General features: G+C 45.8%; 3 pseudogenes; all 3 read right to left on the reverse strand.

The window, feature by feature from the left end:
* Window positions 1-17,431: 17,431 nt before the first annotated feature.
* On the reverse strand, window positions 17,432-18,379 carry LOC140897233 (olfactory receptor 6F1-like; annotated as a pseudogene).
* A 666-nt stretch (window positions 18,380-19,045) lies between these two features.
* Window positions 19,046-25,584, reverse strand: LOC144929231 (olfactory receptor 6F1-like; annotated as a pseudogene).
* Window positions 25,585-32,255: 6,671 nt separating this feature from the next.
* On the reverse strand, window positions 32,256-33,042 carry LOC140897234 (olfactory receptor 6F1-like; annotated as a pseudogene).
* Window positions 33,043-72,089: the final 39,047 nt, after the last annotated feature.

The following is a 72,089-nucleotide window of genomic DNA, read 5'->3' on the forward strand; positions in this document are numbered from 1 at the left end:
TTTTGGAATTGATGTTGTAACTGGACATTTAGAAAATATTTGGATTTGTTCCAATCTGGAAACAGATGTCAACCTTTGAATATTTTACACAAAAAGGAAATTCTGAGTTGCAATCAGCTCTATAGTCTCCTTCAACTCTTGCCAATTGCTGTAGATAACTAAATAATGTTAATCTTGTAATCTGTGAAATTCCCTATCATACATATAAACCACTAGAGGGAATATTAAAATACTTAGGTAACCTTAGCAATTAATGCAAGATGAAGCTGTCATGTTTTCAAGGGGAACCAAAGTAACTCATTCTAATCAGGCTTTGTGGCTAAATTCTGATCTCAGCTCACCTGGGGTAAATTCAGAGTCACGCTTTTGAACTCAATGGATTTAGAGCCAGATTCAGCTCTCTGCTGCAAAGATCATTCGATTTCACTTGCTATAACTTGAGTAAATCGGGTGTAGCTCCACTGGTTTTAATTTAGCATAATTTACAAAAAAATAGCTATTAACAGACTGTGTCTCTATCCTGAAAATACCAAATAATAATAAATAATAAAATAAAATACTAATACTAATAATCTTTGTATTTTCTCTTAAGTATCCAAAAGCCTTTTTATTAACTACAATTAAATATGTTCCACCTGACAGTGAAGACAAGAAAATACATTGTTTAAAAATTATAGATTGCTATAGATATATAGAACTATGCATAGCTATAGTTAAATATAGTCATCTATAATAATATGTACCTATAGCTATAGATAAATGTGGGGTTATCTTTTTATATGTGGAATATAAAAAACACTACAATATAACTGCATTGAATCAAAAGAGTGAGGAAAAAAAAGCAATTAAGTGATATTATTACCTCTCTGTAAAATGTCCCTTGAACATATGATACTTAGTAATCTTTCTTTTCAAATGCTTAGTATTTCTCAGCTCCATCCTTTCTTGAGGTTTTTGTTTAAAGTATAGAAATTTCAACAGACTATTTTTCAGGTCAAAAAATTACATTCTCATCCTGCAGAATTTATCAGCCTTACAGATTTTCTCCTTGATTCTGAGGAGAGATGAAGGCTCATCAAACCACTAATATTTAATGCATTTCATAAGGGCCAGTAGTAACTTACTACTCCTTAAAGACCTGATTCGTAGAGGATGCTGCAATCAGCTCCAATCATTCCACTGTCATTAAATGATGATTAAGCAGCATAATTAATTAAATCAAAAATACGATCCCCTGTGGAGACATGATTGCTCTAATTGGGATTGGGAAGGGCAGAGGAACTTTCTGAAAAGTTACAGAAAAGAACCAAAAGGTTTGACTGTTCCATAGATATACCCTTTATGTGAGAAGAGAGGGAATTATCATAGTTGTTCCTTATTAAATGATTTTTATTGATGGAAAATTGTTTCATAATTACATGGGCTTTCCCGCCCATTCTATTTTTTTTTTCTGGAAAATTTAAGACCTGATCCACCAAATCAAGGGTCTGAAATCACTGGCTTTACATCAGCATAAGGCCTGGTTTCCATGTAAAGTTTCACTTCTTTGATTAAAGGTGATTCAATCTGATTTATTTAAGCCAATGCAAATTTGTATGTGCACACTTAATATTGGGGACCATGAGAAGTTATCAAGTCCAACCGCTTTTCTGGAGGTAGGACCAAGTAAACCTACATCATCCCTGGCTGGTATTTGTCCAACCTGGTCTTCAAAACCTCCAGTGACATGGATTCCGCAACCTCCACTGGAAGCCTATTCCAGAGCTTAACTACCCTGAGAGTTAGAAAGTCTATCCTAATATCTACCCTAAATCTCCCTTGCTGCAGATAAGTCCATTACTATTTGTTCTGCCTTCAGTGGACATGGAGAACAATTTTTCCCCATCCTCTTTATAACAGCCCTTAACATATTAGAAGACTGTTAACAGTTCCTGCCCCCTTAGTCTTCTTCTCTCAAGACTAAACATGCCCATTTGTTAACCTTTCTTCACAGGTCAGGTTTTCCTAAATCTTAATCATTTGTGTCGCTCTCCTGTAGACTCCCATGATGCACATGCCATGTCTCCTTGTGGCTTCATGCTCTCCTGGAAGGTGCTTGGATATTGGAGTGAGGAGCGTATTATAAGAAGCTATATAGAATCCTGTGGACTTCAATAGTATGATTTTCATTACATGATTGAGGAATTTGTGCTATCATTGCTATCTTTCTTTATCAGTTATTTTTAATATCAATGAGGCTGTTATGACATTTGTAATGGGGAAGAGGGGAATGACAAGGGAAGCTGGTCAGGTTTTCAATATTTCAACAAAATTTTTTCATGAAAAGTTATGATTTTTTCCCCACCACAAGGATCTAAGACAGTTAGGGGAAAATTTTCAAAAGTGGCCAAGCAACAGATTCAGGACCAGATTTTTAAAGGTGTCTAACTAGTGGGATTTGTGGAAGCACCAAAAACTCATCGATTTTAATGGACATTAGGCACTTAGATATGTTTGCAAATCAGTCCCCGAGGCAATTAACTCGCACTGAAAATCTCACTCGGCACCTATCTTCATCTTTAGATGTCTAAATACTTTGATAATTTAGCCTTAGCCACTTAGCACCAGATTTTAAAGAATCTGAGTGACTACAGATGCAGTGGGTGCATCGTGGGATTATCAGAATTGCCTGGGTGCCTAGCTCCCAATTATTTCAATGGACGTTAGGCAAATTGGGCCAGATTTTTAAAGGTATTTAGGCATCTTGTGGGATTTTCAGAAGCATCTTTTCACCTAAAACCCATTGCATTTTTTGAATACCCACCTGTGCCCAATCTGCAGAGTTTATGAGCCTCAGATAGAAATCCCTGGCTCTTTCACTCAAACTATGGGTGCTTATGGTTTTAAATTATGGAGGTCCTTGGTTCAGTCCCTGGAGTGAGCCAAGGTGACAGCTGTAACACGTCTGGTCAGTTTTCAACTATAGACAGTCCTGAAGGTCCTATAAATTTCAGAACAACAGATATCTGGGTCCCAGTGCCGTAGGCTCCTTTGAAATTCCCAGTCCTTAGAAACAGACGGGGAGTAGCAGGCATTAAAGCAGACAACAATACTAAGTAGCTCTGTGTGTGCATCTCCAGTTATTCTTGAGATATAAAAATCAGGCAGGTCTTACAAGCTGCTGAACAATCCAGATGAAAGTCTGCTCCTCTGTCAGTAAAGACTGCTTAGCTCATTGTAGACTCCAGCCACCAACCATCTCATTTCATCACAGGATTTCTTTGGCTATACTTTAGATGCTGGTTGTGTTTGCAAATGGAGCGTCTATCCACAAACTGACACTGGAAGGGTGTGCAAAGTTTCTGTGAGAGACACAGTTACCCAGTGTTATTTTACACATAAACACCCACTTGGTGTTACACATGGACATTTGCAAGAGCCTTGTCATTGCTGAACTCACTGACACCCCTTTGACATTTTTTGCCACCAAATGTTTTGTCCAGGTTTACAACTGCAGCAAGGAGGAGAGAAAAACCTAGACATTATGGCTCTTCCCTGCTCTAACCAGTAGGCAACATTCCTGGACTACAGCAAGACTCCTCTCTAACTAATAAAGAAGGTAACAAATTGGTGGTCAGATTGAGAGCCGAGAGAATAACTGATGCTTCAGTTCAGTGGCCAAAATGACGAATCCAAAAAAGAAAAATTCATTTCAGGTCAACCCAAAACATATTTTTTTTTCCAGTTTTTCCCACTGAAACAACGAACTGAAAATAAAATAATTAGAGGTCACACAAAATGTCTCATACAGCCAGAAACTTTTCATTTTATTCTGTTTAATCCTTGGGTGGGGGTTTTTTACACTGTTTAATTGTTTTTCAATAAATCTAGCTAAATCTCAAAAGAAAATGCCGTGTATAGAAAAGTGAAAAGGTTTTTCTAATCCCCCCCCCCCCTCAAATTATTTGACAAATTCGAGCCAAATTCAGGAATAATTTTGGTCGACTCAAAACTTCATTTTTGTGTGTGAATAAACTATTTATCTAAAAAAGATTCCAACCAGCTCTCGTCAGATCCTCTGCTGTCATCAGTCAACTTCACTCTATTGGAATCAATGGGCCAGATACGCAACTGGTATCAGTCATTGTAGCTAAACTGACATCAAAGTAGTAATGCCAGTTTACATTAGATGAGAACTGAGCCTCATATTGTCACACTCTGCTTTCAGAGATGTCGGAAACTTCCAGATCTGCTACCGTGGAGTTGCTATTTTGTATGCAGAATTCTTATTGACATCAGTGGATGGTCAGTGTGGTCAGATGTTTGGCTGTGTGTGTGTGTGTGTGTTCTCCCTGTGTGCTGTCCCAGCTCTGCGCACACAGCCGACACAGCAGACCTTGAGCAAATTGCCCAATGACCACAAGATCCATTAAGGTACAAAGGCACCAGGCCAGTTTATTGTTGACGAAGCACGGTAATAGCATCTGGCAGACTTTACGAGGATACTAAGGGTATGTCTACACTACAAAATTAGGTCGAATTTATAGAAGTCAATTTTTAGGAAGCGATTTTATACAGTCGATTGTGCGTGTCCCACTAAGCGCATTAAGTCGGCAGAGTGTGTCCACAGTACCCTGGCTAGTGTCGACTTTTGGAGCATTGCATTGTGGGTAGCTATCCCACAGTTCCCGCAGTCTCTGCTGCCCATTGGTTTTCTGGGTTGAGCTCCCAGTGCCTCATGGGGCAAAAACATTGTCGCGGGTGGTTTTGCGTACATGTCATTAGTCGCCCCTCGCTCCGTGAAAGCAATGGCAGACAATCGTTTCACGCCTTTTTTCTGTGCAGACACCATACTGCTTTCAGCAGACGGTGCAGTAGGACTGCTAACCGTTGTCATCCAACCACCGCTTCTGCTGCAACTCTGCTGTCCTGCTCTCCTGGTGCCATGATCCACCTCGCAGGTCCTCTCGTCGTTCTTTACAAATATCTATTCTCGTGGCATCCCGTCGTCATCCACCACTTCCACTGCAACTCTGCTCTCCTGTTCTTGTCTCAATAGCGAATTTCTCCATGTTGTCTGTCATGGGCTCCCGGCTACATGTGTTCTTCCTCAGGAAATGTGTGCGGTGCTAACTGTCATCCTCCTCCGCTTCCCCTGCAACTCTGCTCTCCTGCAGACGCCATACCACGGCAAGCATGGAGCCCGCTCAGCTCGCCGCTGCTGTTGTGAGCGTTGTAAACACCTTGCGCATTATCCTGAAGTATATGCAGAACCTGCAAAAGCAGGCAAGGAGGTGACGACAGCTCAATCATGATAGTGATGGGGACATGGGCACAGACTGCTCTCAAAGCATGGGCCCTGGCAATTTGGACATCATGGTGGTGATGGGGCAGGTTCATGCCGTGGACACAGATTCCTGGCCCTGGAAACAAGCACAGACCGGTGGGACCGCATAGTGTTGCAGGTCTGGAATGATTTCCAGTGGCTGCGAAACTTTTGCATGCGTAAGGGCACTTTCATGGAACTTTGTGACTTGCTTTCCCCTGCCCTGAAGTGCAAGAATACCAAGATGAGAGCAGCCTTCAGAGTTCACAAGCAAGTGGCGATAGTCCTCTGAAAGTTTGCAATGCCAGACAGCTACTGGTCAGTCAGGAATCAATTTGGAGTGGGTAAATCTACTGTGGGGGCTGCTGTGATCCAAGTGGCCAATGCAATCACTGAACTGCTGCTATCAAGAGTAGTGACTCTGGGAAATGTGCAGGTCATAGTGGACGGCTTTGCTGCAATGGGGTTCCCTAACTGTGGTAGGGTGATAGATGGAATGCATATCCCTATCTTGGGACTGGACCACCTTGGCAGCCAGTACGTAAACCTCAAGGGGTACTTTTCAATGGTGCTGCAAGCACTGGTGGATCACAAGGGATGTTTCATAGACATGAATGTGGGATGGCCAGGAAAGGTGCATGACACTCGCATCTTCAGGAACTCTGGTCTGTTTGAACAGCTGCAGGAAGGAACTTACTTCCCAGACTAGAAAATTACCGTTGGGGATGTTGAAATGCCTATAGTTATCCTTGGGGACCCAGACTACCCCTTAATGCCATGGCTTATGAAGCTCTACACAGGCACCCTGGACAGTAGTAGGGAGCAGTTCAACTATAAGCTGAGCAAGTGCAGAATGGTGGTAGAATGTGCATTTGGATGTTTAAAAGCATGCTGGTGCAGTTTACTGACTAGGTTAGACCTCAGTGAAACCAATATTCCCATTGTTATTGCTGCTTGCTGTGTGCTCCACAATATCTGTGAGAGTAAGGGGGAAATGTTTATGGCGGGGTGGGAGGTTGAGGCAAATCGCCTGGCAGCTGATTATGCACAGCCAGACACCAGAAGAGCACAGCTGGGTGCCCTGCACATCAGAGAAGCTTTGAAAACCAGTTTCATGACTGGCCAGGCTATGGTGTGACAGTTCTGTTTGTTTCTCCTTGATGAAAACCCACCCCCTTGGTTGACTCTACTTCCCTGTAAGCCAACCGACCTCCTCCCTTCGATCACTGCTTTCAGAGGCAGTAAAGTCATTATTGTTTCAAAATCATGCATTCTTTATTAATTCATCACACAAATAGGGGGAAAACTCGCAAGGTAGCCTGGGAAGGGTGGGTGAGGAGGGAAGCACTGGGTGGGGTGGTGGATGAGGGGAGGAGGGAAGGACAAGGCCACAGTACAGTTCAAAACTTATTGAATGCCAGCCTTCTGTTGCTTGGGCAATCCTCTGGGGTGGAGTGGCTGGGTGCCTGTAGCCTCCCCCCCACCCCACACACTGCATTCTTGATATGGAGGATATGGAACTTGGGAAGAAGGGCAGGCAGTTATACAGTGGCTGCAGCAGCGGTCTGTGCTCCTGCTGCCTTTCCTGCAGCTCCACCAGACGCCTGAGCATGTCAGTTTGCTCCCCCATTAGGCTCAGCATTGCATCCTGCCTCCTCTCATCATGCTCCTCCCTCTTCTCATTGCGTTCATTTAACGCTTTCCTGGACTCTGCCATTGTTTGCCTCCTCGCATTCTGCTGAGCTCTTTCAGTGTGGGAGGTCTGCATGAGGTCTGAGAACATCATTGCTAGTGCGTTTTTTTCACCTTCTAATCTGTGCTAGCCTCTGGGGCGGAGATGATAGGGGGAGCGTAGAAACATTTGCAGCTGTGGGAGGAAAAAAAGGGAGAGTAGTATTTTAAAAGATACATTTTAGAGAACAAAGGGAAGACTATTTCACACTGAATCAAGCGATTTACATTACATATAACATGTGCTTCCCCCCCTTCTCCCCCACGTGGCTAGTATCAGGGAAGATCCCTCTCAGCCAAACGCGAACAGCTCAACATGAACGGACCTCCCCTCACCAAGCGGCAAATGCTTTTAAAGTACCTCCAGGAGAGCTTCATGGTGATGTCCCTGGGAGGATTTCCGCTCCATCCCCAGACACATTAACAGACTTTTCCAGTAGCTATACTGACCGCGAATGCATCCCAAGTCTTCAGGGCAAATTAATAATTAAACACGCTTGCTTATAAACCCTGTATTATATTTACAAAGGTACACTCACCAGAGGTGCCTTCTCCATCTTCATGGTCCAGGAGCCTGCCTTGGGAGGGTTGGGAGAGTATTGGCTCCAGGGTAATGAACAGTTCCTGGTTTCTGGGGAGAAGGGATCACCTCCTAGAATGGCATGCAGCTCATCATAGAAGCAGCATGTATGGGGCTCTGACCCAGAATGACCGTTTGCCTCCTTTGTTTTTTGGTAGGCTTGCCTTAGCTCCTTAACATTCATGTGGCACTACTGTGTTTCCCTGTTGTAGCCTCTGTCCATCATGCCCTTGGAGATTTTGGCAAATATACTGGCAATTCATCTTTTGGAATGGAGTTCTGCCTGCACGGCTTCTTCTCCCCATACAGCGATCTGATCCAGTACCTCCTATTTGGTCCATGCTGGAGCTCTTTTGCGATTCTGGGACTCCATGGTCACCTCTGCTGATGAGCTCTGCACGGTCACCTGTGATGATCAGCTTGTCACGCTGGCCAAACAGGAAATGAAATTCAAAAGTTCCCAGGGCTTTTCCTGTCTACCTGGCCAGTGCATCTGAGTTGAGAGTGCTGTCCAGAGCGGTCACAATGGAGCACTCTGGGATAGCTCCTGGAGGCCAATACCATCAAATTGCGTCCACACTACCCCAAATTTGACCCAGCAAAGTCGATTTTAGCACTAACCCCGTCGCCAGGGAGGAGTACAGAAATCGATTTTAAGAGCCCTTTAAGTTGACAAAACAGGCTTGGTCGTGTGGACGAGTGCAGGGTTACATTGACCTAATGCTGCTAAATTCGACCTAGACTCGTAGTGTACACCAGGGCTAAGACATGGATGCTCGTGACAATGGATGCAGCTCAGTCAGTGGTAGGACTTTCCATTCCTCCCTTGGCTGGCCAAAGATACTCCCTCTGAGATACATCTTTATACCCTGATACAAACAAGTTACTTACTGTCATCCTGACCTTATCTTTTAGGAAGGGTCAGTGTGTTTCTGTTATTCTTGAGGAATGTTTTTGTACCATCCTTGATATCAGAATGTTCTGGTACCATTTGATATCGGGATGTGTTTGCATCAGTACTCTGTACTTAACACTTCTTAAAAATGTGTATTTTTGCAATATCTCCCAAGTTCTTGCAAATTCTCTGAGCAGGTCCTGCCTCATATCAGGCCTCTATACAAAAGCTTATGTCTCAGTCACTCTTTCTTCTACAGTCAGTACCTTTATAGAGAAGTTCCAGTTCAGTTGATTGCACTGAGAATAACACAAGCAAGGATTTTTTAAATAATTTTTTCCCATCCTTTGATTTCTTTATGTTGGTGGAAATCCAGAAGAACTCTATTAAGCCTTGGGAAGAAAGCCAAGTATCTCAGAAAAAATATTCACTTTGTGGTGATTTTGCAAAGCCTGGCTAACAAGCCACTCATTTGATTGGAAAGGAATAGACGAAGAACTTCTTCCATGAGCTTGGACAGAAACTGTGTAAAGTAACTCCTTCAGAAGTCTTCACATACTGTTGCTTCAATAAAACACTTCAAAGGTCATTCACCCATGCAATATAATTGTCAGCATAGTCCATTATATCTCTGTCAGAGAAAAGTGTCAATTTTATTATATTACGTCTATCTATCTATCTATCTATCTATCTATCTATCTATCTATCTATCTATAATGTTTCTCCGTTGGTTAGGGTACTCACTCTGCCTACTTCAACAAAGTTAAGATTAGATTCTGACCTCCTTCAAAGATACTGTCAAGGTTCCTTCTCCACTCTGAACTCTAGGGTACAGATGTGGGGACCTGCATGAAAACCTCCTAAGCTTATTCTTACCAGCTTAGGTTAACAACTTCCTCACGGTACAAACTTTGCCTTGTCCTTGAACCCTATGCTGCCACCACCAAGCGTGTTAAACAAAGAACAGGGAAAGAGCCCACTTGGAGATGTCTTCTCCCAAAATATCCCCCCAAGCCCTACACCCCCTTTCCTGGGGAAGGCTTGATAAAAATCCTCACCAATTTGCTTCAGTGAACACAGACCCAAACCCTTGGATCTTAAGAACAATGAAAAAGCAATCAGGTTCTTAAAAGAAGAATTTTAATGAAAGAAAAAGTAAAAGAATCACCTCTGTAAAATCAGGCTGGTAAATACTTTACAGAGTAATCAGATTCAAAACTTAGAGAGAATCCCTCTAGGCAAAACCTTAAGTTACAAAAAGACACAAAAACAGGAATATACATTGCATTCAGCACAACCTATTTTACCAGCCATTTAACAAAAGGAAATCTAAAGCATTTCCAGCTGGATTGCATACTAACTTTTTACAGGAGTTCTGGAAAGCATTCCTGATCTGGTCCCAGCAAAAGCATCACACAGACAGACAGACCCTTTGTCCCCCCCCCCCAGCTTTGAAAGTATCTTGTCTCCTCATTGGTCATTTTGGTTAGGTGCCAGCGAGGTTATTTTAGCTTCTTAACCCTTTACAGGTGAAAGGGTTTTGCCTCTGGCCAGGAGGGATTTTATAGTTCTGTTTACAAAAAGGTGGTTACCCTTCCCTTTATATTTATGACAGATACATCCATGCAAAATGCAAGTGTTTAAATGAGGGAAGGTTATTTCATTAGTGCACACAATGCCTTTGGGCCTTGATCTCCACAGAAGTTTGCAATCTTTCTTGATTGTGGTGTCATTAAAATCTTCACACAAGAGCTAGTTCTTGAGGAACATTTCAGAGGGTTTGCTTGTAGGTTAATCAACTTTTTGAGGTCCTGTAGGTTAATCAACTCACACCTCTATCTTCATGTATTTTTCTGTTCTGTGGTTATGATTTTCAAATGGACACAAGGGTGGAAAGCCAATGGGAGTTGGGAACTTAGTTCCTATATGCGCTTTGGAAAATCCCAGCCTAAAGCCCTGAGCCAAAATCTTTCCATTGGCTTCAATGGCCTTTGGTGCAGCTCTAAATTCCTGAAGAATTTTGCATTCTTGTCTACCCTTTGGCCTGAATTCTCAGCTGGTATAAACTGTTATAGCTCCATTGACTTCAGTGGAGCTACAGTGATTTACACCAGCTCAAAATCTTACTTTCAAACCACTTCCTGTGAAACCTCCACCCTCAATATTTGGATGGCTTCCTGTAGAAAGCTGGTCAAATACTGCAAAAGAATGTTTGCAGACACTTGTCTGAATTCTAAATTGGTGCTTTGCCTTGGGGTAAAGTTCTCAAAAGTGCCTCAGAGTAAAATTTTCAAGGTCAACTAAGTGACTTAGGTGCCTAAGTCCCATCCAATTTAGGAACAGATTTTCCAAGATGTTTTGACACCTAAATATTCAGAGAGATCTAGGGCTAGATTTTTAATGGTATGTAGGCACTTTATGGGATCTTCCAAAGCATATAGACACCTATAACTCATTGATTTCAATGGGTCTTAGGCACATCAGTGCTTTTAAAAATCCCATTAGACATCCAAATACCTTTAAATATCCCAATAAGATTTAGAAAAGCACCTAAACAGATTAAAAGCCTAACTCCTATTGACTTTTGTGGTTGTGGGTCATCAGAGAACAGAGACAACATCCCCCTGTTCCTGACAACCCACGCAGACTCTGATTAAGATGGAATGATCAGCTGGCAACTTTACAGCCAGATTCTATCCATGTTTCCCAGCACAAATGGCATTTTGGCTCCTAATTCCCCTAGGCTCTTTGGAAAACCACAGCCTAACCTTTCTCAGACGTGGACTCACTGTTATTAAAAGTGCTTCCATTTTTCAGGGCAAATAGAACTTTGTGGAATCTCACTAATATGTACTGGTGGAGGTTTCTTTGGAACAATATATTGCTCTTTGTTTTATTTTAGCTTTTTGTTGTCTTTTATTGTTAAGGGTGTTTTTTCTAAAAAAATAAATTACTTGCCATAATATAAGGGAAAACAAATGACACAATAATCAACTTTGTTTACAATGTAATAATAACAATGGGCCGTGGCCAACTACACAAAAGCCAGGAAAGTAGATTTGAATTAGACCTCAAAACTACCAACAAGATCAATTAAAACACAAACCAGTATGGGAATATGTATAGGAAACATCACATTAAAACTCTGTTGAATGATAAGGGATAACAGTGCGACCATCAAAATTAATAAATTAGGTTGCTCTCAACTCTGGGTCTTGGTTTGCATATAAGGGTGCTCTCCGAATGTAACTTTAGTAGTTAAACATATTTCACGACCTGGTGCTCATTATGTGGGAAGGATAAATCATCCTGCAAGCTAAATAAATGCTCAGCTCAATGATCTAGTTGTGGGATGAGTCCCACAAATTCTAGAGGATTGCACACTTTGTTGCTGACGCCGGCCTAACTGTCTGGTGGTGGGAGGGACAGGAATGCAGTCTCTCTCCCTGATTCTATAGCAATTTTACTATAGAGTACTACAGGAGGCAAGATACTTTCAAAGCTGGAGGGGGGGGAAACAAAGGTTCTATCTGTCTGTGTGATGCTTTTGCCGGGAACGGAAAAGGAATGGAGTCTTAGAACTTAGTAAGTAATCTAGCTAGATATGTGTTAAATTCTGTTTTGTTTAAATGGATGATAAAATAAGCTGTGCTGAATGGAATTTATATTCCTGTTTTTGTGTCTTTTTGTAACTTAAGGTTTTGTCTAGAGAGATTCTCTATGTTTTGAATCTGATTACCCTGTAAAGTATTTACCATCCTGATTTTACAGAGGTGATTCTTTTACTTTTTCTTCAATTAAAATTCTTTTAAGAACCTGATTGCTTTTTCATTGTTCTTAAGATCCAAGGGTTTGGGTCTGTGTTCACCGATGCAAATTGGTGAGGACTTTTATCAAGCCTTCCCCAGGAAAGGGGGTGTAGGGTTTGAGAGGATTTGGGGGGGAAAGACGTTTCCCAGCGGGCTCTTTCCCTGTTATATATTTGTTACACGCTTCGTGGTGGCAGCAATAAAGTCCAAGGGCAAAAGGTAAAATAGTTTGTACCTTGGGAAAGTTTTAACCTAAGCTGGTAAAAATAAGCTTAGGGGTTTTTTCACGCAGGTCGCCACATCTGTACCCTAGAGTTCAGAGTGGGGAAGGAACCTTGACAGGAGCGTTGTGATGTCAGAGGTAGCGAATCATCACTCATTCACTCACTCACTCCAGCAACCCTGAGCCTAATCAACCATACTTTGGATGAACTAGAACAGCCTGATTGGGCAATGATCTTACTTGAGCCAGGCATAGCGTGGGGGCCGCCACAGTGCAGATCTCCAGCCACACTCCTACTCCGCCAGTACAGCTCCTGATCTGAAGTAGGCCCTACTATTCAAGTGCTCAACCTCCATAATGTAGCCCATTGGGCTAGTTTAGCCTTTATTATATTCAACTATAATGCAAGGAACCTACAGGCCTGTATCATGTAAGACATTAGCTTCAGGAAATTAGCATAAGTATAGCCAAGTGAAGTAGGCCTGTGACCCTGGGCATAGATAAATGGCCTCTCTGTTGCCCTTAGATTTTGGGGAACTAAGAATAGAATTGCTCAATAACAGGAGTTGAAACCTAATGGTAATCGGCAGCCAAAGGACCATGGAAATGATAACCGCAAATATGCTTGAACAAGAAGTGATGGCTATGATAGTGAGTTAAATGGCATTAATATATATACATAAGGATAAGTGCACCCCAATATTATGATGGTAAGGACGTTAGATCTGGGTATGGATGGCTGAGCATTAGCATGAATATTCAACCCTATAGTAGGGCAAACCACCATGTGGATGGAAAGCACTTTCCATCATCTGATCTTTCAACTCTATTGTTATCTACCATCAGTTTTGGTCATTGAGGAACCTGAACCATTGGACTCATTTGGCATGCCAGGGACAGGGCTGGTCCTTTGTCTCTTACCATTAAGTCCTCAAGGAAGGGTGGAAGTATGCAAATCTAAAAGCATATTCAAAGAATGATGCCACAGATATCCCCAATAATGTATTATTCCTATCTGTTTATGTGGTATGGAGCTTTTCTGGCTTTCTTCCTGATTCTAATAAAAATCTCTATGGTTGTGCTTTGCCCTCAGTATGAGTGTCTTTGCTATACACCTCAAGGTTCCCTACAAGGTACTGAACTCATTGGTTTTAGTTCTGTGTAGCCTGATTCTGGGACAAGAACTATCTTACCCCCAGTTCATTAATCAGATCAATTAGTAAGCAATACAAATATTATTAACTATTAAAAATAATCAGGCAACAACCTCCACCCAACTCTGTCAGAGCACCTCAGCAGTTTCCTTTGCTATGTAATTAACAATGGATACATCCATACAGATCCTGGTAAGTGACTTTGAAGCCTAACAATTTAGAACCTTCAGCATAAAAAAAAAATCCCTTCTACTTGTAGCCTGATGAATTGTTGCAATTATAAAATTGTTTATTATCATAGGTTCTTTATTTAGGCGGCTACTTAGAGATCATTAGGAAAATGAAGTTGGTGAAGCACACACTGAAACTTCATGAGCTTTAATTAAAAATACAGACAAATATAATTGAAATAGCAGTATACATAAGTATAAGAAAAAGTTAAGTACAATAAAGTGGTTTTCTGCATTGTTGATACATACAGTCTTACGTTGTGCATACGTATAATTTGTTGGAGACCATTAGAAACAAAGATGGAAGGAAAAGTACCTGGAGATCACCCCAAGAGGAAGGAGCCGGGCTAGGCTTCCTACCCAATTGTTTCAGGTCATCATCCCTGTGTCCCAGCTAGGGATAAGTTTGACAAACTTTTGAAATCCTTTTCCCATTCCATCCACATATATCTGGGACCATATCTGATCATATCCAGTCTCATGTTTGGTATCCTGGGAGATTAATTTTAGGGTTCCGGTTGTCCACATGTAGTGTTCCAGTTGACCATAATAACATTTCTAACAGTTAACACAAACATTTCTGTCGGTCCCTTTCCCAGTGGTTTTGATACATCAATGCAGTCAACTCGTATTGAAAAAAGTCCATAAGATGCTACTATCTGTTCCTTTGTGGTTTACCTGTTTCTCAACAAATGCATTGCTAAACTACCACAAGATACATATTGCTACACTTTATAACCTTAGATCAAGCTCGTATCATTCTATAACCTTCAGTCAAGCACATAATATCCATGTTATCTTATACCAGCTACCAACTTCTACTAGGCCTCACTCTAAGCCCTTAACATTTAATGCTTAAAACCTAGAGCCAGTCATAGAATCATAGAATCATAGAATATCAGGGTTGGAAGGGACCCCTGAAGGTCATCTAGTCCAACCCCCTGCTCAAAGCAGGACCAATTCCCAGTTAAATCATCCCAGCCAGGGCTTTGTCAAGCCTGACCTTAAAAACCTCTAAGGAAGGAGATTCTACCACCTCCCTAGGTAACACATTCCAGTGTTTCACCACCCTCTTAGTGAAAAAGTTTTTCCTAATATCCAATCTAAACCTTCCCCACTGCAACTTGAGACCATTACTCCTCGTTCTGTCATCTGCTACCATTGAGAACAGTCTAGAGCCATCCTCTTTGGAACCCCCTTTCAGGTAGTTGAAAGCAGCTATCAAATCCCCCCTCATTCTTCTCTTCTGCAGGCTAAACAATCCCAGCTCCCTCAGCCTCTCCTCATAACTCATGTGTTCCAGTCCCCTAATAATTTTTGTTGCCCTTCGCTGGACTCTCTCCAATTTATTCACATCCTTCTTGAAGTGTGGGGCCCAAAACTGGACACAGTACTCCAGATGAGGCCTCACCAATGTCGAATAGAGGGGAACGATCACGTCCCTCGATCTGCTCGCTATGCCCCTACTTATACATCCCAAACTGCCATTGGCCTTCTTGGCAACAAGGGCACACTGCTGACTCATATCCAGCTTCTCGTCCACTGTCACCCCTAGGTCCTTTTCCGCAGAACTGCTGCCTAGCCATTCCGTCCGTAGTCTGTAGCTGTGCATTGGGTTCTTCCGTCCTAAGTGCAGGACCCTGCACTTATCCTTATTGAACCTCATCAGATTTCTTTTGGCCCAATCCTCCAATTTGTCTAGGTCTTTCTGTATCCTATCCCTCCCCTCCAGCATATCTACCACTCCTCCCAGTTTAGTATCATCCGCAAATTTGCTGAGAGTGCAATCCACACCATCCTCCAGATCATTTATGAAAATATTGAACAAAACCGGCCCCAGGACCGACCCTTGGGGTACTCCACTTGATACCAGCTGCCAACTAGATATGGAGCCATTGAGCACTACCCGTTGAGCCCGACAATCTAGCCAGCTTTCTACCCACCTTGTAGTGCATTCATCCAGCCCATACTTCCTTAACTTGCTGACAAGAATACTGTGGGAGACCGTGTCAAAAGCTTTGCTAAAGTCAAGAAACAATACATCCACTGCTTTCCCTTCATCCACAGAACCAGTAATCTCATCATAAAAGGCAATTAGATTAGTCAGGCATGACCTTCCCTTGGTGAATCCATGCTGGCTGTTCCTGATCACTTTCCTCTCATGCAAGTGCTTCAGGATTGATTCTTTGAGGACCTGCTCCATGATTTTTCCAGGGACTGAAGTGAGGCTGACTGGCCTGTAGTTCCCAGGATCCTCCTTCTTCCCTTTTTTAAAGATTGGCACTACATTAGCCTTTTTCCAGTCATCCAGGACTTCCCCGGTTCGCCACGAGTTTTCAAAGATAATGGCCAATGGCTCTGCAATCACAGCCGCCAATTCCTTCAGCACTCTTGGATGCAACTCGTCCGGCCCCATGGACTTGTGCACGTCCAGCTTTTCTAAATAGTCCCTAACCACCTCTATCTCCACAGAGGGCTGGCCATCTCTTCCCCATTTTGTGATGCCCAGCGCAGCAGTCTGGGAGCTGACCTTGTTAGTGAAAATAGAGGCAAAAAAATCATTGAGTACATTAGCTTTTTCCACATCCTCTGTCACTAGGTTGCCTCCCTCATTCAGTAAGGGGCCCACACTTTCCTTGGCTTTCTTCTTGTTGCCAACATACCTGAAGAAACCCTTCTTGTTACTCTTGACATCTCTGGCTAGCTGCAGCTCCAGGTGCGATTTGGCCCTCCTGATAACATTCCTACATGCCTGAGCAATATTTTTATACTCTTCCCTGGTCATATGTCCAACCTTCCACTTTTTGTAAGCTTCTTTTTTATGTTTAAGATCCGCTAGGATTTCACCATTAAGCCAAGCTGGTCGCCTGCCATATTTACTATTCTTTTGACTCATCGGGATGGTTTGTCCCTGTAACCTCAACAGGGATTCCTTGAAATACAGCCAGCTCTCCTGGACTCCTTTCCCCTTCAAGTTAGTCCCCCAGGGGATCCTGGCCATCCGTTCCCTGAGGGAGTCGAAGTCTGCTTTCCTGAAGTCCAGGGTCCGTATCCTGCTGCTTACCTTTCTTCCCTGCGTCAGGATCCTGAACTCAACCAACTCATTAATAGTCTACTATTAATACATATATTTTGGTTCGTCTACTTGACAATACAGCTCCAAAACTTCCATTATTATTTCTATAAGGATGCGTAGCAGATATATTATATTTTACTCAAAATTACAAACCCTCCAAGACCAGGTCAGGGGTCAACAGTCTACAATTTTATCTCTTCTGTGAAAAAAAATAGCAGGTTATTATTGTAAATGAGGAGAGCAATAAAGACATCATCTCCACAAAGAAAGTGGATTAGTATTTGAGGTCAGATTTAGGTGTCTGACACCCATTTTAAGACAAAAGGAATTGGTGGTCTTTTGAAATTTTCTGTCTCAGTGCTGTTGCCTACTTTTCTATTATATAAATGATGTTTAAGAATGTTTTTGTCCATTTGACTAACTTTCTACTAAATCCATCTTGTTGGTAAATGACTTCGTATCCCACTCAATGCCTTTCCCAAAGCTTCCTTCGCCTCTTTGTTTCTTAGAGTGTAAATGAAAGGGTTTAATAGCGGAGTTACAATAGTGTTAAAGATGTTGATTGTTTTGTTCAAATCCAATGAGTTCTGTGCAGAAGGCTTGACGTACAGAAAAATGATGGAGCTGTACCAGATAGTCACAACAGTGAGATGGGCTGAGCAAGTGGAAAAGGCCTTTTGCAGGCCTTGGGCTCATGGGATTCTCAAGATGGTGGAGATGATGTAAATGTAGGAGATCTGGGTTACTGCACATGAGACCATGACAACGATGATTGAGACCATGAACGTTGCAAGCTCAACAAGGCTGGTGTCAGTGCAGGAGAGCGCTATACAGGAATCTACATCACAAAGGAAATAATTGATGATGTTAGGGCCACAGAAAGACAACCTGGATATTAGAGATGCCAACACAAAGATAGCCAGGAACCCGCACAGCCAACAGAGGAAGGCCAGTTGAGCAGAGAAGGTGTTGGTCATAAGGGATGAGTATTGCAATGGGTGGCATATGGCCAGATAGGGGTCATAGGCCATGACAGCCAGGAGGAAACATTCTGTGGAGCCCAGGATGCAAACAGTGAAAGAGATGGTTTGGCTTGTCCCCAGCATGACACCAATGGCCTTGGGAACACATGCTGTGGTGTACCAGATCTCCAGGAAGGAGAGATTGCAGAGGAAGAAATACATGGGGGTTTGGAGCCGGGGGTGAATCCACACTAAGGTTCTGATGGACACATTCCCTACAATTGTTAGGACATACATCACAGAAAACAGCACAACAAGGGATGTTTGGAAACACTAAGTGCCGGGAAAGCCCCGGAAGATGAACTCCTGCATGCTGGTTCGGTTTTCTGTTTCTGTACTAGTCACAAAGCCCATCTGCCAAGACAAAAGTGACCATTGGCGGCAGGCAGATAAAAATGCTGAACACACAGCATTGAACACACAGCATTGTAACACTTTATTCTGTTGTAATGACTGTCAAAGACCTTGTGTAGATGGAAGGTCAGTGCATGGGAAGCTGGGGTGTGAGTCAACAGTACACTATGTGTTAAAGTAGGCATTGATACCGCTCACTAAAAAGTCCCCATTGACCAACTTCTGTTTCAAAGCACAGTAAATAAAAAAAACAAACACTGGGGAACATTTAGTAGGCAAAAGCATGGTCCACACAGAGAATTCTGGTATGTCTACACTCTACACATCTTTTGGAGGTGTGTAGGTTACATACGCATCTCACCCCCCTACCACAGGCATACATAGCTGTGTAGACAGTGAGGGGCTGCTTAGGCAAGTAGAGTAAAGGCATGCCTGAACCCTGAGGCTATGTACCCAATAGGTACCCTACACAGCTCTGTATTCATCTAAGCAGGGCCTCTCCCATCAATACTGTTATTGTTAGCAGTGTAGTGTCATACTGCCTGCCTGTGCCAGGAATATTTTGCTGTGGTGGGGAAAGGCTCCAACAGGGGGAGTTGCATGAGCCCTCTCACGCTGACCCCCACTGCTGGCGTCTTTCTCTGTTGCAGAGTAAGTATTGTGCAGCTAGGAGCTGCCAGAGCTTTTCCCCACCACAGTGAAGTACCCCAGCAGTGGGGAAAGGCTCTGGCAGAGGGGAGACAGCAGGAAAAGATTCTGGCATGTCGCCCTGGTAAAGGCTTTCCTCACTACCAAAGCCTTTCACTGCTGTGTGTACCTACCCACCACAGTGTGGACGCAGCCTCCTCTTCACTGTGGTGCTTAACTACGTATGCCTAGCACGCTGCCGCAAGTAGTGTGCGGTGTAGACGTAGCCACAGTGTCTGCTCTAGATTCACAGCCGAGCTTGCTGCACTTTAACTCTCCATCTGCACAAACCCAAATATGTTATTCACCTTACTTCAAAATAACACCAGCTTTGTTTCAACACACATACTTGTTAATTTTCCAGCAATGTTCAGGTGACTGCTAAGTATGCTGAGAAGCATCACCATTCCTGTAAGATTTATTTATTTTTAAGCATGTTGACACATTAATCAGTCAACTTGTTAGGGGGCTTATTCCTTCACCCACTTACTTCCCTGGTCCTTCTCACATGAACAGAGAGCAACAATACCCAAAGTCCAAAGGTGCAAACAATTCGATGTTTATTGGGGTGAACTTCCAGCAAGCATGATTCCAGTTTCCTTCCTTAGTGTCCCCCTTCCCAGCTCTGACACCACAGAGCCTTACACCTGTGTCCCTGTTCCCATTTCCCCCTTTAGCAAAACATGATTCCAATTTTCTTACCCCCATTCCCTGTTCCCATCACACACACCCACATGTCCATGCCCACCCACACCCAGTCACTTCCTCATTGACTACAGATTATATAGTAAAACTTGAGTTCTGCTTAGCTATACCTTAACCAATCATTTTCCTGAAATTTAACTAACCAATCCTAACATATTATAACATGATTATGTAACCAATTATATCCCACCACCTTAATTAGTTTACACCCAGCAAAATTAATTATACAGCAGACAGAAACAATCACAGAACCAGACAGAGATTATACAGACAAACAATAGCAAAGTGGGAACTATAATGACAAAACAATACAGAAGTGAGGATTTCACGTCCCAGCTATTGATAAGTGAGTTCTTGCCAGACAGGATGCTATCAAACTAAGTTTCCTTTTACATTTTCTAGGCATTTCCCTTTCTCTGGAGGTGGTAGGACAGGATTGTATTCCTAAGCCCAATAGCACCTTATTTCAGTGTGACTAGTTTGGAATGTGAGCAGGTGACCGTTTGCTTCCCAGCTTATGGCTGCCTCTGCTGCTTAGCCAAAGGCCTTAGCCTAAGAACAGGGCCTCAGACTGTCACAGTAGGAGAAGGACCTTACACCGGCAGACAGTGATTTTGATTCTTTCTTTTATACCTCTATAACTAGCCAAGTGATAAGAATACACCTACATTCTTAGAGTATAGGCCTTTACAGACAGGCCCGCATATCTATATCCTAACACAATTCATCTGCTTTAAACTTTTAAAAACCCACCAGATGCTGACACACATCTTTAGGTATTTAAATACCTTTGCAAATCTGTCCCTGTGCAGCCTAATTCTCATTGAACGTCTGTAGGACTTAGGCTCGCTCATAAATCACAAAAATTTCATCTAGTCTGGAATCCAATTACTGATAAAAGTGAGAACAAATGGAAAAGACTGACTCTACAGATAGTTAGTTTGGGCACTTGCCCAAGTCTGAGTCCATCCTACAAATCAACCAGAGTTGGGACTTAAATATGACTCTATCATGGCCCAGGTGACTGCTGAAACCATCTGGATGTTGAGGGGAGGTCTCTTGCTCTCCTGTTTTTTATTTCTAAAACTTTTGAAAGGTCTCATGTTCTTTCTGTGTTCAAACAAAACAAAGTTTGAAACCTTTTTTTCATCCGCAAAACGGAATTCTTGTTTTTCAGCGAGTAAAGCCTTTAGAAAATCCCACCCCAAATTCTCAGAAACAAGGAAGTAACATTTGAAATTAGAAATTATGTTTATTATTTATTGTGTGTCTTCTGGTAGAATGTTAAGGTCCCAGCTAGGGCTGTGACTCCGTTGTGTTGGGCACTGCACAATCATAACATAGAAGACCACCCCTACTCCAAAAAGCTTACAATCTAAAAGGCAGGACACACAAATAGAGATAGGGAAAGAACAAATAAACAGCTTTCCACAAATACACTAAAATTGTTTTCCCATTTTCCTTTCACATTTCCCTCTTCCACTCACCTCCCCTGGGCTCAGCCTTCAGACAAACCCTTACAGCCTGGACTGGTCCAGAACAATAGCCTAATTAGTTAGGAATCATGTTCCAAACACTGCCAGATGCCAAATGCTTAAGGAACAACCGACAACCCACCCTACTACTCTGTTTACATCTGCCACATTGTACAAAGAACATTGCTCCCTGTACTGAAACAGACATCAGTTTGTAGAAGAAAGACTAAATGATTGGTAGTTATTGCAGCCTGATATATTCAAACAGGTTGGAAGCAGTCCATGCAATAGCAGCTGGACAGCCAATTCCTTTATGCTTCTTTGAAAACCCCAGCTGCAATGGCCATCCTTGCCATTTAAATTTGAATTTATTCTTGCACAGATAACAATACTTAGCCCTTGTATAGCTCTTTAGGCCACAAAGCAATGTACAAAGAATGGCTATTAATCCACACAATATGCCCACACAGTAGAAGCAAGTTGCAGTGGGGGAGGTTTAGATTGGATATTAGGAAAAACTTTTTCACTAAGAGGGTGGTGAAACACTGGAATGCGTTACCTAGGGAGGTGATAGAATCTCCTTCCTTAGAGGTTTTTAAGGTCAGGCTTGACAAAGCCCTGGCTGGGATGATTTAACTGGGAATTGGTCCTGCTTTGAGCAGGGGGTTGGACTAGATGACCTTCTGGGGTCCCTTCCAACCCTGATATTCTATGATTCTATGATTCTATGATTCTAAGCCTGATTTAAGGAACTTTGGAGTGAAAGGTTGACTAGGTCAGCCGCTTGTTCCCATTTTACAGGTGGGGAAACTGAAGCAGGGATGTGTTCAGAGGACAGAGACAGCTGAGGATAGAACACAAGAGTTGAAATTCCCACTTCTATTCCCCGTGAACAGACAAGAAATAGATCTATCTATCTATCTTTTTCTCATTTGCCTCAATAAACTTGCTGTACCAGTAAAATTCACAGGCTAATTTATAAGAGCTACTTGAGAATTTTCCATCAACAAATTTTATCCATAGACACCGTCTTTTTGATGAAACAGAGATTTTTGCAAATAAACAAATAAAATAATTTTGGGACTTTCACTAAAACAATAAAAACAAGAAGTTTGTGGTGACTAAAAGAACCATTCTGACTGAAATTTCAAAACTTGTGGTTAGCTGAAAACTTTTTTTTGCTATTTTATTTTTGACAAAAAAATGAAAAAAAGAGAACTTTTGACAAAAAACAAAAGTATTTTCATTTCTGTCAAAAAAAATTTGATGTAAAACTATAACCTCCCAATTGGCTCTATTAGTTATGCAATTTACAAAAAATACAATTTCTTTTTGTTCATCCTAAACGTTATACTATATGAAAAAGAGTGATGAGATATACTCAATATACTCATTCTTTCACTATTGCTATGTTGACTCCTCTGTGAGGCAAAGTTTTTAAATGGCACTTTTCAGATAGCTTGCATTACCAAGAAAGGCAAACCTATTCATCAATACAATTGCTTTAAACTATAATGGCATGATAGGCTTCATCTGGCTAATGAATCTAACGTACCCTGTCTTCTGATAGAGTTTGTTAATACAAACTCGTTTCTTTCACCTTCTTTCTCTTCCCAGATGACACACAATAGCATGGCTGCTGAAAAATGGTGCATCAGAAGGTGATGTATCTTCCTCCCTCCCCCCCCCCAACAAAATACATATCAAATAGAGGAATATTGCACACCTGGTTCATATGTATATCAAGATCATTTTGCAGTATAAAGAGCTTTAAAATATGTGTGATTAGTATAATTCCCTCCAATTTTAAGCCCCATTCTACTGCCAGAGTGGTGCAAAGTGTTGTTAGTAAAAATGAGACTCTGCCTCTTCAAAACCAAAAGTCTCAGGCAAATTCCGTAGATTTTGACATTTGGTGGGATTCTCTTTCCAACAACATCCAATAGGCTTTACCCCTACCTACCTTGTTAATGAATGGCAGCTCAAACTGGCTGCAAGGGGAGGTTTGTTTTGTACTCCACCCCTATCTCCCCAGCACTCTGGGGATATTTGATCTCAACAGAGTTTCACAGACTTCCCTAGGATATGTAACACACTCTGCTGTGCCAGGCTGGTCTCCTGGTGAAAGTACAGACTGGAGAAAAGAATTCTAGGCCTGTCTTTGCCAAACTCTCACTACACAGGGGGAGCTTTGGTCTGTTACTCTAAGCCCTCCGCAGCCTCATTTTCCCCAGCTGTAAAATAATGGCAAATGCCAAATATGACCCCTTCCACTTGCTGTGCAAAGACAAATAGCTGGACAGAGGAAGCCTCAACTGTGAATTTTATTGGTGCCACAAAACCAAGGAATTGTGTTTTCTATACTTGATATCATCACTGGCACCTAATCTTTTCCCCCAGAGGTGATGCATCGGGTGGAGGGGGAGTATGCAGGGTCATGTGCTCCTGCAGATCTGTTGCTTGGCTTGTACTCTACATGCTCACATGCAGCAAGCATGCTCAGTAACATTTTCTGAAGCCACTGCCCTTTTTCTGCCTCCCCCCACTATATGCAAGGATGGGTTGTCTCTGTATTCCCCATTTCCAGATATACAGATATAGAGCACTCCTGTAACAGAGGAAAGTAATTAGCACTATGAACACACGAACACAAGAATGGCCATACTGGGTCAGACCAATGGTCCCTCTAGCCCTGTATCCTGTCTTCAGATAGTGGCCAATGCCAGATGCCCCAGACAGAATGAACAGAACAGGCAATCATCCCTTGTCGCCCACTCCCAGCTTCTGGTAAACAGAGGCCAGGGACACCCAGAACATGGAGTTGCATCCTGACCATCTTGGCTAATAGCCATTGAGGGACCTATCCTCTGTGAACATATCTAGTTCTTTTTTGAAACCTGATGACTGTGCATTATGTGAAGAAGTTCTTCCCTATGTTTGATTTTAACCTGCTAAACATTTCAGAACTTGGGTCTTTCTGGGGCCTGTTTCTGATTTTTGTTGTGGTGGGCATTCAGGGGTAGAAGCAGTTTCAGTGTTGTAATGTAAAAAGCCAGTAATGTTCTGGTGGACAGACTTTTTTAAGTGAAGGTTTGTTTAGTGTTTCCTTTAGACAGATTCTGATATGCCTGATTTCTTTTGAGAGTATGTTCCATAGCCAGATCACCCGACAGACAGTGCTCCTTTGATCACTGCTCTGATGTCTTTTGTCCTGGGCTTAGTTATCTGCAGTGTCCCAGAGGAGCCCAATGGTTCATAAATCAATATTCAGTCTTTGATATAGCTGGGGACTGATCCATTAATGCAGTCCTGCTGATTTTAAACATGTTCAATGTTAGTGGAATGACCTCCAGGCCATTTGGAAATTATTTACTCTCCCACAGATAGTATTTCCCAAGGCTTTCTTCACCTCATTTTCCCTCAAGGCATTGATGAAAGGCTTTGGCAATTGTGTTACAACAGCATTCAGGATGTTGGGTATCAGGGTCATTTCCAAGGAATTCTGTGCAGGAGGGGTAAGTGGTGGAGCTGTACCATATAATCAAGATGGGAAGAGCAAGTGGAAAAGGTCTTTTTCCAGCCTTTGGCTGAGGGGGTTCTCAGAATAGTAAGGATGATATAGATGTATGAAAGGAGAGTTAAGTTGCAGTGGGGGAGGTTTAGATTGGATATTAGGAAAAACTTTTTCACTATGAGGGTGGTGAAACACTGGAATGAGTTACCTAGGGTGGTGGTAGAATCTCCTTCCTTAGAGGTTTTTAAGGTCAGGCTTGACAAAGCCCTGGCTGGGATGATTTAACTGGGAATTGGTCCTGCTTCGAGCAGGGGGTTGGACTAGATGACCTTCTGGGGTCCCTTCCAACCCTGATATTCTATGATTCTATGATCACAAATGAGCCTAGGATGACAATGGCCAAGATGATGAAAGCTGCCATCTCAGTGATGAACGTGTCCATACAAGAGAGGACTATCCAGGAATTTCTGTTGGAACAGAAATGGTTGATGATGACTGAGCAGCTGAAGGACAACCTGGTGATCAGAAATTCCAGCACAGAGATAACCAGGAAACTGTACACCCAAGAGCCAACAGCCAGCTGAGCTGTTTGTGATGATGCTATAATGCAATGGGTAGCAAATGGCCAAATAGTGGTCAAAGGCCATCACCAAGGAGAGGAAAAATTGGTTTTATCCAAAGCAAAACCAGAAGTATATCTGCAAGAGGCAGTTGGCAAAGGAGATGGTTCTTCTTTTCCCCAGGAAGATTGCAATTGGCTTGGGGACAGAGGATGTGGTATACCATATCTCCAGGAAGGAAAGATTGCAAAGGAAGAAGGGCATAGGGATGTGGAGTCAATGTTGGGTTATCACTAGTGTTATGATGGCTGCATTTCCCATGACCATCAGGATGAGCACAAAGAGGGAAATCTTCAACTACTGGTTCCCAGGGCATCCTAGGAAGATAAATTCCACCACAACGCCAGGCTTGCTGAAACCAATGAAAGAAGGACAATGACACACTCTGGGGGCATGGCTGGATATTGATCTAAGTTTACAACTGCCTTTCCATTATTGCACCCATTGGCATACTTTTGATTTGTCTAAGGTTGCGCAGTGAGGCAACTGTAGTAAAGCTGAGAGCAAAACCCAGCAATACTGGCTCCCAGTTCTTCCATCTAAACACTAGACCACAGAATCTCTACAGCACTGGTATTGGAACCAAAAGTCCTTGACTAGGATTATTGAAAGGAGCCCAGTAGAATTAGCTGCCCAGTTCCCATTAATTTCCACTGGGAGTTGGACAACTAAATTCCTTAACTCATTCGAAAATCCCAACCCTGTTCCTGGTCTTCTACTGTAATGACCTGTCCAACGTCCCCTTCCAGAACTGAGAATGGACCCCAAGAGACCCTCAGTGCCCTACTCAGAATACTAAAGACTAAAGTTGATGAGGAGGGGGAAAAGAAAAAGAGGAAATGTGCATTAGTTTCACATATGTCCCCTGCCATGGATGGATTTTCCATTTAGGAAACAAGACCATGTTCTATTGCTGTGAAAATTAGCCCAGCTTTGTGTCAGTGAGGTTTGGGATGCAGAGATTGACAAAATATTTCAAACCAGTCAGCGGTTGAGACTCAGGCCTATGGTGCAGTCCCTCCTCAATCCTTACTGCTTCCTAATGTCTGGAAAAGGAGCCCAAAGCACGTCAGTATACCAAAGGGAGGGTGTTAGGTTCACCACACCACTTTTATCTCAGCTATCTGGCAGCTTCACTGCCTTCATAGAATCATAGAATCATAGAATATCAGGGTTGGAAGGGACCCCAGAAGGTCATCTAGTCCAAGCCCCTGCTCGAAGCAGGACCAATTCCCAGTTAAATCATCCCAGCCAGGGCTTTGTCAAGCCTGACCTTAAAAACCCCTAAGGAATGAGATTCTACCACCTCCCTAGGTAACGCATTCCAGTGTTTCACCACCCTCTTAGTGAAAAAGTTTTTCCTAATATCCAATCTAAACCTCCCCCACTGCAACTTGAGACCATTACTCCTCGTTCTGTCATCTGCTACCATTGAGAACAGTTTAGAGCCATCCTCTTTGGAACCCCCTTTCAGGTAGTTGAAAGCAGCTATCAAATCCCCCCTCATTCTTCTCTTCTGCAGACTAAACAATCCCAGCTCCCTCAGCCTCTCCTCATAAGTCATGTGTTCTAGACCCCTAATCATTTTTGTTGCCCTTCGCTGGACTCTCTCCAATTTATCCACATCCTTCTTGTAGTGTGGGGCCCAAAACTGGACACAGTACTCCAGATGAGGCCTCACCAATGTTGAATAGAGGGGAACGATCACGTCCCTCGATCTGCTCGCTATGCCCCTACTTATACATCCCAAAATGCCATTGGCCTTCTTGGCAACAAGGGCACACTGCTGACTCATATCCAGCTTCTCGTCCACTGTCACCCCTAGGTCCTTTTCCGCAGAACTGCTGCCTAGCCATTCGGTCCCTAGTCTGTAGCGGTGCATTGGATTCTTCCATCCTAAGTGCAGGACCCTGCACTTATCCTTATTGAACCTCATCAGATTTCTTTTGGCCCAATCCTCCAATTTGTCTAGGTCCTTCTGTATCCTATCTCTCCCCTCCAGCGTATCTACCACTCCTCCCAGTTTAGTATCATCCGCAAATTTGCTGAGAGTGCAATCCACACCATCCTCCAGAGCATTTATGAAGATATTGAACAAAACCGGCCCCAGGACCGACCCTTGGGGCACTCCACTTGATACCGGCTGCCAACTAGACATGGAGCCATTGATCACTACCCGTTGAGCCTGACAATCTAGCCAGCTTTCTATCCACCTTATAGTGCATGCATCCAGCCCATACTTCCTTATCTTGCTGACAAGAATACTGTGGGAGACCGTGTCAAAAGCTTTGCTAAAGTCAAGAAACAATACATCCACTGCTTTCCCTTCATTCACAGAACCAGTAATCTCATCATAAAAGGCGATTAGATTAGTCAGGCATGACCTTCCCTTGGTGAATCCATGCTGGCTGTTCCTGATCACTTTCCTCTCATGCAAGTGCTTCAGGATTGATTCTTTGAGGACCTGCTCCATGATCGTGCTCTTGTGACCCAAGAGTCAACTCATTCTTTCCAATGACATTTCAGATATCTAACTGCTTGGAACTTGGCACAGAATCCATCCACTTGATTTTTGCTTGGTTCACTCTTTAGCACTCATGGGAATGAAAAGTAGAAAAAATATTTTTTCCCCTTGAAGTCATCAGTTCTGATTCTGAATAGGCATGGGAGGCAGATTGGATGAGACAGAAGGGGATGATTTTGTATCCTCAGTTTTAGAACTGGAGCCCACACTTTAAATGATTGGAAATGATCTCTTTCATTAACATCTGTAATCATATACTAGAGTGCCAATTATTATTAGTGAAAAAAGCAAGGACTTTGATTGTATCATCTTTATTTTTTCTTAAATATGTGATGTATTCAGATTCTAATTACACTGGTATAACTCCAAAGTGAGGACAGTAAATACTGTGAAGGCAGCCAGATATCTTAGAAAACATTCTCACATTTGGGTGGGTTTGGTGAGCAGAGGTAACATCTTGAAGTGGAAAGACATTTGATTTGGCATAAAACCTCCAAGGAGCTCATCTGCCACCTTAGACAGCAAGCAAATGAAAAACATTAGCTTAGAAACACAGACAAAAATGTTGCTTAACTAAAACAGTCTCCTTTAAATTTGACAAATGTCTCAGTCTCTAATGATGGAGCTAGCCCTACAATATCCTGGTCATTGTTTTCCATAATATTCTCACCTGACAACTATATATGTTCTTGTGTAATATACTAATAAATCGTTTTCTCTCTCTCTTTCACCAGTGTTATATATAGTTTTACAGTGATTAAGATCTATATTAATTCTCCTTTAACCAAGCTAAAATAACCTCCTTCAAGGCTATCTATATGCTTCACAAATTGCCTTGGGATTCGATCTCCAAAGAACTTCAAAGTCATGCTTCCAATGTACAGTGTGTGTTGCTTGTAGAGATCGTGTAAGAGTTTCAGGGACTGGTTTCAGGAACAATGATTTATATTCCGATGCAGCAGGTTTGTGAACTCATATACCTGCCTTCATGCATTTCTTCTTTACTAACCTCATGATAATTCTTCTCATTCTCTCTAACCATCAGAGAAGTGAGATTCTGGATCAGCCTCCCAAGAAGAGTTGTGGGGGCAAATAACTTAATATGTTCTAAGAGAGAGATTGACTAGTTTATGAGTGGGATTGTCTGATGAGATTGCTTGTGGAGGTAGTGGACTGGGCTGTGCAGTCATGGGGGTCCGTCCTGATTTATGTTTTATGTTTATAAACTCTCATGCTTCAGCACTTTAGCTGGTCACTTGCAAAGGTCAGAAAGGGATGTTTCTCCAGTGTATTCTATTTCTTTGGTTTTTTGGTCTCCTTCTTCTGGAGCATCATACATGGCCACAGCCAGAGATTGGACATTGGACATTGGGTGTGCTGGTGCTTTGAGGTACCTCCAAGAATTCTCTTTCAGGTGCTTGGCTGGCTGGTTCTTGCTCACATACTCAGCATCTAACTGATTTTCATAAATGGTCTTTGGAAGGAATTTTCCACCACATCAGACTGGCAGTGATCTTCCTGGGGTTTCCACCTTCCCCTGCAGCATAGCAAATGGGTCACTTTCCAGGATTATTTGGGTATATCTCCCTGAATCAATTCCCTGACATTGCAAGTGGCTTGGGCACTGGTGCACCTCGGTGCCTCCTGCCCTAGGCCTGTGACACACAGTAGCTTAGTCTCCAGTGGAGAGCTGGAGCCGGCTGTTAAATTTAGAAATCCTTTTAGAACCGGTTGTTCCACGAGGGACAACTGGTTCTAAAAGGGCTTCTAAATTTAACAACCAGCCAAAAGTGGCACCTTAGGTGTCAACTCCATGGGTGCTCCAGGGCTGGAGCACCCAAGGGGAAAATTTGGTGGGTACAGAGCACCCACCGGCAGCTCCCTGCCCCCCCCCCGCCCCCAGCCCCAGCTCACCTCTGCTCCACTTCTGCCCCTGAGTTACGCTCTGTCCCACTCTGCTTTTACCACCCCCCTCCCCCCGGCTTCCCGTGAATCAGCTGTTCACGGGGGAAGCCGGGGCGGGCTGAGAAGCCGGCGGCAGCTTGGTGCCCAGGCCCATGAAGGCGGAGGTGGAGCGGAGGTGAGCTGGGGTCGGGGGGCGCAAGGAGGGCCGTCTGCGCCGCGGCAGGTAACCCTGGGGGGTATGTGTGTAGGGGAACCGCTCCCCACCCCAGCTCACCTCCGCCACCCTTGGCCTGAGGGCGAAGCTGCTGCCTGTTTCTCAGCTCTCCCCGGCTTCCCGCACGAACAGCTGATTCGCGGGAAGCGGGGGGGCGGGGGGCGCTGAAAAGCAGAGAGGGGCGGTTCGTTCAGGGGAGGAGGCAGAAGCGGAGCGGAGGTGAGCTGGGGCCGGGTGCAGGGTGGGGAGCTGCCGGTGGGTGCTCTGCACCCACCAAATTTCCTCCGTGGGGGCTCCAGCCCTGGAGCACCCATGGAGTCAGTGCCTAAGGTGCCACTTTTGACGTGCAGTGGGGGGAGCGGCCGCTCCCCCTGCTCCCCCCTAGCTACGCTCCCCCGCCCCTAGGAGCCAGAGGGACCTGCCAGATGCTTCCTGGGAGCTGCCCCAGGTAAGCACCACCGGGACTCCCCACCTTGCCCCCCGGCAGGTCCCTCTGGCTCTTAGGGGCAGGGTGGACACCCACTATGGTGGCCCATGAGACTCTCCTGCCCAGTTCTGGGGGAAGTCAGGGGACAGGGGAGGGGGGTAGATGGGGCAGGGGTCCTGGGGGGGCGTCAAGGAACGTGGGGGGTTGGATGGGGCAGGAGTCCCGGGGGGCGGGGGTGGGCAACGACCCCCTCGTGGGGTGAAGAGGGAACCAGTTGTTAAGATTTTGGCAGCTCATCACTGTTAGTCTCCCAAGGGTCATAGAACTTGGTCTAATATTGGTTGTTGGTGTTAGTATGTGGGTGCTGGGTGGTGTTGGGGGTCTGTGATATAGAGCAAGTCAGACTAGATGATCTGGAGGTCCCTTCTGGCCTTAAACTCTGTGATTCTCTCTCTTTCTCCATCTCTTTCCAAAGCTCATTGAAATTCATAGAAAGAGTCTCATGGACTTCAATTTGGTTTGGGTCGTGTCTTTGAACGCTAAAGCTGCCTCCTAGTAAACCTCCATCTATTATGACGGAATGATCTCATGAGCCCAGCCAATCAAATTATACAAAATTATGTTTGTGACCATAGATTTGAATTCCAAATGACTATTTAATTGGACTATATTTGTACCAGGGGATTATCACTTTTCACATACAGTATTAACAAGTTTTTGTTCACACAGATATTTTCAGATATTTCTGTATGCATATCCATATCCACCAGCAAACACAAATATTCATGTGTAAACAAAAGAGACTGTTATTTGTTATTCATCATTACAGCTGAACAATTTTTTTAAAATTGAAAAAGGGTTTTGTTTTGTTTTGTTTTTGAAAATGACCTTTTTTCATAAATGACAATTTTTATAAAGAACTGTTGACTTAGTGATTTTTTTTCTTTTTTCATGAAATCTTTCACTTCATTTTTTATCAAAGTTTTCAAGGAAAAACTTTATAAAAATCATTACTGATTTTTTTTCCATGTACCAAAATGCAGGGGGAAAAAACTCCTAAAAACTTAGAACCCTTAAAAATGGAAATAAGTCTGAAATTTTGAAATTCATCACTAAAAAAACCCTGTCAACTTTGTTCATGATTCTGTATTTCCTGTTGTTGTTATTTATTCTGTTGTTTAATTCAGACATTGAATCAGGGAATAGCAACATCATGTGAATCACCCAGCCAATCATATACATAATGGTCCCTTCTGACCTTAGTATCTATGAATCTATAATAAAAACTCTGGGGTTACTACAAATTTAAACTTTGCAACTGCACTCAGAAATTTGTCCTATGTCACTGAGGCCTTGATCCTGCTGATGTTTTATGCACGAGCTTATCTTACTTAGTGTGAGTAGTCCCGTTGAAGTCAGTTGGACCACTCAAATAAAATTCAGTATATGAGTAATGACATCAGGATGGGGGCCTAAATGTGAATTGCTAAAGCTAATGTCCACATAGGCAGTGATCGAAAGCCCTTTTAATTCAACTGCAATATGTTCATTGATTCCAATGTGCTGTGGCTGAGAACTCGAGATAGCTTCTTAGGGCCAGATTTTCAAAAAGCTTGTCAGTTCCTGAAGGTGCCATGTGGAAATTTTAAAAATTCCCCAGCAGGTTAGGTGCATAACTCCCATTGGTCTTAGAAGCCATATATTTAATTGTATCTAGGTGCCATCTGAATCTTTAGATGCCTAAATAGCCTTGCAAATACCAAAGGCAACATGAGCATGGGCTGAGAGTCAGGCTCAGTAGCAGGTCAGCCATTCAAAAATTCACGTCGACTGAATGTCTTCCATAAAGCCATCTTCAGCTCTTTATTTCTCAGAGTGTAACTGAAGGGGTTTAACAGCGGTGTGACAATAGGGTTCAAAATGCTGACAAACTTGTTTCAAGGAGCTCTGTTTGGAAGGCTGGACATAGAGGAAGATGGTGGAGCCGTACCAGATAGGGACAACAGTGAGGTGGGCCGAGCAAGTGGAAAAGGTCTTTTGCCAGCCTTGGGCCAAGGGGATCCTCAGTGCGGTGGAAATGATGTAAATTTAGGAGACCAGGGTTATGGGACATGGTCCCAGGATGATGATGATCAAGATGAGGAAAGCTGCCCTCTCAATCACCAAGGTGTCTGTGCAGGAGAATATGACTAAGGAATCTATGCTGCAGGAGAAATGATTAATGACATTAGAGCCACAGAAGGACAACCTGGCTATCAAATATGCTGGGCTAGACATAGCCAGAAAACCAGACACCCAGGAACCAAGGGCCAACTGAGCGGACAGGCTGCTGTTCATGATGGTGCAATAGCGCAATGGGTAGCAAATTCCCAGAGAGTGGTCACAGGCCATGGCAGATAAGAGGATTTGTTCTATGCAGCCCAGGGAGAACATGAAGTACGTCTGCAGGATGCAGCTAGTGAAGGAGGTGGTTCTGCTTTTCCCAAGGAAGACTGCAATTGTCTTGGGGACATAGACCGTGGAGTACCAGATCTCCAGGAAGGGGAGATTGCAGAGGAAGGAGTATATGGGGGGTGTGGAGATGATGGTCATGAGCTATTTAATTCTACAATGGGTCAGAAAGAACTCCCTTCAGTGCTCTTTGCAATGGGCCCAATGCCCCTCTGTAGTAAGTAATTAACCATTAGCAATCCTCTGTTATATAAGAAGAAACTAGGTTAGAGGGGTAAAGGTTCTTGTCCAAGGATGCACTGGGAGTCAGGGAAAAGCCAGGAATAGAGTCCAGGAGCTCCTGCCTTCTAATCCCCTAAGCTCCATGATTATAGAGTGCCTGATGATGATAGTTAAAGTCAATGGTACTCTTTCCATTCCCTCTAGTAGGCTTTGGAGAGACAGAGACAGAGACAGAGACAGAGAGAGATGGGCCCAATTTTGGGCCCCTCATTGGTCATTTTGGTCAGGTGCCAGCGAGGTTACCTTTAGCTTCTTAACCCTTTACAGGTGAGAGGATTTTTCCTCTAGCCAGGAGGGATTTTAAAGGTGTTTACCCTTCCCTTTATATTTATGACAGGTGTCTAACTTCCATTGCAGGTCAATAGTTGGGGGCTATATTTTTAAAGGTATTCAGGCACTTAGCTTCAATTAAATGCCTTTAAAAATCTGGTGCTAGGAACTTAACCTATTTAGGCAATTTTCTAAATCCCACTAGGAGCTTTAAGGTGCATAAATACCTTTGGAAATATTAGATCCCTGATGCCCACTGACTTTCAATGGGAGTTGGGTATCTAAATCCATTAGGCCCTGTCATAAATATACAGCTAAGAGTGTCATAAAATCCCTCCTTAACTGTAAAGGGTTAAGAAGCTCAGGTAACCTGGTTAGCACCTGACCAAAAGGACCAATAAGGGGAGAAGATACTTTCATATCTGTGAGGGAATGTTTTTGCTTTGTTCTCATTGTTGGTTCTCTTTGGGTCAGTGAGGAATCAGGACAGGGAAAATACATCTCCCAAAGCCCTACTTGAACTAAGCATCTAGATTACAAAAATTGTAAGTCAAGCAAGGAAATGCGTTAGTTTATCTTTTGATTTAGCTTGTGAATTTCCCCTGTGCTAGAGGGAGGTTTATCCCTAGTTTTTGTAACTTTTAAGTTTTGCTGAAAGGGAAATCCTCTGTGTTTTTGAATCTGATTATCCTGTAAAATTACCTTCCATCCTGATTTTACAGAGGTGCTTCTTTTACTTTTTTTTCTTTATAATAAAGTTCTGTTTTTTAAGAATCCAGTTGGGTTTTTAGGTCCTACAAACCCAAGGGTCTGGTTTGTGCTCACCTTGTTTATTTTTCAAGCCTCCCCAGGAAAGGGGGTGTAGGCTTGGGGGAATATTTTGTGGGAATAGGAACTCCAAGTGGTCCTTTCTCTGATTCTTTGTCTAAAACACTTGGTGGTGGCAGCATACCTCAGTCCAAGGACAAATAGAGATTTGTGCCTTGAGGAAGTTTTTACCCTAAGCTGGTAGAAATAAGCTTAGGGGTTCTTTCATGTTGGTCCCCACATCTGTATCCTAGAGTTCAGAGTGGGGAGGGAACCCTGACAGGCCCCTTTGAAAATCTTAACCTGGATGTCTTCTCCATTCTCTGATCTTCATTATAAATGCTAGCTACATAGTGTACACAGGAAATACAGAGACTCCAATACCACTAGTTTGGGCCTAGTCAAAGAGATAAACCTACAGGTATCTGACCCCGGGTATCACACTATTAGATGTTCCAGGAGATGCAGCAAGTTCTGGAAGCCACAGCATTGTTGTTGTTTTTTTATAAACCAGTTGATATTGCATAGAATAGAACCCACCCCAAAGCTTTGCCCAGGAAATGACAGCACATTCTGCAATATGGGAGGAATGCAAGTGGCCCTGATTTTACCAAGACAATGTATGACTAATAGGCCTCCTGGCCCTGAACGCTCTGACAGCTGTGTGACCAGTGATGCTTGTATCATGTGTGCTGCTGTTCTGTAAAGGGACATTGTAGTGGGGCAGTTACCCCGCTCCTGGAAAAAAAGGTTAAAGGCTGATTGGGGAGGCAGCCACAGCTGTGGCTGCACCCAATCAGGCCACACCTGGCCCTGTTATAAGGGCTCAGGGAGGAGCTAGGTTACAGTTTCTCTTTAGCTTTGGAGAGAGATGGACCTTGCTGCCTGGAGGAACAAGGGTATCTGAAGCTGGGCAGTGCTGGGGAAGGGCAAAAGGAGTGGGGGATCTCCAGCCTGGTAACACCTGAGGCTGAGGCCTTGGTAAAGGCCTAAGCAGGTACTAGGGCTGCAGAGGTGCAGCCTGGGGATAGGCAGAGGCAGCTGGTCCTACCCCCTTGCCAGTGATGGGCAGACTCTGCCCCAGAGAATGGGGGCTAGATGATGATTGGCAGTAGCCACTGGGTATAGAGGGTTGGGGGTTCCCCTGGGAGGGAAGACCCAGAGAGTGGGGGTACTGCTGGGGCAGAACACTTGAAGTAAAGGGCACCGGGGTCTGGGAGGGACATGGGGGACTGAGGTAGATGAGACACTGGCCAGCAGAGGTTGCTCTGAGAGCTGGAATTGAGTTAATTCCCAAGGCAACCAGCAGGAGGTGCTGCACCAGTGAGTCTGCAAACTGCTACAGACATGCTCCAGCATTATGAAGAGGGAGAGTGTGGTCCAGTGCAGAGGGTCTAGGGATGCTGGTGAGGTAACCTGGGCTTTAGTCCCATGCTGAACTGTTGTGTGACAGTGGGAAAGTCTGTTGATCTTGTTCACCTAAATACACCCTTCAGGACAAGTGTGCCTGCCTTGCACACTGTAGCCACTAGGTGGTGCTGTTTTAATAATAATAAACCCACCAAGACAAATGGAGGTTTTACAGCGGGGGTCTCAAACTCAATTTTCCTTAGGGCCAGGGCCAGTCTTCAAATCCTCCCAGCAGGCTAGTAATGTCACTGAAGATGGTGTTCAGAAAAGAAAATGTTTATATTGTATTTTTTATTTCAAATTTCTTAGAAATAATAAAACTGTCATACAACATTATACAATTCTTTGCCTGCCAGAGAGTTCTTAGAGTTTGCCAGACATGTGGCAATGCTTCTGTTCTGTCAGTTTGTTGATGTTTGGCCTCAGTGACTGAGCAGTTGAAACCTTCAGCACTGCAGCAAGGTGTGTGTCAGATAGTTGTTTGGTATTTTGACTTATTTATATTCATTGTGGGGGTAAAAATGATGCTGCCTCCATGGCTGACTCTGCCCAGCGACTAGTGATGCTATCTCTGTCCCTCTCCCCCAGCCAATGGGAGCTGGGGGCAACGCCTGCAGCAGACATTGCTGGCAGCATGTCTGCCTGTGTCTCTCCTCCACAGGCCAAAGTGGGGAGGTTCTCAGGCCACAGATAATCCATGGGCCAGGATTTTGAGACCCCTGTTTTACAGCCTGTCAATTCTTGTGTCAGGTGGGCTCCCCTTCACTGGTTGTACATATAATGCCCAGCACACTGTTGCTCTGGCAACTTTTGCATGCTACTGCACAATAAATCTGGGGATCAAAGCTGGAGTGACTTGCAGAAAACCGCATTGCTGCAGGGAAAGGAATGATAATTACAGTCATTGACTTACCGCCATTCCTTTAATTCCAGGTGTCCACTGAGTTCAGGGCAGCCACACAGATGTATGGCTCGCAGGGCCATGCCCTCACTGGAACTAAACTAACAGAGCTTCATTGGCTTGTGCATATTTAAATGGCATGGAATTAGCTAGCGTGCTGGCCCAGATCCTCTGCTGGAGGTAGTGGTTTGATAAGGCCTAAATCAGGAGCAATTTCATTGATATGACTACCACTTTGGTTCTGCACATTAATTTGAATGGAGAATGAAATAATAAGGACAGCTACATGAATGAACCTGACTGTATGGTTGGGAAAATGACTGAGTGCACGTGTCTGAGTGAAAGGACGGGTGACATAAGGTGACATACCTGGAAGTGATGGATTTATTTAGTTTGTGTTAGAGTAGTTTTGTATGTGTGCTTACACCTTAATATGGGTGTGTATTCACGTCTGAGTTTGTGTGTGAGTTCATCTCTGGGTGTGGATCTAGATGTGTGTCCCTTCACATGTGTGTCTGTGGTGTGTGATTTCTCCCCGTACCACTGATGTTCAGGCAGAACTGTGCTCCCCAGTGCAGTTGCTGCAGCTGGCTGATGCTAAATGTACCACTGCCTGATAGATCAGTGGGAGCATTTGCATCACTGGCAGCGACTGGATATTGTGTCTCATCTTACAGCTCTGTCCTGGCCTCTCTTGGTGCCACCAATCTAATTCATAGCAGCAATGGGCCTGAACTGAGCTTCCTAGACTAAGACAGAAACCTCAGCTCTGAACACCCTCAATTATCTTTGTGAGACTCAGATCCAGAGGTGAATTTCACAGGCTGGGGCAGTCATTAGTTATAAGTGGATCTGTAGCCATATGAAAATCACAGCATTGGGTAGGATGCCAATTGGCCTCTTAATTGGCAGGCTCGAAAGACAGGTAAAGGGAAGATGGTCACAGTGTAGGTACCAACTTCTGAGTTCTGACCTAGATAAATCGCTTCCTTCGGTCAGGTTTGAAGCATATTGTCTCACTGAACAGTGGTGTGTGTGTATCCTAATTTGTATTGCAACTGCTCTATCTAATCATCTATCTAACTATCCATCCCTTAATGGTCCATCTGGCCATTATCTAATTGGCCATTTGTATAGCCATCTGTCCATCCACCTAATTGTCTACCCTGCCCTCTCTGCCCATTGAGATGTCTCTCCATTTTCTTCCTTTTATCCATCTCATTGACCCAGCCATCTGTATTTCCAATTGCCCATCTACACTTCTGTCAATCTGCCATGTCATCTGTTCATCTGTCTAATCAGCTTTCTGTCCACCTGCCTAATGGTGTTTACATTTGCCTGCCCCTCCCTTACTATCTATCTATTACTAAGGGGCCCATCTCTGTGGAAAGTGGACTTCAGTGGGCAGGGGCTCCTAAGTGGGTGTATTTCACAGTCATGGGCACTAAAATAGCTTTAAAAATGCATCATGATTTTTGGTAATTAAAGGATATTCCTTCTAACTCTGAGTGCAACTAATTTCACAGGCAAAGCAGGTGGGAATTGGCGCTGACAAGCGGCTTGCTGTAACACTCTGCTAAGGGCAGCAGCGACAAAGGGATAGACAAGAGCTATCTCAGTCTCTGGTGGCTGATCAGAGAAGAGGCAATGAACAGTTTGTCCACAGACTGTAAAGTGCTTGACCTTCAGGCTGCTGCTCTTTCTATAGGTCTGATCACAGATTTGCTGTGACAGATCCCCAGTGTGAAGGAACCCTGATCAATTTCATTTGAAACATGTTAATTTCATTGACTCTTGCCTAAGATAAAAGTAATAATCAGTTAAAACACCCTGCTTCATTGCATGCTCATTAAAATCATCCCCGCTAGCAACAGCGTTACTAAAAAGAAAACTCTCCAATTAGCCATGCAGTGCCTGTGGCTCTATAGGGATTTATAGGAGGACACACAGGTTGTTATAATTTCACATGTCTTAACCAGCACTCTGAGGAATGTTAAACCCAGCTGAGACCTGAGCACTGCCTGGAGATTTAAAGAACCTCTCAAGGAACTAAGAGCCAGTGGAAGAAACAAAGTTACTTTTCGTTTTAATGGGTCCCATCGAGGGCCATTAGAATGGAAACATTGTTGGGAAATGCAGGTCCCGGCAGCAGTCCCATCAGGGCTGATTAGCAAGGAAAGTCAGAGGCATTGATTAATGTTAGACAAAGGAAGGGGAGGGTTCGTTCCTATGTCAAGTAGCCCCCTGATGTGTAAAGTGAAAGGGGTCAAGCCAGTTATGCCAATTCCTGTGAAAGGTGATCCCTTCTTTCATACATTCCACCAGAGTCCCATCTAGTGAGGGGATGTAATGGGATGTGTGGATTGCAAGGAAACTGAGAAACAAATGGGAGATTCCCACTGGGTTAGCAGAGGCAGCAGGGCCCAGGTGCAGTGAGTGAAAGGCAATTTCAGGATTCTAGGCCTCAGTGACAGAGATCAGCCAACATATGTGGATTGTGACAAGCTTTGCTGTCCTGCCCTTGACCCCCAGTTCTGCCAGTGTCCTCAGTGTCTTATCCACAGACCCCTACCCACAATGCTGCTCCATCTCTGGATTCACACCCAGTCACAAACACACGGGTCTGGTGCTCTTGACAGTGTTGTCAACCCCACTGTTTCATAAATCAAGAGAAAAACTTAAAAATCAAGAGATTTGGTATACAAATCAAGAGTTGCTATTTTTTCAAACATAGATCAGTATAGATATAGTGACCACTTACAAACCTCATTAGAGGCCTATTTAATTTTTGACAGGTCAGAGCTCTTTACAAAAACTCTATTGCTGTACCTGAAAACACTTTATAGCAGACTTTTAAAAACTCCTCCCTGTTAGCACCATGTTGCTCAGTTTAAGGTGCGGCTCAGTTTAAGGTGACGATGACAGATTCTCAATTAACAATGATGCTACATTCTAATTAGTCAGAGTCCAAATGCTGGAGGTCACTGGACATCTTAATTGAAGGTGATACAGTGATATCTTGTGCAAGCAAACCTTGGTTACCTGAAAAGGGTAGGGGGGGGGGGAGGAAGAGGGGAAGACCCTGAGGTGGCGGGGGGCAAACCCAGTCTGAGTTGGAGGGGTGAGGTTAGGCCCCTGAGTGTGTGTGTGTGGAGGGGTAGTCCTGGCCCTGGAGGCAAGGCGGGGGCAAGGCCCTGGTTTGAGGGTGCAGGGGTCAGGCCAGGCCTTGGGTTGTGGGAGTTTTGTCCCACAGAGGGGGTGAAGGGGGCAGGCCTGGGATGTGGGGGGGCCGAGTGCAGACCCAGGGTGGGGGGTGTTAGGCCCCACAGACGGGGGTGTAGAAGGCAGTCCCAGTCTGGATGGGGGGTACGGGGGGTTAGGCCTTGGGGTGGGAAGGCCAAGGCCAGGCCCAGGCCCAGTCTGAGATGTGGTCAGAAGCAGGCCTGGCCCATGGAGGAAGCTGGAGGACAGACTGGCCAACTAGGCTCAGTGGAGCCTCCTGGTCAGCAGGGAACAGTGGTGGTGGCGGCGGGGCCCAGAGTCTCCTCCCTGGGCTGGGCCGGGGGAGGCGGCGTGGACCCACCCAGAGCAAGCTGAATGACAGCAGCGGGCAGGATGCTGGTACTGTTCACCAAGCTGCTGGACTGGTTCCGGGCACTGTACTGGAGGGAGGAGATGGAGCTTTCTCCGGTGGGGCTGCTGTACTTGGGCAAAATGAGAAACTTCATGCAAATCACACCCGCAGGAAAAAAATCCTGAGATTTGAGAGTTCTACCATGAGATCCTGAGTGAGGCTTAATTTGACTTAGAAATCGTGTCTATCAACAGTAAATTCATGAGAAATGGCATGTCTGTCTTGAACAGCTATGTAACAATTTGTGGGAGGATTCCTTCAGTGTGTCAGCCCCCTTAGGGTCACATGCTCACTAGGATAAGCCACTTGACTTCAGCATCTCCTGGGACTGAATCTCAGAGCCTTCAGCACCCCTACGTCACGCTGTGAGCTCCCTGCAGTGAGTCCACCTGAGTTGGACACCTAAGGGAGACTTGCACACCCAAAAGGAGCCATGAACCCTCACCTCCCTTAGTCTGCAGTGACTCTCAGACAGCCGTGTAAAATGTCTGGAACACAGCATAGAAAGTCCTTACTTAATATGGAGTACAAAAAGATGGTCAGCCCCAGAGCCCAGACCCCTCTTGCCCTCCTTTAGTCTCAGTCCAGAAGCATCTCCATGTCTCCATCAGCCCACAGTTAACAACACCTCCCTCCCCCCGGCTCCTCCTCAATTCTTTGTTCTCCACTGATTACACCCGCCTGGCCTCCTAAGGAGGGTGGGACATCTATGTCACTTGTTGCTAGGTGCCAAATGTTCGGGCAATTGGACTGGCCATTGACTTCTCCATGGGCATAGGGGCCCAGGCCACACACCTGTGTCTCTGCAAAGTGTAAACAACCATTTCCCACCACATAGTTAACTATACACCACATACGGGAAACTGAGGCAACACACTATTAATCTAAAATATGAAAAATTCCTGCTCCATCACACACACGTGTGAGCGCACACACACACACAGAGCTCTGCCAGTGCCCCTCAATCCTGAGTTGCAGTCCCCTTCTATCTCAGTCCTGGGCTCCCCCCTCCCCACAGCTCTGCCAATGACCCTGAGTCCTAACCTGCAGCCCCCTGCTGTTCCATTTCTAGGCTTGCTCACTCTCTCATTCACACAGTTCTGCTGATAACCTCAATGCCAAAACACAGACCTGCTGCTACCCCAGCCCTGGGCTCCCCCCAACCCTCACCTCTGCCAATGCCTGTTAATTCTAACCTGCAGCCACCTGTTATTTCACCTCTGGACATTCACATACACAGTTCTGCAGATGCACTGCAATCCAGATCCACGGCCTCTGGTGTCCCAGCCCTGTTCCTCTCACAGCTATGCCAGTGACCCTCAATCCCAACCTGCAGCCCCCTGCTATTCCAGCCCTGGCTCCCTTCACAGGTCTGCTGATGTACCTCAGTCCTGACCCACAATACCCCTACTATTCCTGACCCCAAATACTTCCCCGCTCCGCCAGTGCATGACAATAATGAGTTACAACCTGCTCTGTCCTGGCTGTCTTGCCCCAAACACACAACACTGACAATTCCCCTGGATCAGATGATATCCTACCTGATCCCATTGATCAACTGTGACATCTGCTAGTCCAATCAATAAACCAAACAGCCAGTATGATCCAGAGGACTTGGGTTTGAAAGAAAATATTAGACATTGTGATGTTCCCCTCTGGTGTTATCTAGACTGGTGATCTGCTAGGTCACCTTGAGTCTGGGAGCCAGCTTTACCCAGCTCTGCTGTGAGAACCCCCACTCCTGGGCTGTTCACGCACAACCTCTGGCATGTAAGCTGCTCCCAGCTACTTACCAAGGGTTGTGGGGGATTCTCCATATGGACTATTTTTAACTTGAGATTTTATATTTTTTTCTGAAAGCGCTGTGCTGTAAATTTAGGGGAAGTTATCTGACCTGTGCTATACAAGAGGTCAGACTACATGATCACAATGGTCCCTTCTGGCCTTCAAATCTATTAATCTATCTATGAATCTATTATTAGAAGCATAATTACAACCTGTGACCATGATTGACAGCAATGTGTGAGCCAAGCATGGACTCTTTGTAAAGTAGGGATAAAGAAAAAATTTCTGTACTAATTCAAAATGATTCTGAATGGTACCCCAATTTATTGTAGCCCTCATTAGCGATGACCTTTTAAGAGTGATCAGCTGTGACATCAATAAGTCAAACAGACAGTATGATCCAGGGGACAGTCGGGAGACTTAGGTTTCAAAGAAAATAGTAAAGAAAGCCTGTCATTTTTTTTTTACTAAAGATCCATTTTGCTTAGGAGAAACATGAGGCCTATTATAAGAAGCCTGGTACAAGGCCTGAGGCCTGAACTAACGTAGCAGTCAGGCCCTGATGATATAAAGCAAAATTAGCAAAAGTGAGGCTGTGAGGAGAAGTCAGGCCCTGATATAAAACATGCCTGCTTGCAAGTTCATAGAACCTAGCAAGAACAGGGCTGGTATTGCAAAAACACACACATTCCCAAGAAGTGCTAAGCACAGGACACTCACACAAACACATTGCAGAAGGTTGGTACCAGAACACCCTGATATCAAGGATAGTTTATGCATACTCCCCAAAGAAAACAGGGACACACTGACCCCTCCTAAAGATATGGTCAAGATGACAGCATGATGGAAAGAGAAGTTTTGATTGAACGAACATGTTAAAGGCAAAGGGTGGTTAACTACCTACCTCAGAGGGGCAATACTATCAGTGTATAAAAGGAGGGTCACAGAAGGTATGTCTCTGTCCAGCTGAGGGGGGAAAGGAAGGTCCTGCCATTCACTGAGCTGAGTCCACTGTAACAGTCATACATGTTGTTAGGATATAGATATTCAGGCCTGTCTGTAAAGGCCTATACTCTAAGAATTTAGGTGTATTCTTATCACTTGGCTAGTGATAGAGGTATAAAAGAACGAATCAAAACCACTGTCTGCCAGTGTAAGGGCCTTCTCTTACTGTGACAGTCTGAGGCCCTGTGCTTAGGCTCAGGCCTTTGGCTAAGCAGCAGAGGCAGCCATAAGCTGGGAAGCGAACGGTCACATCCTCACATTCCAAACTAGTCACATTGAAATAAGGTGCTATTGGGCTGTTAGGCACTATCAGGACAGGATTGTATTCCTATCACCTCCAGAGAAAGGGAAGTGCCTAGAAAATGTAAAAGGAAACTTAGTTTGATAGCATCCTGTCTGGCAAGAACTCACTTATCAATAGCTGGGATGTGAAATCCTCACTTCTGTATTGTCTTGTCATTATAGTTCCCACTTTGCTATTGTTTGTCTGTATAATCTCTGTCTGGTTCTGTGATTGTTCCTGTCTGCTGTATAATTAATTTTGCTAGGTGTAAACTAATTGAGGTGGTGGGATATAATTGGTTACATAATCATGTTACAATATGTTAGGATTGGTTAGTTAAATTTCAGGAAAATGATTGGTTAAGGTATAGCTAAGCAGAACTCAAGTTTTACTATATAATCTGTAGTCAATGGGGGGTGGGGGTGGGCATGTGGGTGTGTGAGATGGGAACAGGGAATGGGGGTAAGAAAATTGGAATCATGTTTTGCTAAAGGGGGAGATGGGAACAGGGAATGGGGGTAAGAAAATTGGAATCATGTTTTGCTAAAGGGGGAAATGGGAACAGGGAATGGGAGTAAGGACGTTGGAATCATGTTTGGCTAAGGGTAGGAATGGGAACAGGGACACAGGTGTAAGGCTCTGGTGTCAGAGCTGGGAAGGAGGATACTAAGGAAGGAAACTGGAATCATGCTTGCTGGAAGTTCACCCCAATAAACATTGAATTGTTTGCACCTTTGGACTTCGGGTATTGTTGCTCTCTGTTCATGCGAGAAGGACCAGGGAAGTAAGTGGGTGAAGGAATAAGCCCCCTAACATCTTGGAGCTGGTGACTCGGATGCATCGCATTGGATAGGTGAGTGGCAGCCTGTAAGTCCCCCTCCCCAACAGTTTGCGCAGCTGCTTGGAGGGGGTATCGCGAACTCTCGTGATGGTAGTTGCGGGTTCTGGCAAGCCAGGGTAAAGGAGTTTTTGGATAAATGGATAAGGGAGGACCAGGGCCCATACCAGGTACAGGGGTCAACCTGGGATAAGATTAAAAAGGAAATGGAGGAAGTGTTAGGGGGACCCAGAGGTATGGGGGGTGGCTGAGGAGCCCACCCTCCTTGGTATATGGGTAGGGGAAGAAGGTCCCTGCCCATGGGGACTGAATGCCTCCCAGGGAAAAGAGGCACTTCAGTCTGCTTGAGAGGTTTGAAGTAAGGGCAGCATTATGGGAAGCTGCCAGTAATCTTTCAAGTTTGGTGCTGCTTCAGCAAGGGCTGCTGAAGGGTTGTAAATTAGTTAGGGGTAGTGAAAGATGATTTGGCACAAAAGGGTTTAAGGTCAAAAGCAGAGTTAACAGACCACCTTTAGAGACTGGATCTGAGACTTGGTCCTGGGGGAGTAGAGGAGAAAAAAATAAAAGTTTCAAAGTGCAACCTGCCTTTCCACACTCTTGTTTTTCTGAAGTTTTAATGGAGGGTACTTTGGATACTTATGTGAGATGTCAAGAAGGAAGTTTTTGTTTAATGATAAAACCCAGTTATATAAATGTAACTGTATGTGCAACTCTGTGCAGTCACATTGGATGGAAGCTTGGTCATTAAATTTTCCAAGGGGGTCAGGTAGAGTGGCTACTATCACCACTACGCTTCTGTCCCCAGAAGCCTTTGTAGCTATTCTGAGGGAAAATGGGCCCTTTTCCCACAGAAATGGTCTATAAGGGACTGCTGCAGGCAGCAGGCAGAGAGAGAATCTGAGCAAAATTATTTGACTATTGGGTAATGTAATCAAAATCACTAAAGGATGGAAGAGGTTTCTTTTGGAACTTAACTTGGCTGCCCCTAGTTGTGTCTAGTTCTACAAGATGGAAGTGTAATCGGGGTACAGTTGTGTAAAAAAGAGTAATCACAGTGCAAGGGATGTTAGGCAAAACAGAATTTTGTTTGTGTGTGCGCACAGGTAAAAGAAAAGAAAAAGGGGAGGAATGATGGGAACACTGAGCCTTGGGATGGCTCTGGGGGATCAGATTGTTGCTTTGGTGGGTTCTGCATGAAAACTCTGTAGGCATGGGGGAGGCAGTTATACCTTGTGTAAAATTAATTTGGCTAATATGATTTTATGGAGGTTAAACTATATGGAAGGAATTTGCATTTTCCCAGGACATGTGCAGTGTATATTGGAAAAGGAGTAAAAGAAATGCAAATAAAACATGGTACTTCATTAAAATCCTAATAGGGCTCCAAAAGGAGCCACAATAGGTTGTGCTTTCTTTTTCAGATCGCTGTGTTTTGGAGCAGGAGATGAAAGTGGAAAGTAATCAGAACTCTGGTGGAAGTAAAATGCTTCCCTTTTAAGACAGTGTCTGAGCTGCTAACAGCTTTGGATCCAAAAGCAAGCTAGTAAGCCTCTGTGTGTAAATGCAAATTACCTAGCTGATGGGCACAAAGGAGCTGCAAATAACTGAATACATCTGGTCAGCAAACAAGCTACTAGAAGACTCAGATTATGGCCCTTCAGGAAAGGGAGGTGAAAAAAACAAGTCAAGCCTGAAAATAAGGGGGACAGGTTAACCTTAAGGGGGGTGTGTGTGTGTGTACAGTGCTAAAATCTGAAGCTGTGTCTCAGCTATTACCTGAGAATAAACTTAAAGCTTGGTACAGCAGAGAAACTATTGCAAACTTGGTCTGTTGTACAAGAGGGGAAACTGAGGTACACCATCTCATGAATTTCATAAATGACCAGTGAATGAGGTAATTCACTAGCCTGACTATAGAACAAAATGAGGACAGTCTGGAGGTAATTCTTCTGTTTTTCCTGCAAGTAGCAAGGACATTTGTAAAAGAAAGTGGTATTATTATTAAGCAATAATCTGTCCCCACCATGGGGAAGGAAATTGTTTCTTTTGTTTTTCAGACACTCTACAAACAAGCTGGCGCCAGCGGGAAAAATAACCCAGAATACCATGGATCTATGTTTTGTGTTGTTTGTCTGTGGTGTTTGTCTTGTTGCTAGCATTGTTGTGTTTTAATGAACAGAAAACCTCATGATGTGGGTGGGGGATGGCTTCCAAAGGCTGGCCTTGGGGGGGAAGATGTGTATGGGAATGCAAATTCTCAACTAGGAGGCCAGCACCTGTGTAATAGCTACCGTGGTACCTGGAAATGGAATGGCAACTAAGGTGGCCCCCACAAGCCCTATGGAAATAATGAAAAGGGGAGGAGCTCACTGGGAATTAATGGAGGGGTGTGTAAAATAGTGTAAATCAATAGAAGATGTTTGGATGTGCCCCTCTCCTATGACTATAGAGGAGCAGGATCAATGGCCTATGCAAGGGGTGGACAATTGGGTGTACTGTGTATAAGGTGTTTTGCTGGGAATGTACATATTACTGGGGGCACAATTACACCAGCCCATAACCAAACTACACCCATCTACATGCTGCTATATGGACTTTGGTGCACAAATGGATCTGTGAATCTTATTGCTGTGAATAAGCCAGGGCTTACTGCCTGATTCCATACCAAGTGGTCAAGCTGGTTTGGACCATATCCCATTTCTCTGTGAACATTCAATGGACTTGTGATATGGACAAAAGCATACAAAACTTGCAGGAGCAGCTTGTTGCAACTGCCAGCAACTGGACACAAGATCGTGACCCCATCGAAGGAGGAGAGGCAGTATTTTGGGGGTGTCTCGGATGTTGGACCATACTGCAGTGGTCAGGACTCGGTGTTGCTGTGGATTTTGTATTGTTAACTGTACTTGTGTTACGTTGCATATGGAGATAACCTATTAGGAATGTAATAAGCCCTCCAAACCCTGCAGTGTACTAGACAACCCGGACACAACCTTCTCAGGCCCACTCTAATGGGAAGTCTGGAACACTAATTGGAATAGTTGTGGTATGCCCGTATGAGAGAAGGTGCAGGGCACAATACTACACAAGGGGCAGTGGGACAAATGGAATATCAACACCTTCCACCTTGATGCCTGGCCCTATCAGGAAATGTGTCGCCATATGTCCTATGCTTTTCCAGGGATACCTGGGCAGGAGGATCCCAAAAGAAAAAGAAAAAAAAAGGGGTGGAGTGTTAGGATATAGATATTCAGGCCTGTCTGTAAAGGCCTATACTCTAAGAATTTAGGTGTATTCTTATCACTTGGCTAGTGATAGAGGTATAAAAGAACGAATCAAAACCACTGTCTGCCGGTGTAAGGGCCTTCTCTTACTGTGACAGTTTGTGGCCCTGTGCTTAGGCTAAGGCCTTTGGCTAAGCAGCAGAGGCAGCCATAAGCTGGGAAGCGAACGGTCACATCCTCACATTCCAAACTAGTCATATTGAAATAAGGTGCTATTGGGCTGTTAGGCACTATCAGGACAGGATTGTATTCCTATCACCTCCAGAGAAAGGGAAGTGCCTAGAAAATGTAAAAGGAAACTTAGTTTGATAGCATCCTGTCTGGCAAGAACTCACTTATCAATAGCTGGGATGTGAAATCCTCACTTCTGTATTGTTTTGTCATTATAGTTCCCACTTTGGGGAATATCTATATCCTAACACATGTCTTAGTATCCCCGCAGCATCTGCCAGGTGCTATTACCTTGCTTCCTTGACAATAAACCTGGCTGAGTGCTTCCCTATGGAACCGAATCTGCATTCTTTTGGGCAGTTCGATCAAAGTCTGCTGTATGGTGCAGCACATGCAGCCAACAACTGACTACAGACACAATGGGTTTCCATAAGTATGATGACACTATAACTATGGATGACATGTATGGCCCAATGTAAGAATTTATCTGCTTTGCTTTAAGCACGTGAGTGGTCCATGGAAGTCATAGAATCATAGAATCATAGAATATCAGGGTTGGAAGGGACCCCAGAAGGTCATCTAGTCCAACCCCCTGCTCAAAGCAGGACCAATTCCCAGTTAAATCATCCCAGCCAGGGCTTTGTCAAGCCTGACCTTAAAAACCTCTAAGGAAGGAGATTCTACCACCTCCCTAGGTAACGCATTCCAGTGTTTCACCACCCTCTTAGTGAAAAAGTTTTTCCTAATATCCAATCTAAACCTCCCCCACTGCAACTTGAGACCATTACTCCTCGTTCTGTCATCTGCTACCATTGAGAACAGTCTAGAGCCATCCTCTTTGGAACCCCCTTTCAGGTAGTTGAAAGCAGCTATCAAATCCCCCCTCATTCTTCTCTTCTGCAGGCTAAACAATCCCAGCTCCCTCAGCCTCTCCTCATAACTCATGTGTTCCAGTCCCCTAATCATTTTTGTTGCCCTTCGCTGGACTCTCTCCAATTTATCCACATCCTTCTTGAAGTGTGGGGCCCAAAACTGGACACAGTACTCCAGATGAGGCCTCACCAATGTCGAATAGAGGGGAACGATCACGTCCCTCGATCTGCTCGCTATGCCCCTACTTATACATCCCAAAATGCCATTGGCCTTCTTGGCAACAAGGGCACACTGCTGACTCATATCCAGCTTCTCGTCCACTGTCACCCCTAGGTCCTTTTCCGCAGAACTGCTGCCTAGCCATTCGGTCCCTAGTCTGTAGCTGTGCATTGGGTTCTTCCGTCCTAAGTGCAGGACCCTGCACTTATCCTTATTGAACCTCATCAGATTCCTTTTGGCCCAATCTTCCAATTGGTCTAGGTCCTTCTGTATCCTATCCCTCCCCTCCAGCGTATCTACCACTCCTCCCAGTTTAGTATCATCCGCAAATTTGCTGAGAGTGCAATCCACACCATCCTCCAGATCATTTATGAAGATATTGAATAAAACCGGCCCCAGGACCGACCCTTGGGGCACTCCACTTGATACCGGCTGCCAACTAGACATGGAGCCATTGATCACTACCCGTTGAGCCCGACAATTTAGCCAGCTTTCTACCCACCTTATAGTGCATTCATCCAGCCCATACTTCCTTAACTTGCTGACAAGAATACTATGGGAGACCGTGTCAAAAGCTTTGCTAAAGTCAAGAAACAATACATCCACTGCTTTCCCTTCATCCACAGAACCAGTAATCTCATCATAAAAGGCGATTAGATTAGTCAGGCATGACCTTCCCTTGGTGAATCCATGCTGGCTGTTCCTGATCACTTTCCTCTCATGCAAGTGCTTCAGGATTGATTCTTTGAGGACCTGCTCCATGATTTTTCCAGGGACTGAGGTGAGGCTGACTGGCCTGTAGTTCCCAGGATCTTCCTTCTTCCCTTTTTTAAAGATTGGCACTACATTAGCCTTTTTCCAGTCATCCGGGACTTCCCCGGTTCGCCACGAGTTTTCAAAGATAATGGCCAGTGGCTCTGCAATCACAGCCGCCAATTCCTTCAGCACTCTCGGATGCAACTCGTCCGGCCCCATGGACTTGTGCACGTCCAGCTTTTCTAAATAGTCCCTAACCGCCTCTATCTCCACAGAGGCGGTTAGTCATCCAGGAGATGACTTATACACTGAGTCAAGCATGTCCTTAAGTGCTTGGATGTAATGGGGTTGATACAAGTTAAAAGATTTTCTCCTTTGTCACCGCCACCCCTGAAAAAACTCTGATCTGAAACTCAGTATGGGTTTTCTTTCCTACATAGGATTATTCTGTAAACCAAATTTGGCTCTCATGAACATCTCAACAGCTGCACTTCAGGCTTTGCATACAGTAACACCAGTGTAGCTCCATTGAATCCTTAACTGTTATGCAACAGAGCCAAATCAGTGGAGCTTTCATAGAATCATAGAATATCAGGGTTGGAAGGGACCTCAGGAGGTCATCTACTCCAACCCCCTGCTCAAAGCAGGGCCAATCCCCAACTAAATCATCCCAGTCAGGGCTTTGTCAAGCCCGACCTTAAAAATATCTAAGGAAGGAGATTCCACCACCTCCCTAGGTAACGCATTCCAGTGTTTCACCACCCTCCTAGTGAAAGAGTTTTTCCTAATATCCAACTTAAACCTCCCCCAGTGCAGCTTGAGACCATTACTCCTTGTCCTGTCATCTGCTACCACTGAGAACAGTCTAGATCCAACCTCTTTGAAACCCCCTTTCAGGTACTTGAAAGCAGCTATCAAATCCCCCCTCATTCTTCTCTTCCATAGACTAAACAATCCCAGTTCCCTCAGCCTCTCCTCAAAAGTCATGTGTTCCAGTCCCCTAATCATTTTTGTTGCCCTCCGCTGGACTCTTTCCAGTTTTTCCACATCCTTCTTGTAGTGTAGGGCAGAAAACTGGACACGGTACTCACCAATGTCGAATACAGGGGAACGATCATGTCCCTCGATCAAGCTTTGGTGGGTTGCTCCATTGATTTTGAAGGTGTTGTGTGGATTTACACAAGTTGGCAATCTGGCCTGTTGGCTTTGAGGGAATGAAGCAGATTGACATCAGTTTAACATCTATCCTACAGACTTCACAGGACTAACGGAGAAGTAAGATGTCAAGGTTCCTTCCCCACTCTGAACTCTAGGGTACAGATGTAGGGACCTGCATGAAAACCTCCTAAGCTTACTTTTACCAGCTTAGGTTAAAACTTCCCCAAGGTACAAATTAATTTTACCCTTTGCCCTTGGAATTTCCACTGCCACCACCAAACTTTAACTGGGTTTACTGGGAAATGTAGTTTGGACACGTCGTTCCCCCCAAAATCCTCCCAACCCTTGCACCCCACTTTCTGAGGAAGGTTTGGTAAAAATCCTCACCAATTTGCATAGGTGACCACAGACCCAAACCCTTGGATCTGAGAACAATGAAAAAGCATTCAGTTTTCTTACAAGAAGACTTTTAATAGAAGTAAAGGAATCACCTCTGTAAAATCAGGATGGTAGATACCTTACAGGGTAATTAGATTCAGAACGTAGAGAATCCCTCTAGGCAAAACCTTAAGTTACAAAAAAGACACACAGACAGGAATAGTCATTCTATTCAGCACAGTTCTTTTCTCAGCCATTTAAAGAAATCATAATCTAACACATACCTAGCTAGATTACTTACTAAATTCTAAGACTCCATTCTTGTTCTGTCTCCGGCAAAAGCAGCAAACAGACAGATACAGACCCTTCGTTTCTCTCCCTCCTCCCAGCTTTTGCAAGTATCTTGTCTCCTCATTGATCATTTTGGTCAGGTGCCTGCGAGGTTACCTTTAGCTTCTTAACCCTTTACAGGTGAGAGGATTTTTCCTCTGGCCAGGAGGGATTTTAAAGGTGTTTACCCTTCCCTTTATATTCATGACACGCCCCCCCAAATCTCAGCTAGGGTGAAACGCTGGCTGGGATTTCTTCCTGGAGCTCTAGGAAAAACAGAGTTAATAAGACACATGCACCTCTAAATATACTACCAAGTACAAAAAGACTAACAATATTTTCCACATCTCAAGGACGATTTTAACCAGTTGATTCTGGGAAACTTTCACAGGAGAGTGCATCAGCCACTTTGTTAGAAGCTCCTGAGATGTGTTGGATGTCGAAATCAAAATCTTGAAGAGCTAAACTCCACCGAAGAAGTTTTTTTTAATTTCCCATGGTGGTATGAAGCCACTGTAGCGCAGCATGGTCGGTTTGCAGGTGGAAACGCCGTCCCCAAACATATGGGCATAGCTTTTCCAGGGCGTAGACAATGGCGTAACATTCTTTTTCACTGACTGACCAGTTGCTTTTCCTCTCAGACAGTTTTTTGCTGAGAAACACTACAGGGTGGAATTCTTGATCAGGTCCTTTCTGCATTAAAACTCCTCCCACACCACGCTCGGACGCATCTGTGGTTACTAGGAACGGTTTGTCAAAGTCTGGGGCCCTTAGTACAGGGTCAGACATGAGTTTCGCTTTTAGAGTTTGTTAAAGGCCTTCTGACACTTTTCGGTCCACTGAACGGCATTTGGCTGTTTCTTTTTGGTTAGGTCTGTCAGTGGGGCGGTGATTTGTCTGTATTGTGGTACAAATCGCCTGTAATAACCGGCCAAGCCTAAGAAGAATTGAACCTGTTTCTTTGACTTTGGGACAGGCCACTTTTGGATAGCATCCACTTTGGCCTGTAGGGGGCTGATAGTTCCTTGACCCACCTGGTGTCCAAGGTAAGTCACTCTGTTGAGGCCTATTTGACACTTCTTAGCCTTAACAGTTAGTCCTGCCTCCCTTATGCGCTCAAGGACTTTTTGTAGAAGTTCCAGGTGGTCTGCCCAGAAATCCGAAAATATGGCCACATCGTCAAGGTAAGCGACTGCATATTCTCCTAATCCCTCTAGGAGACCATCTACAAGTCTTTGGAAGGTGGCGGGTGCATTTCGCAGCCTGAAAGGGAGGACATTAAATTCATACAGCCCGAGATGTGTGGTGAAGGCTGACCTTTCCTTGGCGGATTCATCTAGCGGTACCTGCCAGTACCCCTTGGTTAAGTCCAAGGTAGAGATGAACTGGGCCTGTCCCAGTTTCTCTAATAGTTCATCTGTGTGTGGCATTGGATAGTTGTCTGGGCGAGTTACAGCATTTAGCTTATGTAGTCCAAGCAAAAACGTATCTCCCCATCTGATTTGGGAACTAGAACCACTGGAGATGCCCATGCACTTCCAGAGGGGCGGATTACACCCATCTGTAACATATCCTGGATCTCCTGTTCTATAGCAGTTTTAGCTTGAGGAGACACCCAGTAAGGTTGGACTTTAATTGGGTGAGCATTACCTGTGTCAATGGAGTGGTATGCCCGTTCAGACAGTCCTGGGGTGGCTGAGAACGCTGGCGCGTAGCTAGTGCACAGCTCCTTGATCTGCTTTCACTGCATACGCCCAAGGGTCATGGAGAGGTTCACCTCTTCCACACCACCAGCACTTTTCCCTTCGTAGTAGACACCTTCAGGCCACTCAGCGTCATCTCCTCCCTGGGCTGTAAACTGACAAACCTTGAATTCTCTGGAATAAAAGGGCTTTAGAGAATTAATATGGTACACCTTAGGCTTTCGGTTGGAGGTGGGGAATGCTATGAGATAATTAACAGCTCCCAGGCGCTCCTGGACCGTGAATGGCCCTTCCCACGAAGCTTCCATTTTATGGGCCTGGAGCGCCTTTAAGACCATGACCTGGTCCCCTACTTTGAAGGAACGCTCTCTGGCATGTTTGTCATACCAGGCTTTTTGCTCTTTTTGAGCATCCTGTAAGTTTTCTTTAGCAAGGGCTAAAGAGGTTCGGAGGGTGTTTTGTAGGTTGGTTACAAAGTCCAGAATGTTAGTTCCTGGAGAAGGTGTAAATCCCTCCCATTGCTGCTTCACCAACTGTAATGGCCCCTTAACCTCACGGCCATATACAAGTTCAAATGGGGAAAACCCTAAACTGGGATATGGTACAGCTCTGTAGGCAAAGAGCAACTGCTGCAATACTAGGTCCCAATCATTGGAGTGCTCATTTACGAATTTACATATCATGGCCCCCAAAGTTCCATTAAACTTCTCCACCATGCCATTTGTTTGATGGTGGTAAGGAGTGGCAACCAAGAGATTTACTCCATGAGATTCCCAAAGGTTTTCCATATTCTCCTGGCAGGACATTAGTCCCTGCATCTGTGAGGATGTCGGAGGGCCAACCTACCCCGGCAAAATGTCTGCTAGTGCCTGGCACACACTTTTAGCCCTGGTGTTGCTTAGAGCTACTGCTTCCGGCCATCGGGCAGAAAAATCCATGAAAGTCAGTATGCACTGCTTTCCTCTGGGTGTCTTTTTTGGAAAAGGACGCAGAATATCTACAGCTACTCGCTGAAATGGAACTTCAATGATGGGGAGTGGCTGGAGAGTGGCTTTGACCTGGTCTTGGGGTTTTCCCACTCTTTGGCATACTTCACAAGACCGGACATATGTAGAAACATCCTTGCCCATTCCCTCCCAGTGGAATGACCTCCCCAAACGGTCTTTGGTCCTGTTCACCCCAGCATGGCCACTAGGATGATCGTGGGCTAAGCTCAAGAACTTGGCCTGGTATTTAGTTGGAATTACCAACTGTCTCTGAGGATGCCAGTCTTCCTGGTGTCCACCAGAAAGAGTTTCCTTGTATAAAAATCCTTTTTCTACAACAAACCTGGCTCAATTAGAAGAGCTGAGAGGCGGTGGGTTGCTCCGTGCCGCCGTCCAAGCTCTTTGGAGGCTTTCATCTGCTTCCTGTTTGATCTGGAACTGTTCCCTTGATGCTGGAGACATCAGTTCCTCATTGGATTGTGGACCTATGCTTGGTCCCTCTGGAAGCGATGTAGGGGATGGGGCTGTTTCCGTTGACTGTGAACCACTCTCCACTGGGACACTATGTTGGGTTTCATGCTCCGGCTGAGCCTCTTGTGTAGGGTTATGGGCTGCTGCTGGTTCAGGTTCGGTGGGGCCCTCTGGTGTTGAGGTTGCAAGTACTGGATTCAGTGCTGGCAATGGGTCTGGTGCTGGTTGTTCCGCTGGTTCTGGTTCTGGTTCTGGGACTGGTTCCGTCTGGGTCTCTGGGACTGGATCCACTACTGCTGTTGCAGACATTGGCCTCAGATCTGGGTCCATCACCTCTGACTGGGTCCTGATAGAAGTTTCCGGAACAGAGCTAGGCCTCACGGCTTGTTTAGCCTGGCTGCGGGTGACCATTCTCACCCTCTTGGCCCGCTTCACATGATTGGCCAAGTCTTCCCTCAACAGCATGGGGATGGGATAATCATCATAGACTGCAAAAGTCCACGTTCCTGACCAGCCCTGGTACTGGACAGGCATCTTGGCTGTAGGCAAATTGAAATGGTTGGACTTGAAGGGTTGAATCGTCACTTGGATCTCTGGGTTGCTTCAATTGGGGTCCACTAAGGAAGCATGGATAGCTGACACTTGTGCTTCGGTGTCCCTCCACGCGGTGACCTTCTTCCCGCCCACGCTCACAGTTTCCCTCCGCTCCAAGTGTATCTTGGAGGTATCTGGGCCTGCAGACCTCTGGTGTGATTCTGGTGCAATGAACTAATCTGTTGGGGTTCTTGGGGCAGTTGGCCTTTGCATGCCCCAGCTTGTTACATTTAAAACATCGTCCAGTTGACGGGTCACTGGGGTGAGGTGGGTTGCTGGAGAACGGGGTGGTGGGACGATAAGGTGTCTGGAGGGTTCTTTGGGAGGTAGGTGGGGCCTTGGGCAGCCCCCGGTAATAGGGTGTGGTCTGGGGTTGTCCCTTCTGGTCTCTGCTCCAACTGCGACCAGTTTTCTTCTTCTCTGCCACCTCCACCATCTGGCTCCAATCTCTCCTGCCTCGATTACAGTTTTGGGCTTCCCATCTAGGATGTATCCTCAGGAACACCCTCTAAGAATTGTTCCATTTGCATTAGGAAGGGCAAATTTACTGGAGATTCAACACTTTGCTCCTAATATCCAGGCATCCCAATGTTTCATAATGTGGTAGGCATGTCGGGTAAATGACACGTCTGGTTTCCACCTTAGGGCTCTGAACCTCTGACGAGACTGCTCGGGTGTTATCCCCATTCTGACTCTCACCTTGGATTTAAACAGTTCATACTTGTTCATGTGTTCTTTAGGCATTTCAGCCTCCACCTCAGCTAAGGGTCCACTGAGCTGTGGCCTCAGCTCTACCATGTATTGGTCGGTAGAGATGCTGTACCCAAGGCAAGCCCTTTCGAAGTTTTCTAAGAAGGCCTCAGTATCATTGCCTGCCTTGGGGTGGGGAACTTTCTGGGATGGGGAGTGGTACCTGGAGAAGGATTGCTAGGGTTTGTTGGTATATTCTGCTGAGCCTTTACCTTCTCCATCTCCAGTTCATGCTTCCTCTCTTTTTCCTTCTCCTCCTCCACATGGTTCCTTGCCTCCATTTCCCTCCTGTGGGCAGCCTCCTGTACCTCCTTCTCCAGCCGCATGAGTTCTATCTGTCTTTCATGTTCCTTTTGTTTTTCCTCAGCCTGAAATCTGGCTAATTCCATCTTTTGTTGAGCCGTGGATTCTGTCATCCTAACCTCTCTGTTTTTAACTAACTTTACACCCGAGGTTTAGAAATAAACAAACAAAACTTGGCTGTAAAATTTTGCTGTGCTGGAATAGGATACCTATTCTCTGATAGTGATTGTCAGCCTACAGAAAAAGACAATTCCCTTTGTCTCTGCTCTGGCCCCAAATCAAAGCAAAAAACCTCCAACTACTTGGAAACCTGCTTACCGGCAGCCCAAAGGAAAAAAAATTCCTTTTCAAACCTGTGCTCCTTGTAAAAAAAAAATCAAAATCCTAAGAACAAAAGACCCCTGCCACTTTTGTCTCCAGGCAAATGGGTAGAACACCCCCCCCATTTACTTTTAGGGGAAAAAAACCTCTGGTTTGCAAAGACTGTGAATTTCCCTGCAGGAGTTAATTACTCTGCCTCCAGGCAAAGAAAACCTGCAATTCACAAAGATAATCCCCTTTTGTCTCTGCTCTGGCCCCAAAGCAGAGAAAAAACTAGCTGCTTTCAGTTGGACCTCCTTTCCAGCAGCCCCAAAGGAAAAAAAAATTCCTTTTTAAAATCTGTTTTTCTGGTTCAAAAAATCTCAAATTGATCTCAAAAGGATTTCAGGTTAATCCCACCACGCTGCCACCATGTCAAGGTTCCTTTCCCACTCTGAACTCTAGGGTACAGATGTGGGGACCTGCATGAAAACCTCTTAAGCTTACTTTTACCAGTTTAGGTTAAAACTTACCTAAGGTACAAATTAATTTTACCCTTTGCCCTTGGAATTTCCACTGCCACCACGAAACTTTCACTGGGTTTACTGGGAAATGTAGTTTGGACACGTCTTTCCCCCCAAAATCCTCCCAACCCTTGCACCCCACTTTCTGAGGAAGGTTTGGTAAAAATCCTCACCAATCTGCATAGGTGACCACAGACCCAAACCCTTGGATCTGAGAACAATGAAAAAGCATTCAGTTTTCTTACAAGAAGACTTTTAATAGAAGTAAAGGAATCACCTCTGTAAAATCAGGATGGTAGATACCTTACAGGGTAATTAGATTTGAAACATAGAGAATCCATCTAGGTAAAACCTTAAGTTACAAAAAAGACACACAGACAGGAATAGTCATTCTATTCAGCACAGTTCTTTTCTCAGCCATTTAAAGAAATCATAATCTAACACATACCTAGCTAGATTACTTACTAAAAGTTCTAAGACTCCATTCTTGTTCTGTCTCCGGCAAAAGCAGCAAACAGACAGACACAGACCCTTTGTTTCTCTCCCTCCTCCCAGCTTTTGAAAGTATCTTGTCTCCTCATTGGTCATTTTGGTCAGGTGCCTGCGAGGTTACCTTTAGCTTCTTAACCCTTTACAGGAGAGGATTTTTCCTCTGGCCAGGAGGGATTTTAAAGGGGTTTACCCTTCCCTTTATATTTATGGCATAAAACAATACTCATTGTTATCAGAACTTGGCCTATCCACTGTATTAGTGAAGATGTTGGAGGCCTTTACCTTGGAGAATCAGCTCTGATCATTCTATGTGGACTAAGGATCATTGATAGTAGAAGAAGTCTAAGGGTGACATCCAGGCCCCATTGAAGCCAAGGTCAACCTTCCTGATGACTCCCATGAATGGGACCAGGACTTTCCCCTGAGAATTTATCTACTCAGCATGACTGATGAATACAGAATCTACCTCTACTGGTAGCACTATGTTCAGAAAGAAATACCTCTCCGAAGAGGAGGAGCCAGGTGGTGGTGGTCAGGGACTCTCTCCTCAGGGGGACTGAGTCATCTATCTTCCGCCCCGACCGGGAAAACCGGTCTGCTGCTTGGCAGGAGCTAGGATTCACGATGTGATGGAGAGACTGCCGAGACTCATCAAGCCCCTGGATCGCTACCCCTTCCTGCTTCTCCACATGGGCACCAATGATACTGCCAAGAATGACCTTGAGCGGATCACTGCGGACTGCGTGGCTCTGGGAAGAAGGATAAAGGAGTTTGAGGCGCAAGTGGTGTTCTCGTCCATCCTCCCTGTAGAAGGAAAAGGCCTGGGTAGAGACCATGGAACAGTGGAAGTGAACGAATGGCTACGCAGGTGGTGTCAGACAGAAGGCTTTGGATTCTTTGACCATGGGATGGTGTTCCAAGAAGGAGGAGTGCTAGGCAGAGACGGGCTCCACCTAACGATGAGAGGGAAGGGCATCTTCGCAAGCAGGCTGGCTAACCTAGTAAGGAGGGCTTTAAACTATGTTCACCGGGGGAAGGAGACCAAAGCCCTGAGGTAGGTGGGGAAGCGGGATACCGGGAGGAAGCACGAGCAGGAGCATGTGAGAGGGGAGGGCTCCTGCCTCATACTGAGAATGAGGGGCGATCAGCGGGTTATCTCAAGTGCCTATACACAAATGCAAGAAGCTTGGGAAACAAGCAGGGAGAACTGGAAGTCCTGGCATAGTCAAGGAATTATGATGTGGTTGGAATAACAGAGACTTGGGGGGATAACTCACATGACTGGAGTACTGTCATGGATGGATATAAACTGTTCAGGAAGGACAGACAGGGCAGAAAAGGTGGAGGAGTTGCATTGTATGTAAGAGAGCAGTATGACTGGTCAGAGCTCCGGTATGAAACTGCAGAAAAACCTGAGAGTCTCTGGATTAAGTTTAGAAACATGAGCAACAATGGTGATGTCTTGGTGGGAGTCTCCCATAGACCACTGGATCAGGGTGATGAGGTGGACGAGGCTTTCTGGCAACTAACAGAATTACTAGATCGCATCCGATGAAGTGAGCTGTAGCTCACGAAAGCTTATGCTCAAATAAATTGGTTAGTCTCTAAGGTGCCACAAGTTCTCCTTTTCTTTTTGTGGATACAGACTAACACGGCTGCTACTCTGAAATGGTGCTGGTAGGTTATGAATCTAGGAAATTACAGGGACCAGAAATAAATTTTGATCCATGTGAGAAGGATCCATGTGAGTCAGCAGTGTGCCCTTGTTGCCAAGAAGGCCAATGGCATTTTGGGATGTATAAGTAGGGGCATAGCGAGCAGATCGAGGGACGTGACCGTTCCCCTCTATTCGACATTGATGAGGCCTCATCTGGAGTAGTGTGTCCAGTTTTGGGCCCCACACTACAAGAAGGATGTGGATAAATTGGAAAGAGTCCAGCAAAGGGCAACAAAAATGATTAGGGGTCTGGAACACATGAGTTATGAGGAGAGGCTGAGGGAACTGGGATTGTTTAGTCTGCAGAAGAGAAGAATGAGGGGGGATTTGATAGCTGCTTTCAACTACCTGAGAGGTGGTTCCAGAGATGATGGTTCTAGACTATTCTCAGTGGTAGAAGAGGACAGGACAAGGAGTAATGGTCTCAAGTTGCAGTGGGGGAGGTTTAGGTTGGAGATTAGGAAAAACTTTTTCACTAGGAGGGTGATGAAACACTGGAATGCGTTACCTAGGGAGGTGGTAGAATCTCCTTCCTTAGAAGTTTTTAAGGTCAGGCTTGACAAAGCCCTGGCTGGGATGATTTAATTGGGGATTGGTCCTGCTTTGAGCAGGGGGTTGGACTAGATGACCTCCTGAGGTCCCTTCCAACCCTGATATTCTATGATTCTATGAATGTTTGGCAGCGGAGTGGGCAGTCCAATCTTTTGAACTCCTGACAATACAAAGTACCCACACACCTTTAAAGTACATTCTGTCAGAGAAACTGGTTGTGGGCAAGGTCTCAAACACTTGCATGGCTCAGTGGACCCTCACATTGATAAACAGAGAAGTCACCAGGGAGACTGTGTCTAGACCCGACATGCTGACCCATGCTTTAATTCAAAAACGGAATAAACATGACTGCCCTGGGGTTACGTTAGAGCAAAGAATAGCCCTGATACAGGCACCTCCCTTTGAGGAACTAGATACAATCAGGATAGAGGGACACTTGTGGTTCACAGACAGGAGCTCAGTGGTAATAAAAGGTATAAGAAAAATTAAATATGCAGTAATTAACTTAGAAGAGGAAGTACTACAGGTATATTTGGATCATGGGTCAACCAAGCATGCTGAACTCCATGCCATATATCAGGCACTACAGCAATATAAGAACAACCCCAGACCCGTGTTTATCTATGCAGATAGCGATTTCTGTGTCAAGGGAATACAATACTGGATGCATGATTGCGAAAGGAATGGGTGGAAGGCACCAGACGGAAAAGGCATTGCGTATGTAGAGGAATGGAAATGGATTTACCAATGGGTAATACAACATCCTGGCTGTTTAAAGGTCAGGCATGTAAAGGCACATAACAGACTGGACACTCTGGAGGCTTTTGGGAATAATAAAGTAGATGGTATAGCATGGCAGTATGATATAGCTGCAATAGCAACTAGAAGCCAGACACAGAAGGTAATGGGGGATCCACAGTCAATTGATGAACTTATTAATGATAACAACTGTTCAAACTCCCCAAACAGAACCCCAGGAAAGATAGAAAAGCAGGAACTGGTTAATGTTGCACATCAATTCATGCATGAGGGAGTGGAAGGGACATTAAGGAGACTAAGAGAGGTAGCACAGTAGAAAGGTATGGAAAATGATGTTAAAAATTGCATTCGGTGTGCTCAGGATACAGCCTGGCCACCACATTATGCTCCCTTATGCACCCTTATGCACCAAAGATGAGTAGGTCCTTGGCATAGATAAAACCCCGGAGGGAAAATGAGTACACCACAGACAACTCAAAGAAGCAGGGTCTGCCGCTGTGTGAGCACTGTGCTAATTTGTTTCTAAGTTTCTATCTTTCAGCCTCTGAACCAGACCATCAGGAGAGCTGGTACCAGCTGAAGAGTTATAAAATACCATGGTTATAGTGTTGCGACAAAGTCTGTATTCAGTGTTCTGTGTTCCATGTTCTATGTTGCATAGAATCATAGAATTTCAGGGTTGGAAGGGGCCTCAGGAGGTCATTCTAGTCCAACCCCCTGCTCAAAGCAGGATCAATCCCCAACTAAATCATCCCAGCCAGGGCTTTGTCAAGCCTGACCCTAAAAACTTATAAGGAAGGAGATTCCACCACCTCCCTAGGTAAAAAAAGAGGCTTACAAGAAGTGGAAGATTGGACAAATGACCAGGGATGAGTATATAAATATTGCTCGGGCACGTAGGAATGGAACCAGGAAGGCTAAATCACACCTGGAGTTGCAGCTAGCGAGGGATGTTAAGAGTAACAAGAAGAGTTTCTTCAGGTATGTTGGCAATAAGAAGAAAGCCAAGGAAAGTGTGGGCCCCTTACTGAATGAGGGAGGCAACCTAGTGACAGAGGATGTGGAAAAAGCTAATGTACTCAATGCTTTTTTTGCCTCTGTCTTCACGAACAAGGTCAGCTCCCAGACTACTGCACTGGGCAGCACAGCATGGGGAGGAGGTGGCCAGCCCTCTGTGAAGGAAGAAGTGGTTTGGGACTGTTGGGGACACTGGGGCATGACCACTAGGTAACTCAAGGGGATGGAAGACCACGAGTGTCGATGAAGCCCCCTCGCACTAGGCCCAGGTGTCCTTGGTCCCCCTCCCGCCTGGAGGCACTCGCAGCAGCTCTGCGTACTAGGCCCAAGTGTCTTTGCCTGCCCCGCCCCCACCCTGGAGGCACTCACAGCAGTTATGCTGAGGATCTGCAACAATATGTTGCAGAGTCAGACTGCCTGAAACTAAGCAAGGCCGAACAGGGCAGATATGGAAGAACAATGCTGAATAAAGCAGCTTTATGTATGGTTTAACAAATGATACAGAGAACAAGGGCACTAGCTGGGAACTGGATTGGCTGGCTATATGGATACTTAGGGCAGCTTGCTATTGGATAAGTATGCTGGGAAAAAGGATGTATAAAAGCCTGTGTAACTTCCTGCTCTGTGTGCAGGATTTGAGATTCTATTCTCCCTGTACCTTTTTGCAGCTGCAAATAAACTTTTCTGCTTCTCCACACCGTTGTGATTATTGGGTGTCGCACACCGGGTAGCGAACCAACCTCAGCTGTTGTTTAGCCTCTCGGCACTGGGTGCCAGCAAGAGGACCATGTAGAAAAACTGGATGTGCACAAGTCCATGGGGCCGGATGCGTTAATTCCGAGAGTGCTAAAGGAATTGGCGGATGTGATTGCAGAGCCATTGGCCATTATCTTTGAAAACTCATGGCGATCAGGGGAAGTCCCGGAAGATTGGAAAAAGGCTAATGTAGTGCCCATCTTTAAAAAAGGGAAGAAGGAGGATCCTGGGAACTACAGGCCGGTCAGCCTCACCTCAGTCCCCGGAAAAATCATGGAGCATGTCCTCAAGGAATCAATTCTGAAGCACTTAGAGGAGAGGAAAGTGATCAGGAACAGTCAGCATGGATTCACCAAGGGAAAGTCATGCCTGACTAATCTAATTGCCTTCTATGACAAGATAACTGGTTCTGTGGATGAAGGGAAAGCAGTGGACGTGTTATTCCTCGACTTTAGCAAAACTTTTGACCCTGTCTCCCACAGTATTCTTGTAATGATGACCATAGTATAATTAAATATAACATCCTTGCAGGGAGGGAAATACTAAAGAAACCAATCAAAGAAGCATTTAACTTCCAAAAAGGGAACTGCACAAAAATGAGGAAGCTAGTTAAACAGAAATTGAAAGGAACTGTCACAAAAGTGAAATGCCTGCAAGCTGTGTGGAAACTTTTAAAAACACTGTAGTAGAGATTCAAACTAAATGTATACACCAAATAAATATTAACACCAAGAGTACAAAAATGCCACCATGGCTAAAAACCAGAGAAAAAGAGGTGGTTTGAGGCAAGAAGACATTCTTTAAAAATTGGAGGTCAAATCTGACTGAGGAAAGTTGAAAGGAACATAACTTATGGCAAGTCAAGTGTAAAAGGATAATTAGGCAGGCCAAAAAAGAATGTGAAGAGCAGCTAGAAAAAGACACACAAACTAACAGCAATTTTTTTATCAGTACATCAGAAGCAGGAAGCCTGCCAAACAGTCACTGGTGCCACTGGAGGATTGAAGTATTAACGGAGCACTCAAGGAAGACAGGACCATTGTGGAGAAGCTAAAGGAATTCTTTGTATTGGATTTTATGGTAGAGGATGTGAAGGAGGTTCCCAGACCTGAGGCATTCTTTTGAGGAGGCTCTGGAGCAAATTGTTAAATTAAACATAATGTGTCACCAGAACCAGATGGGATTCACCCAAGAGTTCTGAAGGAACTCAAATATGAAATTGCAGAACTATGAATGGTGGTATGTAAACTATTGCTTAAATCAGCCTCTGGACCAGATGACTGGAGAGTAGCTAAAGTAATGCCGATTTTTAAAAAAGGCTCTACAGGCTAACCTGGCAATTAACGGCTGATAAGCCTAACTTCAGCACCAGGCAAATTGTTTGAAACTATAGTAAAGAACAGACTTATCACACACATAGATGAACATGATACATTGGGGAACAGTCAACATGGCTTTTGTCGAGGGAAATCATGCCTCATCCATTTATTAGAATTCTTTCAGTAGTTCAACAAACAAACCCCTGTCCCTTATTAGTATAATACTAATACTGAAGGAGTCAACAGGCATAAGTATTATTTTTGTATGGTATTAGTAATCTGAAAATCTGGCTCAAAGTATTTAAATGGTCGGGTGTGGATTTTCAAAGGAGCCTGAGAGAGTTAGGTGCAAAGCTCCCATACAGTTTCAATGGAGATGGATGCCTAAATACTTTAGCAAAAAGAAAAGGAGTACTTGTGGCACCTTAGAGACTAACCAATTTATTAGAGCATAAGCTTTCGTGAGCTACAGCTCACTTCATCAGATGCATATCGTGGAAACTGCAGCAGACTTTATATATACACAGAGAATATGAACCAAAGACTCTATCTCAGTAGCTAACTTCTCTGCAGTTCATTAAATAGTATGAATCTGATACTCTATAGCTTTCAGAGTAACAGCCGTGTTAGTCTGTATTCGCAAAAAGAAAAGGAGTACTTGTGGCACCTTAGAGACTAACCAATTTATTTGAGCATGAGCTTTCGTGAGCTACAGCTCACTTCATCGGATGCATACCGTGGAAACTGCAGCAGACTTTATATACACACAGAGATCATGAAACAATACCAATCCATCCAAAGTGACAACTCTCTACACAATGTGCATGATAATCAAGGTGGGCCATTTCCAGCACAAATCCAGGTTTTCTCACCCCCCCCACCCCCATACACACACAAACTCACTCTCCTGCTGGTAATAGCTCATCCAAAGTGACCACTCTCCCTACAATGTGCATGGTAATCAAGGTGGGCCATGTCCAGCACAAATCCAGGCTCTCTCACCCCCCCACACTTTTTTTTTCCCGGGGACACACACACACACACAAACTCACTCTCCTGCTGGCAATAGCTCATCCAAACTGACCACTCTCCAAGTTTAAATCCAAGTTTAACCAGAACGTCGGGGGGGGGGTAGGAAAAAACAAGGGGAAATAGGCTACCTTGCATAATGACTTAGCCACTCCCAGTCTCTCTTTAAGCCTAAATTAATAGTATCCAATTTGCAAATGAATTCCAATTCAGCAGTTTCTCGCTGGAGTCTGGATTTGAAGTTTTTTTGTTTTAAGATAGCGACCTTCATGTCTGTGATTGCGTGACCAGAGAGATTGAAGTGTTCTCCGACTGGTTTATGAATGTTATAATTCTTGACATCTGATTTGTGTCCATTTATTCTTTTACGTAGAGACTGTCCAGTTTGACCAATGTAAATGGCAGAGGGGCATTGCTGGCACATGATGGCATATATCACATTGGTGGATGTGCAGGTGAACGAGCCTCTGATAGTGTGGCTGATGTTATTAGGCCCTGTGATGGTGTCCCCTGAATAGATATGTGGGCACAGTTGGTAACGGGCTTTGTTGCAAGGATAAATTCCTGGGTTAGTGGTTCTGTTGTGTGGTATGTGGTTGTTGGTGAATATTTGCTTCAGGTTGCGGGGCTGTCTGTAGGCAAGGACTGGCCTGTCTCCCAAGATTCGTGAGTAACCTTTAGGATAGGTTGTAGATCCTTAATAATGCGTTGGAGGGGTTTTAGTTGGGGGCTGAAGGTGACGGCTAGTGGTCTTCTGTTATTTTCTTTGTTAGGCCTGTCCTGTATTAGGTAACTTCTGGGAACTCTTCTGGCTCTATCAATCTGTTTCTTCACTTCCGCAGGTGGGTATTGTAGTTGTAAGAAAGCTTGACAGAGATCTTGTAGGTGTTTGTCTCTGTCTGAGGGGTTGGAGTAAATGCGGTTGTATCGCAGAGCTTGGCTGTAGACGATGGATCGTGTGGTGTGGTCAGGGTGAAAGCTGGAGGCATGTAGGTAGGAGTAGAGGTCAGTAGGTTTCCGGTATAGGGTGGTGTTTATGTGACCATTGTTTATTAGCACTGTAGTGTCCAGGAAGTGGATCTCTTGTGTGGACTGGACCAGGCTGAGGTTGATGGTGGGATGGAAGTTGTTGAAATCATGGTGGAATTCCTCAAGGGCTTCTTTTCCATGGGTCCAGATGATGAAGATGTCATGAGTTTGTGTGTGTATGGGGGTGGGGGGTGTGAGAAAACCTGGATTTGTGCTGGAAATGGCCCACCTTGATTATCATGCACATTGTAGGGAGAGTGGTCACTTTGGATGAGCTATTACCAGCAGGATAGTGAGTTTGTGTGTGTGGTTTTTGGAGGAGGGTGAGGGGGTGAGAGAACCTGGATTTGTGCAGGAAATGGCCCACCTTGATTATCATGCACATTGTGTAGAGAGTTGTCACTTTGGATGGGCTATTACCAGCAGGAGAGTGAGTTTGTATGTGGGGGGTTGGAGGGTGAGAAAACCTGGATTTGTGCTGGAAATGGCCCAACTTGATGATCACTTTAGATAAGCTATTACCAGCAGGACAGTGGGGTGGGAGGAGGTATTGTTTCATGATCTCTGTGTGTATATAAAGTCTGCTGCAGTTTCCACGGTATGCATCCGATGAAGTGAGCTGTAGCTCACGAAAGCTCATGCTCAAATAAATTGGTTAGTCTCTAAGGTGCCACAAGTACTCCTTTTCTTTTTACTCTGTAGCTTGTCATTCACACCCATGCAAAGCAAGTATAAGATGCTAGAAGTGGTTTAAATGAGTAGAAAATCAGGGGGAGGGAGGAAATTCTCAGATAGGATATATTAGTGGGATGACTGGAATAGAGATTCAGCTGTCTTAAATCAGTAAACCTCTATTGACTTAAATGGAGTTATACTTTACTTACAGAAGCTGGGGATCTGGCCTCATTGACCTCAGTGGAGCTCGAGCAATTGCCACCAACTGGGCGTCTTGGTCCAGTTCCACAAAAGTACTTAAGCACCTAAATGCCAGATTTGGGATTTTCATCCCTGAATGCCCTCCTATATAGGTGAGTGCTCTACCCACCAGGATACAGTCACTGTTGTTTTTTCTGTTTCTGAGCCAATGACTTTTTATTGCCTTTATCCAAAGTGGAACAGCTCCAACAGGTGAAATTAAGAGAGGCCAACAAATGAATAAGCACACTGGCTTTTGTGGGTCCCATTCTCGGACCCAAACTCCTGCCAAACCTTGTAGGCTCTGAAAGGCAGTTGGCTCCTATGTTTTTCAGAGTAAAACTTCTGTAGGCACCTGTGCTCCTACCTCTGGGCATGAGCGCTGCTGCCTCATGCTGGCATCCACATCTCCCACCTAAGCCTCAGAGCTATTCGTGACCCAGGGACAGTCAGGCATTCTGCTGACTCAGTTGCATGTGGGAGCTGATCTGGAAGGTGGGCTCAGTGGCTGCTAACTGGATTGGGTCCCATTCAAAATCCAGGTCTGGGGGTAGGGGATATGCCCCACTCACCTTATAGCTAGGCTTGGCAGAATACACTTTTTATATTCTATAATTTTGACTGCCAATGCCAGTGTTTACTTTTAAGCATTTTTTACCATTTTTATTTAAATTTTCACAGGTAATAATGGGGTCAGGCAATGGTCAGGGGGTCAGACAATAATTACTAAATGAGAGTAGATATTGAGATTCAAAAAAGTTGAAGCTTTATAACTGATAACACACAAATTGTCGACATCATGTCAAAATATCCAAAGTAAATATCCTCAAATGAAACTCTACTAAGTTCTCAAGCTGCATTTTTCTTACTTTGCCTCCCTGCACATTTTGATGACCATGGATGGAAAAAGGTGTTCATTAGTTTGTGTGTGTGTAGTGAAATTGATGTTTTCCGACATTTACCAATAAAAATCTAAACCTGCCAAACCGTTTTATAACTTTTAGCCCAGTGGTCAGAGCATTGACCTGGGATGTGGGAGACTTAGGTTCAAGTCTGCTCTTGGGCACAGGGGAGAAAGGATTCCAATAGCTGTCTCCTTCTTTTTAGGAAAAATTCTCTAACCACCAGATTATGGAATATTCTGATGTGGGTCTTCTCCAGTCTCTCTTGTGGAACCCCCATCGTTATTACAACTGTCACGGCCCCCCCGCCGTCTGTCCCTGCTGGCAACCTGCCATCTCCCTTCGGATCCAGCTGTTCGCTTTGAACTTTGCCTTCCGGACCGGACCTAACAGCCGACCAACCGAGACTCTTTGGACAAACGTGTGTGGGTCTGCACCCCCCCCGGATTGCTTATCCCGCAATTTGCCCCTATTACTGGACCCCAATTTTGTTTCCCCCCCCCTTCTCCCAGTCCCCCCCCTCGGCATTTTTCCCCTTCCCGTCCACAGCCAGCGGAAGGAGGGGCTATTCCGTTTTTTCCCCTCCCCCCTCCTCCTTCCGGTGTCTCCCTGTCTCTCCCTGCTCACAATGGCAGGGAACGAGAGGGGCGAGACTGCTTTAATAAAATTAGTTGTCCCTTCCCCACCACCACCCCTCCCCGACCCCCAGGGTCCCCCCCTACCACTATTGTTAAGATACTTGCCACCCCCCCTGCTGGGGCACCGATAGCAGGAGGCACCAGGGTGATTGCTGCTGCTGCTGCACCCACCCCCCCCCCAGATTCTAGGAAACCCCCCCCGGTTCGCCGGAAGGGCCAGAGCGGGTGGAAAGGAAAGGGCCCCGCTAAAACCACTGAGCCCTCCATGGCAGGGGCTGCCCCCACCGCTGCGGCCTCGTCATCAACCGTGGCGCCCCTCCCAGCGTTTCCCTCCACCAGCTCTGCGATTGTCCCTCCCCCGGCCCCCAGGACGTATGCCCGGGTGGCAGCGGGCTCCCCGCTGCCTGCCGCCTCGTCATCTCGCCCCCCCCCTGCCTCCGCCACCATCACCAGCGGCCGAGGCCCTTTCCCCGCCTTGACCAGGAAGCACGGCGTCCGTTGCCTCCTGGTACCCGCCTCGCCCCGCGTGGAGACATACGTGCAGGCGTTGGCGAAGGTGGTGGGACCCACGGCTATTGTGGCGGCCTCCAAGATGTATGGGAAGGTCGTTTTCTTCTTAGCCTCGGAGGATGCCACCCAGGAGGCGGTGGAGAGGGGCCAGACGGTAGGGGGGGTGTTTGTCCCCCTAGAACCGTTAGAAGACCTGGGCGTTCGCCTCGTCCTTACCTCCGTTCCTCCCTTCTTACCCAATGCTGCCCTGTTACCCGCTCTTTCCACCCTGGGGAAACTTGTCTCTGTCATCAGCCCTCTCCCGTTGGGCTGCAAGGACCCCACCCTCCGTCACATTTTTTCGTTCCGCCGGCAAGTGCAGCTTCTACCACCGGCAGGGGCGCGTGACGGAGAGGCGCTCGAGGGGTCCTTTCTAGTCCCCTACGAGGGAGCCCGCTATCGGGTCTTTTATTCTACCGGAGAGGCCCGGTGCTACCTCTGCCGTTCAGCGGGGCATGTCCGCAGAGACTGCCCTTTGGCCCGGGGGGGAGGGGCACCCGAAACCCCCGAGACCCGGCAGGACATCGGCCCCGTCGCTGCCGACGCCCCTGGCTGCCCAGCACCTGAAATCAACCCTCCTCCTACTCGACCCATCGCTGCTCCCGTCCGGGCCCAAGAGATACCTTCCCTACAATGCCCGGGCGAGCAAGGGGTTTTCACCCTTGCTAGTACCAACCCAACAGAGCCCATGGAGGAGGGTGTGGCAAGGATATTATCAGGTATAGGAGAGGGCCCTCCCCAAGGAGAAGCCCCCGCCCCTCATGTTGCCCCACCGCTACCTCCCCGAACCCCTAAACCATCGCCTCCGCCCCCCGACACGACCCCTGCTAACCAGCCCCCAGATGATGCTATGGAGGGCTGGACCCTAGTCCAGGGGAAGTGAGGCAAGCGGAAGGCTCGAGCTCCGCTGCATCCACCCGACGCGGAAGCCCCCCGGAAGACCAGGAAAGGAGGCACTGCTATCGAGCCTCCCGCCACGGCCGCGAGCGAGATCCATCCGCCGGTGTCGGGAGGGGAAGATGGACTGGCATTGGAGGGCAGAATCCCCCCTCCACGGGAGACCCTCCCCTCCGAGACTTCTGAGGACGCCCCTTCTGCCTGGACGCTACCCGAACCCCCCGCGGACCCCGAGGCGGCCGTTGAGGCGGGCCCTAGAGGAGAGGCCCCCGGGGTGGCAGGAGTTGGCCTCTCCCCCGTGTATGCGGAGATTGAGGCCCTAGATTTGACCCCGGTCACCCAGGGAGGGGATGATCTGCTGCCGGCTGGCCTTGAGCTGGGCAGCCTTACCCCAGCCTCCCTTTCCCCATGCTCCCTCCCCCTATTTGCCTTCCCGGGTGAGCACCCTGCAGAAGGCGGTCCACCACCTGATGCCATGGCCGCTAAGACCACCATGGAGCCAGCACCTAGCATTATTGGGAGCCCCCCCCCTTACCCTTTAACCCTTGACTCTGCTCAGGAGGCACTTTCCTTTAGCTGCTTGCCTCCTGCACCCCAGAGCCTTACCCCTGCCCCCACCCCTGCCCCTGCCCAAGGTCCCTCCTCCTGCAATGTTAATGCCGCCCCTGGGGTTATTTCCTTTCCGCCTTTTGCAGACTCCCCACAGGGAGCAGTCTTTGCACTTTCTAGCCGCGACCCATTAGGAGTGGCAATTTTTCCCCTGCCATCCCCCTCCACCCCAAGGCGTGAAATGAATTTAATAACCCCAGCCTGTCAGACGCCCCGTCGGTGGTCTGCACCCTGTCTACCTGCCTTAGCAGACCACGAGGCTGTATTAAGAGGCCCATCAGGGAATACCTCGGGAATTGAAACCCCACCCCCCCATGAGCTGCGGCATGCGCTACGGAAGTTCCTAGAGCACACCCGTGGCGCCCGTGATAGGGCACAGCTGGCTCTTCGGCTATGGGGGGACTTTGATCAACTCCTCCAGGCCACAAGGGCCCTTATAAAGGAGGGCAGGGGGCAAGGAAAGCGCGATGCTGCGGCCTACGAGCGAGCCCGCAGCTTCCGACGCGATCTACTCACCCACGGGATGGGTCATGGGTTGCTGTGCAACCCGCCGGGGGCCCTGAACCCCCCCGCCAATACGAGGCCCCCAGCCCCCCAGCCCTCCGCATGACGCCTCTTATTATTGTGACCCTGAATACCAGGGGCTGTAGGATGGCTCTCCGCAGGTCCCAGGTGCTCTCTTACCTTCGGGAAGGGAGGTACTCTGTAGTTTTCCTGCAGGAGACCCATACGGACCCGGCCGCCGAGGACAGGTGGCGGCTGGAGTGGGGGGACGGGGTATACTTTAGCCACTTTGCGACCTGGCAGGCTGGAGTGGCAACCCTATTCTCCCCCAACCTACGGCCTGAGGTGCTAGGGGTCAATGAGGCCGTGCCGGGCCACGTGCTGCACCTTCGAGTCCGTATGGAGGGGCTCGTGGTTAATCTTGTTAACATCGATGCCCCGCAAATGAGCTCCAGGCGGCCACAATTTTATCAGCAGGTGTCCGACTTTCTCGGCACCCTGGATTCGCACGAGTGCCTGGTCCTGGGAGGGGACTTTAACACCACCCTCGAGGAACGGGACCGCTCAGGGGCCAAACCGAGTCCGGCCGCTGCGAATATTCTCCAAGGGATAGTCGACCATCACTCCCTAGTGGACGTCTGGCGTGACCATCTCCCAGATGACACCTCCACGTTCACCTTTGTCCGGGTGGAGGCCCATCGGTCACACCACTCTCGGTTGGACCGTATTTACTTATCCCGTTTCCATCTTTCACAGGCCCACTCCTCCGCCATTCGGCCGGCCCCATTCTCCGATCATCATTTAGTCACTGTAAGGGTCTCCCTCCGTGCAGAGAGACCGGGGCCAGCCTATTGGCACTTTAATAACAGCCTGTTGGAGGACGAGAGCTTTGTGATGTCCTTCCGGGAGTTTTGGCTGGCCTGGCGAGAGCAGTGGCGTGCCTTTCCCTCGGTGCGGCGATGGTGGGATCTCGGGCACCGGGGTGACCTCCGCCGCTGCTATGCCCACCGCCTCCCCAGACTCTAGGGGACCCCCCCAGCCGGCGGGAAAGGCCAGGGCAAGAAGAAGGGGAAGGGCCCCGCTAAAACCACCGGGCCCTCTGTGGCAGGGGCCACCCCCACTGCTGCGGCCCCGCCACCGACCACGGAGTCCCTCCCCGCTGCCCCCTCCACCGGCTCTGCGGGTGTCCCTCCCTCACCCCCCAGGATGTATGCCCGGGCGGCGGCAGCTCCCCCACCTGCCGCCTTGTCATCTCTCCCGCCCACCGCCTCTGCCACCATCAACAGTGGCCGGGGCCCCTTCCCCACCATGACAAGGACAATGTCCAGAGGGACTGCCCCTTAGCCCGGCAAGGAGGGGCACCTGGGATCCCCGAGACCCGGCAGGACATCAGCCCCGTCATTGCTGATGCCCCAGCCGCCCGATGCCCGATGCCCGATACCCGAACCCGCCCCCCTCCTCTTCGGACCACCGCTACTCCCGCTCAGGC

This window comes from Lepidochelys kempii, chromosome 13 (assembly GCF_965140285.1).
Source record: "Lepidochelys kempii isolate rLepKem1 chromosome 13, rLepKem1.hap1, whole genome shotgun sequence".
NCBI classification, from domain to species: domain Eukaryota; kingdom Metazoa; phylum Chordata; order Testudines; family Cheloniidae; genus Lepidochelys; species Lepidochelys kempii.